This window comes from Phoenix dactylifera, chromosome 8, assembly GCF_051530095.1.
Source record: "Phoenix dactylifera cultivar Ajwa chromosome 8, Ajwa_hap1_PhDact_Kaust_v1.1, whole genome shotgun sequence".
Lineage (NCBI taxonomy): Eukaryota > Viridiplantae > Streptophyta > Magnoliopsida > Arecales > Arecaceae > Phoenix > Phoenix dactylifera.
In genome coordinates, this window is record NC_143197.1 from 25,053,067 (window position 1) to 25,114,201 (window position 61,135).

The 61,135-nt window shown below is 38.3% G+C and overlaps 5 protein-coding genes and 1 pseudogene across 7 annotated transcripts; 3 read left to right on the top strand and 3 right to left on the bottom strand.

The window, feature by feature from the left end:
• Positions 1-3,109: 3,109 nt before the first annotated feature.
• LOC103706278 (protein FLX-like 3) lies at positions 3,110-20,118 on the top strand. Of its 3 annotated transcripts, none has more exons than XR_603941.5 (6): positions 3,110-3,250; positions 6,782-7,314; positions 7,449-7,594; positions 8,296-8,375; positions 8,506-8,656; positions 18,087-20,118. XR_603941.5 is itself a non-coding variant. In XM_008790336.5 (5 exons), exons 2-5 carry the CDS (start codon positions 6,788-6,790, stop codon positions 8,587-8,589), a joined length of 837 nt encoding a protein of 278 aa, XP_008788558.1. In that variant the 5' UTR covers positions 3,110-3,250; positions 6,782-6,787; the 3' UTR covers positions 8,590-8,831. The 3 variants fall into 3 exon arrangements, 1 of the variants encoding a protein (XP_008788558.1); XR_015968244.2 differs by having other exon boundaries at positions 8,506-8,661; positions 18,087-19,608; XM_008790336.5 differs by lacking the exon at positions 18,087-20,118 and having other exon boundaries at positions 8,506-8,831.
• An 890-nt stretch (positions 20,119-21,008) lies between these two features.
• LOC103706328 (putative RING-H2 finger protein ATL69 pseudogene) lies at positions 21,009-21,737 on the bottom strand (annotated as a pseudogene).
• A 10,815-nt stretch (positions 21,738-32,552) lies between these two features.
• On the bottom strand, positions 32,553-39,041 carry LOC103706275 (Ribosomal protein L34). The gene is made up of 2 exons (XM_008790332.6): positions 38,786-39,041; positions 32,553-33,055 (listed from the first exon to the last, which is right to left on the bottom strand). Exons 1-2 carry the CDS (start codon positions 38,976-38,978, stop codon positions 32,802-32,804), a joined length of 447 nt encoding a protein of 148 aa, XP_008788554.4. The 5' UTR covers positions 38,979-39,041; the 3' UTR covers positions 32,553-32,801.
• Positions 39,042-40,563: 1,522 nt separating this feature from the next.
• Positions 40,564-42,052, bottom strand: LOC103706274 (F-box/kelch-repeat protein At5g26960-like). The gene has a single exon (XM_008790331.6). The coding sequence runs from the start codon at positions 41,954-41,956 to the stop codon at positions 40,706-40,708; it is 1,251 nt and encodes a 416-aa protein (XP_008788553.5). The 5' UTR covers positions 41,957-42,052; the 3' UTR covers positions 40,564-40,705.
• Positions 42,053-44,912: 2,860 nt separating this feature from the next.
• On the top strand, positions 44,913-51,625 carry PPD6 (thylakoid lumenal protein (Mog1/PsbP/DUF1795-like photosystem II reaction center PsbP family protein)). The gene is made up of 3 exons (XM_008790330.5): positions 44,913-45,283; positions 48,087-48,403; positions 51,229-51,625. Exons 1-3 carry the CDS (start codon positions 44,953-44,955, stop codon positions 51,397-51,399), a joined length of 819 nt encoding a protein of 272 aa, XP_008788552.1. The 5' UTR covers positions 44,913-44,952; the 3' UTR covers positions 51,400-51,625.
• Positions 51,626-54,321: 2,696 nt separating this feature from the next.
• Positions 54,322-60,006, top strand: LOC103706271 (uncharacterized). Its single transcript, XM_017842567.4, has 4 exons — positions 54,322-54,762; positions 58,659-59,265; positions 59,381-59,657; positions 59,734-60,006. The coding sequence occupies exons 1-4, from the start codon at positions 54,627-54,629 to the stop codon at positions 59,782-59,784; spliced, it is 1,071 nt and encodes a 356-aa protein (XP_017698056.4). The 5' UTR covers positions 54,322-54,626; the 3' UTR covers positions 59,785-60,006.
• The last annotated feature ends 1,129 nt before the right edge of the window (positions 60,007-61,135 follow it).

Below are 61,135 nucleotides of genomic sequence, written 5' to 3' on the forward strand. Positions count from 1 at the left end.
TATAACTTTCATTGAAAGGAAAACTATGGAAAAGAAAAAAGGAAAGATATATGCTTGTCAAATTTGTTACTTTCGTAATGAAACAAACAAACATAGAATCTTTTAAAAAAATAAGTTTTCCCAGTAATTTTTCTTGCAGCTGAACATGCCTGAAATCTACAAAACATAATAATTTAGGCATATGGGGTTAAATAAAATAAGATATGACAATTATACAAGTATGCAACCTTCTTCAATCTTCTCCATGATTAAGATTATTATATTTTAATTTCTAGGGGATCCAAAAAAAAGTTGCTTGACTGATTTAGCTTACAGTCATCAATGTAGGCTTACACGATCTATCATACGTTTACTTTAAGATTTCCGAATGTTAGAGTGAGCATGGTGCATTGGTTAGTCATGTATGATGTAGAGGGGTTTTTTTCCCATTTATAAAAGGCAAAACACTTTCCTGTTCTATGTATAGAGTCCCACTTGAAATTATCCGCATATGATAGATTGATAATCCATCAACTTATATAATATGATAATCCATCAACTTATTTGTATCATGTAATATGCCTCTCATTTGATTGCATTGTGTTTATTTCTTTTTTCAAAAATTATGTCACTTCATTAATACATCCTTCCTCTTGTACATGTGGTTTCCAACTTTGTGTAGGAATGACACTATATTTTTCCCATATCGAGACCTTCAAACCAATTACAAATACATATTTGTTGTTATTTTACCAAGTCAAGTTTTCTACAAGATTTTTCTGAGTGAAACAATTATTATAGTATTTTCTGTCATAATAGGAGTCAACAATTTATATAGGTAAAATAACATTATGAACTCCATATGACACTCTTTATGATATAGAAATACTGTTTTTGTGAACTAGGATGGAAAGCTATTTAAAGTGTATTAAGCTAAATTAATAATCAAAAAACTAATAATAACCCATTTCTGTTACCTAATCTCAAAAGGAACCTATTACTATTAAATATTGATCACTACTACTCAAAATAAAGGTAATTAATGGTTACCATGTAAGTGCTTGCCTTCTAGGATTCACTAAACTTTATATAATGTGGTTGCACAAGGTAGAAAACAACATTGAATTGTCCCCTTCGGTTGCCAAATTGTAATAAAGAGCGAGTTTGTAGTTTTGGTTACCAAATTGTTCCCTCCGGTGAGTTCCCAATGGACAATTGTCAAACCACTCGATTATGAAAACATCATTGAAAGATCTTGTGTCATCTTTAAAATGTAAACTGGAAAATATGGTGATTGGATGCAACTTAATTGTCATGAATGGAAAACAAGAGGGGTGGAGGGTCAAATGTGACTTAGTTAGCTTTGATGTTGCCAGGTCTCCGCGAAACTGCCAAATGGGCATACGTTGACTTTAACTTATACCATGTTTTAGCTAAAATTTAGCAGGTTAACTAACAATCAATAGTTTATAATCTAGAAGATGCATGTCACTCCTCAAAGCCAACTTAATAAGAATCATGCTATAGACATGCATAGATATCTTACGTGCCATTTATGTGTCAATGTGAATGTGCTCTGTGAGCATGTAATAAATTGAAAAATGGGGACACATCTTAGGTTTCTCTTGTTATCTTCTTTCTGCTCCAGCTAGCCGTTTGGTTGGAAAGAGTTTTAATCCTATCTCCAATCTAGAAAGAAATGAGAATGCCCCAATCTTTCAAAATCCAGTCTCGACTTTTTCTCAAGTACTTAAATCTTATTTCGCTATGTTCATTTAAACAAATTAATTTTTCAAAAATATACCTCTATTTAATTGACCTTTCAAAAATACCTCTCTATTCAATTAATTTTTCAATTTTGATTCCAGTTGTGAGCTAAATATGCTGAAAAATATAGTCATTCCGATTTCCAATTAATCCATTCGAATTTCAATTTAGATTTCAGTTGCGAACAATCTCCTTCTTCGCACTCCCCCTAATCTTTAGCATGTATCCTGCTGGCATGGTTGCTAACCCCTTCGACACTGCTTGCTTCTTATTATGTTACTTCAAGAATAGCTTGTATGCTCATTGGCATGTTCGTCCCTCGAGTCGGCCTTCGGAGGAGGGACGCCGGGCATAGCATGGCCGAAAGATTAGGGTTGGCATGCCTCAAGAGGTACCCCAATCAAAACCCGGAAAGTCCAACCCGCTTCCAAGGCTAGGTTGGTTCATGTTACCCACCTTGCCAGCTCCAGGATATGCATGGGCAAGCAACAAATTGGACCAGACAAAAAGGAGAAAGAAAAACAATGGGCTTTTTTTTTCTTCTTTTGCCAAAGTAGAGAGAGAGAGAGATAGAGATAAGGCTAAGGGGAGGTATCAGATTGAGCGAGCGAGCGAGTGCGCGAGGTAAGAGATGAGTGAGCCTCTACTTGTTCAATTACCAGCCACCATGGTGTGACAAGCGACTGCGCCATGTCAATGTGTTTGTGTTTTTTTTAATAAATGTAATATAGAAGGGGTAGCGCCAGTGCATGACGCTCCTACTCAGGTAGCTTCCATCCCAATCTTTTGAAATATATAAATCTATATTGTAAAAATACATGCTTTATGTCAATATATATATATTATAGAAATATATATTATATTTTTGTTAGGCAGTTTGTGTCTATATATATATATATATATATATATATATTATATTTTATAATGCAGGCTCACACGTGATAGATGTAAATGCAGCCAACATGATCAGAAAATAAAAGGACATACAATGGCTCAGGCACAGAAGCATAACCCACTCAAATAAACCCTTCAAAGTGGTGGCAGTTGGCAGTACCACTTACCTCCATGTATATATACATAGCTTGATAAAAGCTATGATATTGGTTCTCATGGTTTCATTTTTTTTTTTTTAAGTTTTTTGGAGAGAGCTGTGAGTTGTCGAGTCGCATAAGAGAAATTTATACCACTACTGTCGGATTCGGATCTTTCTTGGGTCTGACCTAAATCCAACCCGTTCTTCCGTTCCCGACCGGCTCATCAATATCAGCACCACGCTATAGAAGCCGATTCGGGTCGGATTTGAATCCGAACCCGACCCGACCACTAGTAGCAGAAGGACCTCCCTCGGTGGTCGGTAATATATTTGATCACCCCCATAAAGGAACCGGGCATCGGCTGCCTCCCACACACACAGCTCACAAGCAAACAATCCGAGGCAGGCTAGGGTTTCTGCCGTCTCGGCTCAAGAAAAATCCTCTCCCTCGCTTCTCCGTTCCTTTTCCCGGTTTGATTCGCAAGCCTTTTTCTTTCTTCAATTCCTTCTATCACAATCGTTTCATGTTTTGGTTTCAGATCGTTTATCGCTGCTTGCTTCGCTTGTAGAGGAATGCGTCATGAATTCTATTATTCTTTTGGTGAATTTTGTTTTGTTCAATCTGTCCATGAGTTCGATTTTCTTGCAAACCCTAGCAAAGATTACTTTAAGATGATGCCCTTGAGCAGTTCTTATTGTAAAAGGAAAAATTTGATATGATTTTTCTAAAGATCTATGTGAATAAATAACACAGATGAAATAAAGCAGCAAGCATAGCCATGAAGACGGGCGACATCTGATTATGGTTTTTTTAAAGACATAATATGATTTTTGATTTCAATGGGAGCAAAGCGTGGTGTTTATTTTTCCACAAGGCGGCGCAAAAGAGTGACTTATTTGTTTTGCTCCACATCTCAAGTTTCATTTATGGTTACACGGGATCGTGCAACGCAGTCTTATTTTTATTAAGAAGCGCATCTCCTTTCTGAAACTTTGCTAATATCATATTGTTGCTAAATTAATAAATAAAAATGTCTGATAAATTTCAGTCTCAGTGCATGACCACAACTGATGGACAATGAGTATATAAATTTACCTGTGACATCTTATTGCAATTGTTGAAGGTGGAGTGATTTGTACTTTTGCAAAATCAATGTCATTCTGAAATAACTTTTTTATGTTCCTTTTTTTAATAATTGTAAATAAAGATATATAGTTATTCTTTTATTTTCCAGAATGATCAGCTGATTCAAATGCAAAGCATATGAGATATTGATGTAAAGACTGGCTAATATTAATGACTGGCTATTTTTTTCATTATCATGAAGGTATACATCATTTTGATAGTTGTCGTCAAGTTTTCTGAATCTGAATTGCTTAGTTCAATGTAAAGCAGATTATGTGCAACTCTAGTTAAATTTTTGTTCGTTCTTTTTTGGTCAAATAGATGTTGGGTCCACGGCAAATTCAATCTAGGGAAGTTGGTCGAACAAAACTCAGTCATTCAGATCTATTCTTTATTTAGAAATTTCCTAGGTGCGGATTGATTTTTCCCCCTAAATTCTCTTCAAATGATGAAGGTGGAATGCTTTTCCCCCTAATTTTATTTCGTGGAAAAAGTGGTAGCGCTGGTAGCATGTGCTTAACTAAGGCAATAGGTGGATCAGTTTTTATGATAGCAATCTACATAAATGCAGCAATAAATCTTATGGATTTGGTGTGGGCCCCAAAGTTGCAACCAAACCTCCATTACGACAAGAGACTAATCCAGTTGTACTTGCTAGTCAGTCATCCTCTATCGGTGGGGTGATGGTGCAATTGGCTAGCGCATGGCTAGGCAAGTGATCCTAAAGTCGAGAATTCAAGTCTCTCTTACCCCAATATATTAGAGGGCATGCCTTGGCGCAAAGGTAAGTTTGCTCTAGTTTGACTTGGGTGTCCTGAGTTCAAAAAATGGAAACAATTTCTCCACACGTGAGGTTAAGGCCACATACATCTGACCTTCACTAGACTCATTGTTGTTGAGATCCTCGTGCATTGGGACGCCTTTTTATTCAGCACCCCTAGCTACCCCTAAAGGAGAAAAAAGGTATGAACCTATGAAAAATCCAATCTAGTCCATGAAAATCAATTCAAGTCCTAGCTTGATTGGTATTTGGACATGATCTAGTGAAAGAATTGGGTTGAAGCCTAAGTTCGTGACTTGAAGCTAATATTAGTTAGAGCAACATTGAACTCAGATCTGACCCCCTTGGCTTTGTTTGGCTGCCAAGTGGAGGAAAACAAAGTTTCTTATAGGTAAGGTCTTTAAATCCAAGATATTGACCATCTTGGTTTGTGGTTGATACCAGGGGTGCAATTGAGTCGAGCCGAGTCGAGTAGCTAGAGGCTCGAGCTCGACTCGATTCAAAATACCTGGGCTTGAAACTCGACTCAAGATTGATTGAGCCTTGATATCCAACCTCGAACTCGACTCGATCAAAAAACGCAATATTTGCGATAGGCCCGACTCGACTCAAATATCAACTAAGCCATATTCAAGCTTGAGTTCAAGCTCGAATTCGGGCCTTGGTCATAATTAAAAGATATAGTTTAAAACAAAATATAACAAAATATTATAATTTAAAATATTAAATTATTAATATATTATAAATAAAATATAATATTATTAAAAAAATATATACTCGACTAGGCTTGCGAGCCTTCGAGCCGAGTATTTTGCTACTCGAGCTCGGCTTGAAAAACTATTCAAGCTACTTGAGCTCGACTCGAGCTTGGTAATAGTCGAGTTGAGCTTGGATCTTAGTCGAGCTCGAGTAGGTTGCGAGCTGCTTGGCTCATTTGCACCCCTAGCTGATGCCAAGATGAATCATGATCTCGATTTTATCTTAATTGAGATGGAAGGCTTGAAATTTTTGGAAAGATCGGAGACACTCTGAGCTAATATTTACTATTGGCCAATAAAGTAAATTGAAATTTACAGCCTTTTGAAGGCTTTGATTTTTAATATTCAATAATCACAAAACCTATCTAAGATTGAAAGTTAAGTATTAAAAGTCTTAGCCAACATACTAAAATTGTATTGACTGATATCTTGAGATAAATTGGTGTATATCAGCTGAAATAATAAGGGCGAGATTCCATATTCATTGTGTCTATTTGTGCTTGATACTAGTGCAAACTGATGGGTACATGAAAACCAGGTTAATGGAAACCTTTTCACCTCCCCAAAGCTTGGTTATTAGGTGAAAATTCAAGATAAAGGAAGGAGAAAATATAGGTTCTAACTCCTAATTTTAGCAAGAGGCGTGAAATTTTTCCTCCTATGCAAGTGGCATTTGAGAAAACATATGGACAAGGCCAACGATTGTGACTGTCTTTTTTTTTTTTAATTGCAACAAAACAAAAAATTCTCAAATTTCTCTTCTTTGATTTTTACACTGTTTTCCTTATATTTTATTGGAAACAGAATGGAGCTTTTATGCTTTTTCTTCACATTATTCCTAAAAGTGATTGTATTTAATATTTTATATGTTGATATCAATAGAAGAAATGGATGTTGATTTCAATGGTTAATTGCTGCAAGTGTTGATATTAATCTAAAGCATTTCAATGGGTATCTATCCTGTTTTCTGAATTGCGTTTTTGTTCTTTATTTAGCTTGGTGAGTCGGTCGCTTTAAACTTTTACGAGGTCGGAAGGTAGATCCATCATGGATGCCAATTTTTATGGTTAATTGTTATAAATGTTGATATTAATCGAAGGGATTTCAATGAATGCATCCATCCTGCTCTCTGATTTGCATTTTTGTTTTTTTTTTAATTGAGTGGTCGGTTGCTTTAAAATTTTACGGGTGTAGAAGGTAGATCTATCTTGCACTTCTCTAGATTTCATCAACTTTAGTTTGCTTTTCAACAATTCTGATGTCTTCGTATGCTCAATATGTACTTCTCTCAATGCATTGTAATTTTGGTCCTGATTTATGCGATCATTTTCATATAGCACGTGATGGCTGGTAGAGGTCGTGTACCTCGCAATATTATTGATGGGCGGAGAGGTTATGCTGAAATGCCGGAAGGGCCATTTGTTCGTGGTCCTCTCCCTCGTCCACCCCATCCTGCCCTGTATGAGGAACTTGAAATGCAGCGGAATGAGATCCGGAGGCTTTTGGCAAACCATCGTGCTTTGGTTGAAGAACGTGCTGCTATGCAGCAGGAGCTAATGGCTGCAAAGGAAGAGATTCATCGCATGAATATGGTCATGGCAGATATCCGTGCTGATAAAGAGGCTCATTGCAGAGAGCTGATTGAGAAAGGCTTGAAGCTAGAGGCTGATCTTAGAGCGACTGAGCCTTTAAGAAATGAAGTAGTGCAGCTTCGAGCTGAAATTCAAAAACTGAATGTCTTGAGACAGGACCTTGTTGGTCAGGTCCAGACTCTCCAGCAAGACTTGACAAGGGCAAAAACTGATAACAAAGAGATCCCTATTTTGAAGAGTGAGATTGATGGTCTGAGACAGGAACTAATGCGAGCTAGGTTGTGCTCTATACTTTTGTACTCTTATGGCATATAATTTTTCTTTTGGTTCTTGAGTCACATGTACCTGCCATATACATTGTTTGGTGTGGAAGCACATGCATACTGCAATATAAAAAAATTGTTCTTTTCAGGAGTGCTTTTGAGTATGAGAAAAAGGGAAATATTGATCTAATGGAACAACGGCAAATAATGGAGAAAAATTTGGTGTCCATGGCACGCGAGATTGAAAAGCTGAGGGCTGACTTGGCAAGCATTGATGGGAGGCCATGGGGTGCAGGTAGTTTTCTTTCATTTAATGCCTGTGCTTAAATGGAATGCAAATGGCTTTTATTTTATCATTCCAGTGCAAGTTCCATCTGATTTGCATGCTTGTCGTAGCTTAATAACATTTCTTCTTTCATTTTATTGCTCTATCTTTTATTAGGAATAAGCTGGCTTGTTATGTTCGTTTTCATATCATTATGTTTGATAATGTGGTTATTTATTTTTTAGAATGTTGCTGACTTGTTATATTTATTATAACATTGTAGTTAGCTACTGTTTAAATGATGCTATTTTGATCATTTGAAGCTAAAAGTGGTAACTCCGTTACCTCTTTCACTCCTCTAGAACACGGAATTTCATATCATTGCTAATAGTCTGTAGTAAGAGAGTGCATTATGATATTTTTTGTAATTAGCTATTACATGCATTTCCTGTCACATTGCTCATAGTTTTTTACTTTTTAGGGCTAGTTTATTCAAACTGCTTGAAATTTCAGATGTGAAAACTGGAGAATGATGGCCTCGTTTTTATGTACTTTTTCCTGATTTCTTGTACACGTGTAGTTGCTTTTTTGTGATCCTGCTTTCTGTCCGTGTTAGTTTTCTTCTGCTAATTCCTGTGATTATGTTATCAATCTTCTCTACAACGACTAACACATGGTTTATCTTTTTTTTTTTTCTCTCTAAATTTCATTCTCTTTACTGGTTATTTAAGGTGGAGCCTATGGGATGAAAGTTGGTAGTCCTGAAGGACCTTTCGCTTCATCGTTTGGGGATAACTACAACCGTCATTTGGTATGATTTCCCAAAGATGTCTAGAACTGGCAGTTCCTTCCTAGCTTATGATATTAGTATAGGTTCCGGTATACATGATTATACTGATTGTATTTTGTTAAATTTTTATGTTCTGAATATCGATAATCAGGGAGTTGCTGACAAGGCCCCTATGTATGGTGGGAGTTCTGGTCCGCGGGGAGCATTTGACAAGTCTCGCCCTGGACGTCGTTGAGACTGACAGTTGAACTGTCTTCCAAGACGCTTATGGGTGCTCTTTAGTTTACTCATGGTGGTTATATGTAAGGTTTAGAATTTCTTAGCCTCTTCAGTTAGTGCTTGGTCCACCAATGTTCTCTTGAGAAGATTCTTATGGTCATTACAAGCTAAACATATTTTCATATGCGATCTTATCTTTATATTTTGTATTTCATAGTACTTGTGAAACTAAATTGCTACATTGGCATATTCTGGTTATATTTCCGATCCAAAATTGTCATGTCTTGTTTTTAGTGTGAGTTTTTAAAGTAGTTGTTTGCAACCTTATTCATCCTCCTGGGTTATGTGTGTATAAAAGTAGATACTTTATCTTTAATACCTAAGTAGTTCATTTTGATATTAGGCTTCTACAATTTGCTAGCATATTCAGATTATATTAGCTTATTTAGTGGTAAATGTGGCATCAAAAGTCTGTGATGCTACTTTCATAGTGATCTATACTATTAACTCTTCAGGCAATAATGTGGCAAATTATTAATGAGGGACATCTGGTGTCCATGTCTGATGTTGATAGCATTGGAGCTTTAGTTGATTTCCCCTGGCCAAGAAGATACGAGATGCAAAATTGGTTTAGGGCAACTTGGCTGGATAATCATTAACATACTGTTTCTTTGGATATCTTCCTTCGAAGGTAGCAGAAAATAAACTCTGTAGAAACCATGGATGAGAAGCTGGATGCTTTGTTAGGCTCTGAAGCAAAAGACTGAGGTATAAGCAATTGAAAAGGAATCAACATTTACCTCTGATGCATCCAACTGGTACTTTGATCATTTTGATAATATCTAAATCACTTTTTCGGTGGTTTAGCTCTCAATAGTCAAAATGGGGCTGCTTGATTCACTTAAGAGATGTGGTAGATATTATATCTTCAAGTTGATCATGCTGGTGCAGTGTGTTATTGAGCAACAAGACATGGTCTTTTATCTTTCTAATACATTTGTGGGTTAGTTTTATCTATTTGCGGACTAATGGAGTAGGTCAGTGAAGCACTAAGATGATTCCTGTGTATCTCAAGAGGCAGATCTGAATGGCTTAGTAGCGCACATGGTGGCCTATAGTGTTTTATCAATGGAATTTGATAGCATCAGGTACCCAAGTATTGATGTACCCTATGCTAGAAGCTATTATTTGCTGGTTGAATTCTTTTGTTGGCCATAGGTGTAGTAGGGTTGGTTTATGTTTCCCTTTGGTTGCAGTTGGAGTGTAGAGCCAGTATAATTAATGAGCCAAGCAAACTTATTTGAGATTAAGTACAAATGATATGTTCGTGTGATCTCACATCTTTTTCCATCTCATCATTGTGTCTGGTAAAACTGTTCTCATTCTGCCATGCTAAAATAAGAGAGATCTATGCACTGGAAAAATGGGTGTGGATGTATAGATTACGAGCCAATAAAGAGTATAATATGTATGGTTGCTGGCTTGCTGCTAAATAATTGCAAATTTGCTAATGGTGATGTCCACAACAGGATCACTTGGTATAAAATCTGATGGTGGCTTCTGCTAAAATGCCATCAATATGCTTGATGGTGATCCTCCATTAACTGAAAGCTAGACGCTCAGCTTATTCACTTCTTTCAATGGTAATTCAGCTATGCATTGCAAGGTTTTACTTAAAGGGGCTGAATAGGGATATACTTCCGAAATGAATATGGATAGCAGCATTAAGATTTGTTGCATTTTCTTATTTAGCTTTGTCAACCAAGATTTTGTGATTGAATACTGCATCCCAGAGAACAGAAGCGCATCGAAGTGTCCAACAAGTTGTCTTGATCAATCTTTTATCCACCGAGAACATTATTTTAGTTTTCTTGAGGTCCATAGTCTGTCCCAAGTTTCTAATGGCTATTTATCCAATTTGTAGTTTGCCTTGTAAAATTTAGTGATGGAAACTACGTGCATACATTATGATATAAATCTGCTTGACATGGTTGGAGATCATCCTGGATTATTTCAAGTGATGCGGGTCATGTGAAGGCAGCTGACTGCTTATTGCAAGGCAAGTACTTTTTTTTATATGCCGAGTATAAGGTTATTAATAATGTTCCTTTCCTAGACTCCATTGCATATGCTTAAAAATGTCAGTTTCTGTATTAGTTGATCCGTGATTGCCTTTTGTCATCCTTTAGATGTTTAGAAATTGCTTTAACTAGTTTCAGCATAGACCCTTGAAACTTTGTTTGATTACAAGTAGTCTCTACAAGAGCTTCTCGATCACAGCATTCTGGACCCTGATGTTTTTCTAGATTGCAGTACCCTTATTCATATTTCTGCTGCTCCTGATGCAAGTGCAGATGTATTGTACTAAATTTCATGAATCACTGTTTGTTTTTGCTTATTTCTTGGTCAAGGCCATGAGGATGGAAGATGCATCATTTACCACAATTTGAGCTGGAAAAGTCTCAGAGATTAAGATCTTTTCTTGTGAGTTCTTACATGAGCTTGACCAATATGATGGCCAAAATATCTACCTTGGAAGAAGAGGAGTCTAACAAGTTCTGATCTGAAGTGTACTTTCGCTATTTGAGTGCATGTTTGACTTTTTGTTAGTCAAGATTTATTTACTAAATAATCCTCAGAGCAAGTGAAATCTATGACAGCAAAATGAATAATTATGCTATCAGCATGCTCTGCATTGACTTGAAAGGATCAGATTTTGGAAGTCAAGCAATGTGATTTACAAAGGCTATTGAAGGTATAATAGAGGCTGTTTGAAATTACTTTACTGCCCAAAAAAAATAAGAACGAAACATTCCTGGTGCTAGTCATGATATGAGTACTGGTTTTTAGGGATTTGTATGCTCCTTACATGGAAGAAGGCTTTGTAGTTGGTAAGCTGGCTTGCTTCAATATGCTTCACTCCTGTTTCCAGACAGATCTATAAGCCAACTATGCTTATAGTTTCAGATAGGGTAGACAAATGGATTTATAAAGTACTTCAATAGCAGCCATTCAAACAACATCTCTCCCTTTCCCTTTCATCTTTTCAGTTTCTCTTTTTACATAAGCATCTTGCGTGCATGCACACATTGGATTTTTTGAGGTTCCTCTGCTGACACTTAGGCAATTGGCATTTTGGTACCCATGCCAAGTTTCCATGTAGCACTACTTAGCACCTTTAAATACGTGTTAATACTAAGTATGATATGTTTGGAAGTGAGCGCATTAGAGCCTAGGGGAACTAGAGTAGTTACAACAATGAAGGATAAATTGGTGCAAAATTAAGGCGATACAGGCATGTCCATGGGAGATTTAAGATGGCTCTGATTAAGAATCTCTTTTAGATCTGTGTTGAAAGTGGAAGGAAAAGGCTCAAGAAAACATGTACAACAACTTGAGAATCAGTATAAGATTGCCGGTGTTGAGAGACAATACGTTTGAAAAGTTTTAACAAAAAATAGTGGCCTGCAGTAATCTGCATATGATACTCTGTGCTGTTCATGGAATCTATATCTATATCTTGTTAAAGCCATGTAGTTTTACATATCTGCTACATATTTTAGATAAAGGGCCACAATGTAAAGCTCCATTACAACATATTCTGTTATTTATGTGCTATATATAAATGATCTGTGGATGTGTTGATTGCCATATCCACACATGCATACTATATAAAAAACAACAATATACATTCTTGCTATTTACATGACATTTAATTTATCTGTAGTGCAAGAGGAAAGAAAAGAATGGTACATAACAACGATAAAACACATGCTACAACTTGTTTGTGCTAGTGTAATCCTGTATCATTTTGACGTCAAAATTCTAAGCATATATAATTTAAATGGAGACCATGTTACATTGGAATTCTAATTCAAGGAACATTCTGATGTTCAAGTTATGATCTCAAACTTTATGATTAGGCAGTCATTTGTGTTTTCTTTGTGGTCAGATCCAACAGACTATATAAAGAGGAAATCTTATTATTTATTTGTCAGGCACATTCGTAGTATCATGTATACTTAGAGAATTATATTTTTATAATATAGAATAAAATCAAAGTCATGAAGTTGATTGCTAGTTAGCATTCATATTATCTGTCTGAGAAGAGGAGTCTTGCTTGATATCATAGATCTTTGCCAATGATATTTCAAAAAATACATCATTGTGGTCTGATGATTTGCAATTAGAAATTTGGGAGCTTATATTCACCGTTTGAAGAATGTTGTTCGTGAAACTTAATAGGCTCTCTCTCTCTCTCTCTCTGGGGTGGATGATGTTCTCAGTTACCAAGATTATTAAGAACTCACGGTCATGCTAATTTTATCATCCGCTGAATTTACTCCAACCAGATTAGTGCAATGTTCTGCATACATGATATCACAATGAAACACCTCAAAGTTCAAAGATATTCATTTTTCGCATTATGCTCTTACGTAACACTTAGTATTATAAGCAGAAAATGCATATGGGAAATCATATTTTCACTCTTAAGGCTTAACTATTACAAACCTGTTAACTAACTATCCAGTATTGCCTGTGCTTTTGAGATTCTTTCTAGTCAACACTATTTAAAAGGGTGGTAACTGGTGATGGTTTGACAGTTTAGCATTAAACATTGGAATTCTGACATAATATCATTATTTGGACTGCATCCTAGTTTCTCATCAAATGCGGATCATTTTTGTATCTTTCAGTTTATATATGTATAGGATTTGACATGATCTGAATTCAACTCCCCAAGAGATTTTATGGAGGGCCGTGGCCATTACTGATCTCTATAAATTTTGCTATTTTACCCATATGTTTGCGAGCAAGCATGTGATTGCAGCTCATCCAGTCAATGTCATATCTACTAACTTACTGCTCCGTTTGTTTATTATATGAAATCGGCTTCTTTATTCTTTTTCACTGCCAAAGGGAAAGCTAATGCTTATGCTTGTTGGGTATTTTGGTTTGACACTGCTTCACACCCAAAAAGAAGCAAGCTACGTCTGAGCTAAGCTTGGATATGGAAGTCCGGTCTTTTTACTCCGGTGAGAATAATAAGAAAAAATCAAAGTCCAGGTTGGTTGGTGAGCCTAGTGATAGGAGACTATCTAGCTTGGTTCGGAGAGCACTTGTTGGGTTAGATTTCTTTTTCAGGAAAAACACCTTCTTCTACTATCAGCATGTTTTCCCTGCCAATGATGCACATGTTTGAGAAGATGATTTTTTGTTTTGCTGTTGAGAGTGAAAAACAAGTGAACTTACCAGGAGATTGTATAGGTAACCATAAGGACTTGGGTCGAGATAGGGTTATAAAAAGGAAAGCAACTATCTTGTTTTCCAATTGTTCAAAAGTTTTCTAGCAGATTTGTCCTATCCATTGAATCTTCCCCCAAGCTGTGAAACTTGTACTCTCTCCATGCCTGAGTAATGCTGTGTGACATGTTTATAATTAATGGATCATTAGTTAGGTAATATAGTGTATTGGCTTCTCAGTTACAGTGTCTCACAATTTTTAGTGGATACATTATATTCTGCTACTCAAATAAATGTGTTGTTTCGCATACTTGAAGGTTGAAGATCATTTCTTGTGACTTCTTGAAGCTTTTTTCTGAACTGGAAAAGGATTTGCAGTGAATTCTTATTCATTAAGGTGGCTTTGGAGTGATGATGCATTATCATTTGTTAAAAATGTTTCTCGCTTGCTTGCTAATTAAGCTTGCCCCAACCCTCTTTGCACCTAAGGGCTGGAGATGGGTACCAGGATTTTGGACCAAGGGACAGATCTTGGACCTTGTCAATGTTGATGAAGCTAGGGATTTGAATAATTCTCTCAGGCAATGGAGTATGGGATTTTAGTGTGGGTTGAATTCCACATGCATTGATGCTGGAAAATGGAAACTCACAGGAGTTAACCTTTAGTGTGTCGCATGGAAATGTCACCTTGAGATATTAGTAAAACAGATAGAGGAGTAAACTAGCTTGTCTATTGAAATCCAAGGTTGTGGTTGAAGAAGAGTGGTAGCAACCTCATTTTCTTCCATAAAACTGATGATGGATGATAGTGCAAACAACTTGAAAGGACATTGATAGTAAAACTAAACTTGTAGATGAGATACCTTATGGTAGTTTGATTGTTCTGTGGACATTGCATAGAAAGGGGAATCGGGCGCTGTCTTAAGGACCTCCTTGAATGGTTTTGGTCAATCGTCTCTTTATGTTCCCCTTAAAGTCGGGAGTTCAAACTTCTGCTTTGGGTAGTCTACTCACTATTCAAATTTCTCATGGAGCAAAGGAGGCAACATGGAGCAGGAGGCTGTCTTTTTGTTGACCGAGGAATAATATGCAGTACAAGATGGTTAGGACAAAGTGCATAGAAAGTCATGCACAGTTTAAAATAGTTCGAGGGACAGAAGCCCCCTTCTCTTCTTTCTTTCTTCTTTTATGTGTGTAGGGTGTTTTGGGGTTGGGGGATTGCACATGGACAGGCACATGCACCATTTTGTATTGCTTGTTTACAATAATAAATTCTTTTATGTACTTTGTTAGGACAAAGTACATAGAAAGTCATTATCATGCACAGTTTAAAATAGTTCGAGGGACAGAAGCCCCCTTCTCTTCTTTCTTTCTTCTTTTATGTGTGTAGGGTGTTTTGGGGTTGGGAGCTTGCACATGGGCAGGCACATGCACCATTTTGTATTGCTTGTTTACATTAATAAATTCTCTTATATGTATTAATCCATGAGATGGTTCATCTATGCCTTGGATCAGAGGCCATGCGACAGTAGCATGGCCAGATATTGATTGTGTGATCTCCTATTTGGATTGGCAATACTTTGATCAAGGTGTTCTAAATGATTATCAGATTGGTCAATGCAATTGGATTTTCTTCTAAACTAATCATTAGTGAGGAGATTCAGAACCAACACCCCCACCCCCTAAAAAAGGGATATATATTTTCTTTAGAATTGTCCGATTAGTGAGTACCACATTTTTTTATGGTGGTTGTGTTGCACTTTTTTGAGGGGATTTGAAAAAAAATTAGTTGTTTAATGACATGCTGAAGATGAATGCTCCAATATTATGAACAGAGGCTGCTTTGCCATTCATTTGTTATCTATTAGAGATATATAGGAGTCTTGATGATGGTTTTTTACTTTTTAGGATCTGCTGAGGAATGAGTTTTTGTATCAGACAATCTTTTGCGGATCAGGTGTCTTCAAGATACAGTTGAGATGAAAAGCAGAAAAATGTGTGAAGGAGATTTAAGAAAAAAAAATCAGAGTCTAGGCAATTTTAACCATTTTATGCCTCATTTAGAAAAGTAACCCAGATCGAGCAGGATGTTTGAGTTAGAATCATAGTTGCAGCATTGAGAAAAAGTATGGAACTGATAGAAATACGGAAACAATTGAATATCCGTTTCATTTCATTTTATCACTGATTTTACACTTCTAGTATCTAATTGCCATCCATTTCCCTGTAATTATGAACTTATATGGATGCTTCACATGCACTTCTTTTTAGTCTTTTGCAAACTATTAATAGGCTTCTGTGAAAGTGTTTCCTGCGAGATGTTCCTGATTGCAAACATGTTCTAGTGTCTAAAATGTTGCAGCATGTGATGGCTGATGATTTCTTTCATTTTTCTTTGCACTTGCTTAGTTTGGGCTCCTTGCCACCTGCATATCTAGTTTGCCTTCTGTACATCACTTTTTCGTAAGAGGATGAAAGAGTACCTAGCAAACCTTTTGCCTGGGATGGGAAAGGAGCATCAAAACCTTGTATCTGTTGCCAGCAATCTGATTATGTGACATTTATCAGAGCCATTGTGATTTGTTTCATTTGCTTTATTAATTGGTTCCAAGCTTCCAGCATCCTGATTGTTGGTTGTCTATCTCCTGTTTTCTAGCATGTGAGATCATGTTTGCCTCATCTACCATTTGGACAGCATAATGGTTTATCCCAAAAATCATACCATATTAAGATCAGACTTTGCACCTCTTCAAGTCATAGAGGTCCTTCCTCATTTTGATGGCTATTTTTTCACTAATTACATTTATGGTGGTTTTGAGCCAACCCTCAGTCTATTTCTTTTTTTCCCCCAGTTCTTTTGCTTATGGAAAATGCTTTAAGTGTACTTTGCATCCATGCGTAATTGGGTCACCAAGCAGATTGAAACTCGAAGAGACTAAAATTCTTCCATCAATTCTTACTTTGCCACTATTTAAGATGTGAGTGTCTAAGTAATTCTGGCTACTTATTTGGCTCTTAAATCAAAAAACGTGTGCTAAGTTTGCAATGGCTCAGCTCTCGTGACTGCTCTCTTTTTTTGTCAAATCAAAAAAAGAAATTTGTATGGACTCAAAAGACCAATTTGTGCCAACAAATCTATCAAGTGGGAATATCGGCAAATTACATAAATAATTTTTTTATAAATCAGAAACAATTTCTTTTTTATTGAAATTGTTACTTACAATATTGATAGTACTAGTGATCCATATTCAGCTTATGTGCACCCCATGGTTTGCTTTTAGAATATTCTTTCAATGATTTAAAAATTCCTTCTTGGGCCTTCAGTTTATTGGGTTTACTTGTGAGCATGGCACAGTGCAACTTGCCTATTGGCTTTGATTGGACTTCTTACCTTGTCTGGTACAATGCCTGCTTGCGTCTATGGGTTTGCAGCTCTTTTTTCATTTATGGATTGGTTACTTGTCAGAACATTTTTAAGGGAAAATGTGACTGATAGAATACATAACTGAATTAAAGTATCGCCCAGGCAATGACAGCTTCCCCCATTTTTCAATTTCACTCCAAGCTTCAATTACTGATATTTGTTAAAGAAGTATGCAAAAGAGAAAGCTGGTTGTGATTGACTACGAGTAGTCAGAGGATACTCACTTTTGGTTTTCTAGAAGTTATTCCACCTTGATATTCTCAATAATAATGCTTCTGTGGAGTAAAAGGACATTCATCCTTATGTTTCCCTATGAAGTTTACTGACCGCATGTTTCCTCTCTTCCACATGGATGGTACTAGTCACAATTCAATTTAATAAACTTTTTGAGTCACTAGTACAACATTCATTTGGTATATTCTATGTAAAATCAGCAATAAAATGTGTGCTGAATAATCTGGAATGCCATGAGGAATAAAAAATATTCCTACTATTTGACGTTTACTCATATAACAAGAATATCATATGAGTAACTGTAAAATTTTCTGCTTTGTCTCTGAAGGCACATCTTCATGAGGCCAAACTATAGGCTTTGAAATTGCTGAATAGGTTTTTGCTGCATCTTTGTTTTCTTCAAATACTGCAGAGTTGTACACTATGATGCTTGCATGTTGTCTTTTTCTAGCCTTTCTTGTTACCATGTTAAACCTGTTGAAGCTGTTGTCTATATTTGTTTCTGTTAATCGAGTATTAAGAATTTTGTATTAATGTTATGGAACCCATTGACATCACAAATTTGTTGGTTTCCATCATAATTTCTCTGATTGTCTTTTCTTCTTTTGCAGGCTCAAGGCCCTCGGTACGAATTGAGGGATCCTTCTTTCCTTGAGAGAGTAGAAATTAGATCTAACTTGAAAATCTGGGAGAATTAGGAAGCAAAACAAATGCAGTGGTATCCTGGAAAAGAAGTTTTCATAGATCCTTGATGGGTGTGTTAATGCCTTCCATGATGCCCTCGCAGGGAGATAAAAAATTGGAATGGTATGTTCATATACAGGAGATGGAAAATCTAGATACTTCATATACAGGATGAATCAACACTGCCTGAAGGTTGATTCGCAGTATTCCAAGATCTTGGAGTTGTGCAATCTATGCTTGGCGGACAAGGTAGAAAAAAGGTTTTGGGATGGGGGGATCTACAAGCTCTCTGAAACTTAAGCCGGATTTAATGGTTTGAGATAGAACATTAATGGAAGATTGGCAGTTGCTTTAAACGTGGATCCCTAATTGTTGATAAACTAGCTGGCAAGTTTATTGAAGCAGAAACTCGACTTAAACAGGAACCGAAAGCCGGAACGCAAGGGTGTTCTTTTTCCATACAAGATGCCTGGGTCGCATATGAGATGGTTTTTACTTTGGTTAGCAGTCCAAAGAGAGTTGTTCTTGGTGGAGTTGTTCTGGGTACCTCCTACCGCCAAAGTGTGTTTCGGCATGAGATGTCGTGCAACGTGCCTTTCCTGTGTGTATGATGCTGTTCTGTGTTTAGATTGAAAGTCTGACTATGATTCTTACGTAGATCTCTCACAAGATCAGAACAAAAGCTCTCAGAAGTCTAGAATACTGAGAAGTGATACATGCCTGCAATTTCCATCTCATCCATTAGTTCTGTTGTTAGTCTGGTGCAGTCTTTTAAATGATTGCCCCAAGTCGGAAGTGAAGAATTGCCCATTCGCTGACCGGCTGGCTTTCCTGCTGCAGTTTCTGAACTTTGCGTAGGTTATGCTCCTGCAATAATCTGCGGTGTGCTATTTTGATCCTGGATACGGACATTTAGTGAGGTTGCTCCATCGTGATCTGTGTTCTGAAACAGCTCGTTTATGGTGCAATAGTGTGAGAGAAAAAGATTGAATGAGAAGATAATATAAACTGGTTGTATTTTGATAAGTTTGACAGTCTGCAGGGGTTTTCGTGGGATATCTTGCCTCTGTTGTCCATGGAATATCTCGAGAATGGGCTGACCGTGAGGACAGCAGTACACTTAGAGAACATTTGATCTGATAGGGGCTGTTGGGATCATAATCAGAATTCCATTAGAGAGACCCAGATTTTAGTCGTTCTGTGCACCTGGTATGTGACAGGTCCAATTCTGGGAACCTTATCACGGTCCTCGCTGCCTTCTGTCCCTCCCAAAGAGCTCGTCATATAGGATACGGTATCTTATCTAATTGCATTGGGTAACGAAGTATAAGATTGTTGCCCCTGCTGACTTGCCTTGCCTTGAGGGAACGTTTTCGTTGGTAACGGTTCTATCCTTTGTATCGATTTTAACTTTGTCGAGGGGTTTAATGAAAGGTGAGATTACTGATACGATCTTTAAGTGCATAAGAGAATCTAATGGATGTTTAATATTAGAATAAGAGAAAATATGTATGAAATCAGACTGCATGGGTGATAAAGGAATGGGGATTTAATTCGATACGTTGCAGATGCATTAGATAAGGTGGAAGGATGAGTATTTGCTCGAATTCAGTTCATGGTTCCAATTTGCTTTTCCTGATCCATTTGCGGGCTCAAAATATCTACTATGATCATCGATAAGCTTATCAATAAGATGGTGATAGATGAGGGAAATGTTATAGGAACGTTTGAGCCAAAACTTAAGAGACAGGGTGATTGATTTCATAGCAATGAATGGAGGGTGGTTCCAAGAGGGGACCAGGCTGCATCTCCAAAGCATATTAAAGGGGAATATGGAAGTTCCCTTTGATGTGATTCTAATAGCGAAAGTGACGGTTCTAAAATCTAGCTGCTGCTTGTAAATATGGTGTCCTTGACCTCTTCTCCATTTCAATGCATGTTGAACCTTTAGCAAGAAAATTTCGGCTATTGCAACTACTGTACCTGGAAACGAAATGGAGGCATCCACGAACACCATGCATGAATTAGTTGCACCTCCTCCCACCTTGTGGCCGCTTATTCATGCTTCCTCCACGGACTTGGAGCTCCTAATGAGCTGGGGCTGGCCATTGGGCTATCAAAATCAAAACTTTTTGGGTGAGGGCCGAAATATGGTTGAGTTGAATCCAGATGGGCTTGGGCTGGGCTGGGCTGGGCTGGGTTTGGGCCTTAAATGGTGCACTTGGACACGGTCTACGCGGTTCAAAACCCTGCTAGTCTGTGAGGGCTTTTAGCACTCACAAACTAACCGGTATTACGTGTGGAAGGAGCACGTATCTTTTGTGCAGTTTGCACTCGAGTTAGGCAGATCATCAATCCCTTTCTATCCTTCCAGCTTCGTGAATCCCCATTGACCACTCTAATAGAAATTAAAACAATAAAAGCTCAAGATTCTCCTTATCAGCATCGAATCCTACCGGTACGGTATGAGATGATGAAATATACTGAAGATGCATATTGATTTAACACCAATACAGTATGGTACATTGGATATCATTCTGTTGCAATATTTATATAAAGCTTGGTACAAAATTGTAAAATGTACTGAAGATTGTATACCAATTTGATACTGATAGGCTATAGTCTATTTGATATGGGATGGTACGATAATTTTATTTTTAACCAGCAAATGGAGGCCATCTCCACCTCCCCCGGGTACCTTTTTTTATTTATTACTTCTTTTATAGCCTCGAGTCAAAGGAAGTAGAGTGAACTGGTTACTGTGAGATCTAAGCCGATGTAGATCTATAAAGTAGAGACAAAATTTTTGAGTAAAATATAAACTAATTAACTGTAAGCTTGACTTAAACATATAGTTAAAGAAGTTGTTTTCAGAAAAAAAAGAAAATAAAAATAAACTAAATATAATAGATATAAAAGAATAGAAACAGCGACAGCGCATTAAGTAAACGATCTCCAAGCCAACGGAAACGGCCGCCGAGATCACCTGGCGTGGACCGCGAGCGGGATGAGCTCCGAGAGCGGCGTGGCCACCGGCGTCGCCGCCACGGACGGCACCGGCGAGCTCCGGCAGAGGGGACACGTGGCGCTCACGCGGAGCCACTCGTCGACGCAGGCTGCATGGAAGCAGTGGCCGCACTCCGGCACCCGCCGCAGCGCCTCCCCGCCCTCATACTCCGCCAGGCATATCGGGCACGGCCCCGCCGGCGCCGCCGCCCCGCCGCCAAATTTATGGACGAACTTGGGGTAGTAGGCCTCAATGGCGGGCCCGTCCAGGCCCACCCCCACGAAGGCGGCAGCATCGGAGGGGTTTCCACCGTCGGAGGAGTCGCCGTGGGCGGCGGCGGAGGGGGAGGAGGAGGAGGCAGCGGAGGAGCGGGGGCCATCGCCGCTGCCCTTGACGCGGACGCAGACGTACGAGGCGAGCATTATGGTGGAGACGAGGACGAGGAGGCCGACGGCGATGGCGATTCCGTAGCCGAGGCCGACGTCGGCTGCGGAGGAGGGTGAGGAGGGGAGAGGAGCAGAGAGGGAATTTGCTGACATAGGGGCATATACGGAATGAGAATGAGAGAGAGAGAGAGAGAGAGAGAGAGAGTTTAAGCTTGGTGGAGGACACTGGAAAATATTAAAGGCTTTGCCTCGCGTATTAAATGCTGGGAAATTTTGTTCCCAGAATGCCCCTGTGGAACTTGGCGGTGCATCACAGTCTTGAGGGTAATTAGGCCATCATCAGAATAATGAAGTGATAGAAGTTAGCTTAAGGTTGGTAACTTGGAATGCATGTTGTTTGGGCATCGGAAATCTTTGGATGTTCATGTGCCTGAAAAATTTTGATCTTTGGATGTGCATTACGAATCTTGAGCACATGTTGAGGCATTCCATGGACTTGTATATCCTCATATGCACCACCATTCATAAATTTTTTTTTTTTTTTGGGAGACAAAAGTTTTGCTTATCTAATATATTATATTTTTTAACACAACATAAAAGGATATTTAGATGGGGGAATTACTAAAATCATATTAATAAATTTTATTAAAATAATATAATCGGGTCTTAAACTCGAATGATTGATATTTTTACCAACTGAGACAGCAAACAATCAGTGTCTACTGATGTTTGGCATCATGCTTGAAGAAAGATGCTGATGCTTTTGTTCTACCTAAATATGTAGGGATGTGTTCGAGTGGCAATTCAACTAAAGAGTTTGCTATTTGTTAAACAAAATTTATGGCTTTTGTTATCTAAATTTGCATTTCGGTGTTGAAAATCACATGACTCTTTTGCCCCATAAGAAGCAGATATTATTAACAGCTTCTTGTGTGGAAACATGGACTAATTATAAGTCGAAATGGACCTTATTACGTGTAAAGGACTAAATATATGCTTGCAAATTGTGTGAGAAAGTTATTAAATTGATCTTCAAATGGCAGTCAAACATAAAGTACTGCTGTTAATTTTCTCAAATAGCATATAAATCATCAGACAAGTCTTCCACCTTGCAGACAGGGCTGAAACATATAGTTACTAGTGATTTCATACAGGCTACTAAGTCTAGTAATAGCTTGGCTGGCCTCTTAAAAGATTAACACATTATCCGGACCCTCTCCAAACTTCAAAAAGGGTCTGTGATTTGTAATGTCTAACGATCCGGATTTATATAGTTTGCAGAAAAAAATTGTTTCTTACTAAAATATTTGTTTAAAAATCTGATGCCTGAATATATAATATCTGAAAAAGTAATTTTTATATATTTAGTTAATAAAAAAATGACATATTATAGAATGATTTAAATATCTATTTTTTTGAAAAAATTATGTAAAATACTGTTATGCTTCTAATAAAGAAAAAAATGTTATCCAATTCTATTTACAAACTGAAGGAAATTTTTGGAAAAAGACTTTTTCTTATTCTCAGTCGGTGAAAATTGAACTTTTTCACATGTTATATGATTTTTTTCATAAAATATAAAAATTTTATTTTCATAAAAAAACTATTTTTTTCTTTTTTTAAAAAAATTCAACTATATATATATATATATATATTATCCTTCCATCGACCATATTTTTCCCCACCCCACTCCCGCAAACCAAACGAGTTCTGCGTGTGACCCATGCTCGAGTTAATGATTTCAAGCCCAACTTTACGACTTGTGTGTCCAAATTTACTCGACTCAGAGGTCAGAGCAAGCTTTTGCATTGCATCCTCGGGGGGATAAAAAAGGAAACATGGAAACGAGGGAGAGGGACATTTGGCTGCTCAACGGTTCTTATTTCTCTGGATCTCTGTACATAATATATGGGTGGAAATAGTAATTGATGCATCTAATTTTAACAAAGGAAATAGTGCTCATCTATCTGAAAAGGAGAAAGGGGTGATGATGGAAAGGAGGAAGAAGAGAGAAAGAGGGACCAGAGATTAGAGAAGCTTCAACATAAACATCTTCTTCACTCTATATCTCAGATCCCCACTAAGCACCCAATCAGCACCTTAGATCTCACATCCATGATTTTATGGTTTCCATGTGATAATCCTAAATTCATAACAAGGATTAGGAAATTCCTAGCCTGCACAAAGCTTGGATTCTCCTTAGATGCCGACTTGTCATTTTATCATCCTAGGCAAAAAAAATGAAGTCCAAAATTTTCAAAATTGAGATAATGTTGAATGAGAATTTTTATTTTCCTTTCTTTGTGTTTTTTTAGTGGAAGAATGGAAATTTTTTCATAAAAAGAAAAAAGAAAACAGGTGTGGCAGAGTTGGTTCAAGAATTTGAAAATTTCAGTAAATGTTTTAGATAGGTTGTGATACTTGTTGAATGCTATGAACACTTGGAAGCTTTTCTACATTAGAAATTCCAATTCCATAGATTTAACCATCCAGTTTTTAAATGAATGGATCATAACCCACAATATTTTGGACAGAAAGGAACCAACAATCCTTTAAACAATGGCATGACAGGAAGCAGCTAGAAAATGTTCCAGGTTCGTTTACTTCCAACCAAGTGGTTCCAGGTTCGAAACGCGCGGGCGCCGATTAAATTTGGGGACCGAATGCTCCACGCCTGGACACGGGGTCTGGAAGTGCTACTGGTCGGCTGATAGCCTGGGTGGTGCCAGGTGTGACGTACTCACACGGAGGGTCGGGTCGGGTAACCGAGCCGGCTCACGGGTGGGGAGGGTATAAGTAAAATAGGTCGGCGTGCCCAACACACGACCCGGTTTGCCCGCATCGAACATTCTCCTGGCGGGGTGGGGGGCCCAGTGGGGGCTGCTACGCGGGGTTGGGCTTGTCCCTTCCTCCCCCCTGCTCCCTTTTTTTTTAGCAAAAAAAAAAAAAGCAGCTAGAAAATGTTTGATAAGATGTGGAACTATAGTCAATAAATCACCTGAAAACCCTTAACCTAAGGAGTTACTTCTAGTAAGTTAGAACTTTATCTCCAATTAAGCTTAGAAGAAGAGAGAGATGCAGAAGTGTTGAACAATTTCACTTGCAACTCTTATATGTTGATGTGGCATCTGCCTTGCCTTAGCACGTCCAAGGGGGCTTTTTTTTTTTTTTTTTTTTTTTGATTACTCAAATCACACTTTTTGCCGATGCGGTAAAGTCAGGCAGGAGATCTATGTTGGCGGAATTTGCCCTAAAAATTGCTATTTATTTTTAAATAATAAATTAAATTAAAATTTTATATCCACAAAATTTAATAAAATAATTGGTTGAAAGTTAATCTAGATTGAGGCATATGAGAATATAGCTTTAAGAACGTAATTCGTCTCTTACATGCTGGTACGTAGCGATCTTATTCCCAACAAACAATAATTCGACTTAGCCTATTCCTCTTCTAACCAGCACGATCACCAGAGTTTTGATTTGAATAACTTCTTCAGTTGCTCAAAAAAAAGATGAAAAGCAGAAAATATGGAATCAGAGTCTCTGTACCAAACAAAGTGGATGTATAGGTGAATTTGGATTATATTTAGATATCCCAAAGAATTAGACCCAGAGTCTGTTTATAGACTTTGTCCAGATAACCGAGGCCGCATAATGCAATGGTTCCAAAAATTTGGAAACCAACATTCTCTTCCAAACAGTTGTAACATTTTAAACATGGCACGGCTTGTCAAAAGATACGCGCATGATATAGCCTGCTGCACCAAGCATGCATGTACGTGCATTTGTGGTCACCAACCCATTTCCTCCAAAGCCCGACTTAGGCTTCATAGGACTAGAAGACTTGTTTTCATATATCTGATGTGGGACTAAAAAAAGAAAGTATTTTAAAGCATTTGAACCAACTAAAATTTAGGAGATAAGGTTTGATTTTATTTTTTAAAAATTCATCTCTTTTGTAAACTAAAACTCCAACACTTTGTTGATATACAATGCCAATCAAATGCCATGCTAGAAAGCAAGGGGATGAAATAAAACAGTGAGGAGGCATAACTTCATTGCTCAAATTTACATTTGAAGAGGCTCATGTTAAGCACAATAGGGTCCAAGAGCATGAAAGGAGGCAGTAGCAAACGTTGGGTTTCGTTAAGAGGTCCTGCATCTGGACCTACTAAGCTAAACTCATCTGTTTGGAAGTTTGCAAACTGTGAAGGCCACCTATGGTCAGTCATCTCATAAAGTAAGTTTATCATGGCATTAGCATATTGGCATATCCATGGACCATGGGCATGCGCCTGTGCACCAGACAGGTCATATCACTAGAATTATATGGTGGTGGCCAACTTCCATATATGAACTTCAACTAATGGCCTTCTGAAAAATATAGAAGAACATGAGATTTTCCATTTGGTACCTGCTAAGAGGTATTTAGTGAAAAACTATAGCTCACCGCCTGGAAATACGTCTTTGGATGGACGAGACGGAGTTACTGAGTGCTCTCCGAGATATGTTGCTTTTTGATTTTTTTAGCTGTATCCGTATATATTTTGTATGATACTTTCGTTTTTAGCCAAAACAAGAAAAAAAGACTCTTTATTATGATTTAGAAAGAAATAACTATGGGAAGAGTGCATTAATCTGCATGGAGACTGGTGGCCCGTTGCATCATATATCAATTTGGATCTCCAACTCCACAGTAGGGCTAACCGTGAGGCACATTAGATTATCGGACCAAATCGTTATCGATGCTGACATCATTCTTCAGATATCAATCCTAAAATAAACAAAACAAAAAAAAATTCATATTTGCTTTAAAGATAAACAATCATAACAGCACCATGCTTCATACATAGTTCATCAAATTCACCATGTATCCTCTTCACTCTTGCAATTAAAATAAACTTTCTGCCATGCATTATATTTTGGTTTCCTTTATTGCCTTTCCATCTCTGTGTAACAATGTGAATTTCGAAGCGCATTTCGCCTTCGCAATGTAATCACTTTCTGATTGTTTTTAGTAATTTTACATGATTTTGTGTTAAAACAAATGTTTGTTTGGCCTGACTTTGCTGCAGTTGCACTTATAGCTTGGATGGAAACAAACACAAGAGGAATACAATGATAAAGAAGCAAATAGCAGCAAACCCATATTGCTCTCACATACATAAGAGTAGCTGAAGATCTTACAGTCAGAGGTAAAAAGAACTTCTTATGCAAACTAAGAAAGCTCCAAGGCAGCGAGTGATACAGAGAGTTAGCCTCCTTCATGATAACTTCCATATGATCCTACCATGTGTATCACTATGTGCCACTGTCTCAAAATAATGGGATTACCATGTACTTTTTGGCCATGCAAGGAATCGCAACATCAAGAGACTCCCTCTCTTGGATCACGATATCAAGAGACATATCTTTTTGGCTCACAGCATCAAGAGACGCCACTCATGGATCACAACCTCTCCAGGATACACGTAGGGACTTCCACACATCAAGAGGCAACTCTTGAAACATGCATGCAATTCATCGCCATGCAAAGATGGATTACAAAAATAAATGTTGGAATAGACTCGCCCACATAGAGCTCTCAAAACCCTTTAAGAACACCAATTTGGGGATTTCAAAAACCCCAGCATGAGCTTACAGATGGAGCTTCACAAATTTCCAGCACTACCACTATCGTCGCTATATCATAGCTATCCCAGCCATTGCCATCACCACCACCCTTGTTGCTCGGCCATACCACTGCTACTATTGCTATCACCACCGCTGTAACATCACCATCTCTAGGACACTGCCATGGCCATCGTAGTGGCCACCAATGCTACATCATCACCTCTATTGCCATCACTACTGCACCACTATTGCCACCTCCACTACACCACCACCACCATCACTGCTATCCTTGCCACCACCGATGCTATCCTTGCTTAGGCCACTATGGCCATCATCATGTTTATGTTTTTGAAAACAATTGGCGATTTCAAATATGTTTATATTTTTAAAATTTAAAAATAAAAATAAAATTTCTATTTTTCTATTTTTTTTTAAAAAAAAAAATGGGATGCCAAACAACACCTTAATCTGCCATTTCCTGATTTAGGTTTCCTAACCTTCAATCCCTACGTCCTGCATCCATTTCATGTAGCAGCAACCATGGAAAACTATAATCTGGCTAAAGATAATGATCTGGACCTTAAAAATAAGGGGAATTATAATAAGTCATAGAAGGAGCAGGAATAATTTGAAGAGGGTGAAAGCACGGAAACGAGTGAGTTGTTTTTGAGTGTTGTCGATGAAAGAATTAGGAGCCCTCAAAGAAAGTGGAGGAACCGAGGATGAAGCACTCTGGAGGAGGAATAATTAGAACAACAAAAAAAAAAGAGTACTACTTATCATGCCCCTAATGTAGCTGGAATGAGCACCAAACTAGATTTTTATGCACCACACAAAGGATAAGGGGTTTTTGAAGGGCTTTATCACCCATTTTAACCCTAGAGGTTCGCAAAAAAATCAAGTCAGGGTATGCTAAGAGGTACGTTAAGGCGCACAAAAAGCATTTTCTAGAGAAAATGGACAAGGATGAGAGATTTTCTAAAATCATTTATTTCAGCAATGCTCATCTAATCATCTATTTCTTTAAGCACATACTAATCATAATGACAACGGTTTGGGTCGAAATTTGTCTATCTGGAAACAAAACATTGTCAAATTGTATTATCCAAGCAAAACTAATTCTAGTAATATCTAGCAAATGTTCATGAGTTCAACTGTGATGACTCGGTAAGGCCCAGTCTGCTTGACCGGCCTAACCTGAGTTTGGCCTAGCCCAAGCTCCCATCAAAAAAATAAAAAATAAAAAATATTAGAATAGGGGACTGCGATCCCCTGCCTGACCGGCTAGAACGGCCACCGTTCAGGCACGGCCGACACGAACTCCCCAGGGTTGGTGTGAATGGCTAGCAGCCATTGGGGGCTGTTGCAACCGACGAACGGCTGGTCGGTGCCGCCGTTGAGCTGAGTTTATCCCCTCTCTCAATGCCTCTATTTAAACTCCTCCCCTTCGATGTATCCATCACCGCACACCTCCCCACCTACTACCGCCTTCCTTCTCCGATGGCTGGCATGCCACCTCGGCCGAGCATCGCCGCTTGAAACACCCCCTTTCTCCCTTTTGTTTTGAGTGCCCTGTTTCAAGAGCCCTCATCTCTCTTCTCGCTAGAATTCGCCGGAACCCATCGCCTCGGTTAAGAGTGCTGTTCACGCTGCTCGCCGATGAGTTCCCCACCCTTGTCGCCACTCCCTTAGGCCGACAAAGCTGCCATCGTGGCAGCTAGGGGCATTGCCCCTCTTCTCTTTCCTTCTCTACTTTGGCCATTTCTCACCGGCAATTGCCAGCCGTTCTTTGCTGCCCGCCATGGCCGCCAGTTGCCGCCTCGCCGGACCACCCTAATCAGTTGCCAGTCCGCCTCCTTCCTCTGATCACGAGGTTGAGGATTCGGGTCTTGATAGAAGGAAGAAGAGGAGAGAGAAAGCCCATCCCTTCTTTTCTCTCTCTAAAAAACCTATGGAGCCCAGCAAGAGGGTCTCAATTGCCTATCCTATAGACCTCGGGTTGACCCCTGCAAAGAGACCCTGAACCGTCCTAGTGCTCGGGCAACCTGTTGGACCAACCACTTTGGACTTGCAAAGTATCCCTAAAATCATCATTGATGAACCTTGTTGGATGATCTTGGCCCCGATTGAGCCCATGCCCTATGATTCATTGGGCAAATTATTTAGACTTGACCCACCTGGAACCACTATACGTCCGGTCAAGTATTCTCTAATTATTTTTAATTTTATTAAAGTCATTGAATAAAAATTAATTTTGCTTTTAATATTTTAAATAGGTTTAGCAGATTCGTCTAGCAAAGTTTGATAGTTTAAGACAAAAAAGGTAAGTTGATCTTATACTTCTTATTATTTTTCAAATTATCATGTTTTCTATGCATAAGATTTGCTTGTGAAGATATCATATTTTTCTTAAACTTATAGATCGACATATGTGTAATAAAAATCATGCTTATTTATGAAAATAATTTTATGAATATTTTAAAGAAAATAGCTTTATTATGAAATATGAATTTGATCATGCCATTTAGTGTTTTTCATCTATTTATGTATATATTTAAAAAAAAAGATATAAGTTTTTCAAAAGCTTTCAGATAGCTATGAATGACCCCTATAATTAGAAAAGATCGACACCCAGAGCTCTAGTATCCATACGAAACACGACCTTGCTAGTAGGTATAAAGTTGACATACGAAACATGAATCTTTATCGATTACGAAACATAGCCCTATCACGGGTATAAAGTAACCTAGCACAAAGATCTGTGAGAAATAATTTGAACTATGATGTGCTAAATGACAGAAGAATGAATTATACAAAATGAACTTGGAACCATGTTTATGAAATATTGATAGTTTATGTATGCATGATTGGCTTTATGATTTGTCTCAATATATTGTACCATGAAATGCTATATTTTGGCAATACTGTTATTTTTATTAAATGATGCATTGACAAAAAAAAACTTATACTTGATCTAGTAAGGTAGTATAAGATTTACTTAGTGAGCTGTATCGCTCCCATATTTTTATTTTTATTTTTCTCTTTCCAGATAAATAGGATCAATTGAGACGAATGATGGTCTAAATTTGAAAGTTTGCGCTAGCAAGCTTGACAACTTGACACTAAATTTTAGTTGCTTAGTTGATTATGAGTTTGTAGCTTAGTAATTTCTAAATATTGAAGATTATAGGGTTCGGTATTTATGTTTGAATTTAGATGCTTTGGACTAGGGTCAATAGAACTGGTACCGAGCACCGTAATGGTTCTCCGACAGGATGAGTCAATACGGGCCCGCACCGTGCCATATCGGGCCTATACCGACAAAGAAGAGGGCGATGCATACAGTGGAAGAAAAAAAGAGAGAGCGAAGGGGGAGAGAGGGAGAGATAAGGAGGCCAGCAAATGGTGGCGGAGGCCGACGCTTGAGCAAGAGGCGAGGCTGCGGCCGATTTTCTTGTTTCGAACAAAACAGAGGTCCGGCCATTATAAAAATCACAATTTTGTTAATTTTGCAATTTTTTAAGTGAAGTTGGGAAGCGATTTGTCGACTATACTTAAACATCGCAATTTTTTTAGCGGTTAGACCCTTATTTCGTTCAAAATAGGAGAACCTGTCGCGACCTTGCCTCCCACCCAGGCGTCGACCCTCCGCCACCCGAAGCCCTCCCTCTTCCTCCCCTGCTCGCTCTCTCTTTTCCTCTCTTTCCTTCTCCTTCTCGGCCTCTAGCAATAATTTTCATTTCTGTTGCCGAAACTGTACCGATAAGCCGCCGGTACGGCTTGGAATGGCTGAAACCGTCCGATTCAGAACGATTCCGCCGATCCTGTTTCGAACTGATGTTTACTTTGTTATCTAATGGATGATGAAATTGAATTTTTACTTATTATATTTTGTTAGATATAGATATGGAAGCTAAATGTAATGGCTAGCTTTGTGTTATCATGGGTTGCACCCCTCGGTAGAATGGCCGTGTTAGGTCTCGAATTTGGGGTGTGACATCAACAATTTACATTAGTATGATCACAGTTATTCTTACCAAATATGGACCTTTTATCACCTGCAGACCCACCATATGACAGATTAGCAGATGAATGGTATACGAAGTGAAAAAGCAATATTAACAAAAGTAAAGTAGAATTCACCCTCTTAAAAGAATTGAGAAGGAAATAGTGCCTGCTCACATCCATACCTATCAAGAAAGAAAGGGGAAACAAAGAACAAGAAAAAAACTACTGCCATCTTTTGGAACCATGTAAGACTAATCCAAATGACCATGTAGGTGACCTCAATAGCTCTACAATCGCCACAGGAAAATAAAAAACAACCAATTCTGTTTCTAACTTCACAGATTTGTGCTTGTATTGGTCAGTTTTTGGATGCTTGTCAAAATAAAGAAGTTACTTACATAGCTACAAACATAAAAGCTTTGATAAGAAATCAATAATAACATTAAGAGGCCAATGGAGGGAAACTTAGTGTTTTGTTGCATATTGTAAAACTGGATCTTTCAGGAATATCAGGTGTAATAATTGTACCACAAAAAGCATCATAATTTATGATATTGTGACGAAACATATGATTTTCTCCAAGCAGGTGAATGGGGCTGCTTTCAAAATTCAGAACATCCCCAAAATCACATATCTTGATTTTTTCTTTCTTTTTTTTAATTTTCCTGTTTTCCCCATCCTTTTTCTCTAAATGCTCATAGCCTTTTCTTTTTACTTGGTGGAAAAATGCTTATAGTATTAGCACAGAAACAACCATACAACTTTCATGCAAAAGTTCTCAATAATAACTTCCAAAATGTTGAACTCATAAAAATGAATGAATCATTGATTAAATAACCTTCCAAAACACATATTTGAAGTGATAAAGTACTGAAGGATTTGGAGAGAAAAAAAAAATGTTTGTTTTTTAAGGCAGCATAATCGGACTTTCTAGAAAGATGAAAGAGGGAAAAGCAACTACAAGCTAAGAGGAAAGCATTCTCACACTGTAGATTTATAGAAAGGCATCATTTATCTGTAGTACTAACACATCTACTGTTGTACTTTTAAACTTTATATTACTGACTAAAATGCTTGTTTCTAAATTGTACACAACATTACATCAAGAGCATTCCACCAACAAGAGTCTTTGAACAAATCATACTTCAATAGCTAGCAGTAGACCACATTTATAATGCTTGCTTTTGTAAAGATTAACTGATCTGGTGCATCAAAGAGAGGAAAAAGGATATTTTAAGCATACTAACTTGGTAAGGATTTATAGAGTGGTGCAATGCCTTACAGATTAATACTGGCTCATCCCATATGCCGAAAAGCTCTAATGATGTCATTTTGCTTAAGATGCTAATGACACAGCTCAATTGTTAATATTCCAGAACTTAAAAATGAGAATGCATTGGACAAATTCATTTATGCAAGACAAATTAAGGATGCCCATTGAGACTGTTAGCAGAACTCACTGCATACTTAAACATATTCAAGAAGAGTGGATCATATAAACAAGAAGAAAAATGAGTAAATCAGAACGCATTGTTTGAAGAACAAGATCTTCTAACCTTCAGAAATCTTGAAATGGAACCTAGACATGGAATAAACCTAACTCGATTAAGATTAAGGCTGATTTAACATCAGGCCCATTTTCCACTGTTTGGATACGACTTTGTGCAGAGAACTTTCCTTCCCTTGGCACGCCTCCGCTTCAAAACTGCTCTTCCTCCAGTGGTTCTTATTCGTCTGCGGAAGCCATGCGTCCTAGCAAGTGATTTTCGAGATCTTGACCTTTTGGTCAGGCAAAGAGCAGCCTTACCTGCCCTAACCTGGAGACCATGATACCTTTCTCTCACCACTTTATTCGAAACCAAGTCGATCCCCAAAGACAAACCTGAAGATTCAAGAATTACAAATATTAGAATGATCCTAGGAAAAAAATGGTTGCCTTTGATGGAGTTGCACAAAATGCATTTAGCCTCCTAAATAACACCCACTCTCTAATTGAGAGAATAAAATGGAATAAACAAAATGCAGTAGATAGCAATTAAAATGACATCTCATAGTTCATGGCTACACTAAGAACATTGGCTACAAGATTGGAAATGAGAAAGTTTTATATTATTTTATATTGTTGATTAATACAAAAGGTTGCATATATCATATGAAAAGATCATGTCTACCAACTAATGTCCATAATAATAGATCTAAATTCATTAATTTGCTCTTGATCTTATGGAACTTTGTGATCTCTTAATCCAATATTGAGTTAGAATCAAACTCGTCCAACCTATGCTTTTTCTAAATATGTCTTATTGACAACCATGTTGTTAGAGGTCATATTTGGAAGTATAAATCGAAGAAAGACATGAAATCAGGAGATCAAAAATAAAACAATGAAAAAAAGGAATCAGAAAATATTCTATGTTTGTTGTCTTAGACAAATTGTTCAGAGAATAAAAAATGAGGTTTACCAAAGATTGATTATTGCCTCTTGGTTGAACATAACATGTTTTCTTAAGAAAATTCAATGACGGTATTGATAAAAACAATGCTGACTAGTAGTGGTGGTTATGGTGGTGACATTGGTATGAGTGGAATACCATAAGCTTTCATGGACATGAAAAAGGAGTCAGATTAGGATGCATGTTGGTATGTCATCTCAATCTCTAACAGAGAAAAGCAAAAGAGCCTATTGCATGAAGGAGTATTTCAATTTCTAGATTAACATTAAGTTTGTCAACATCTTGACCATTAGCCTTCTCCCAACAAAAAGTAGTTGGATTCAAGGTGCAACTCTAATCCAAGAAGGATCCATTTAAGGATAAAGCAACTTCTATGATCAGTCATGAACCTAACACCAAACCTATTAGATATTGGTGAATTCTGGTGCAGGCAACTTCCAGAAAGAGTAGGGCAAGCCAAATCCGAAAAACAGGTAGGGAAACCATTCTTACTAGTAACAATTCTCAGAAATTCTGGAAAATGGAAAGAGTTAAGACAAGGGTAAGAGAAAAGGTTTTATTGTAAAGGTCATTGTCTATTTTTGGCACACAAATTATAACCCAAAGTGTGAAGCTAGAACAAAATCTCATGGTATAATCAAATATGCAAGTGTCCAAATTAATTCTCAAATTCATATCACGAAACTTAATTACATAAGAGTTAAAACCTGCATACTAATTGCAAATAAATAATCTTATTTCAACTTAAAATAAATTGTATTTGGAGACAGTGGAGGAAGTTTATTATTATAACATACTATATTTAGATGTGAAAGGCATATTCCATCAAAAAAGAAGAAAAATGCATGTCAAGGCATAACCAAAGGTTTAACCAAAAAAACAAAGCCATAGGGAACAAAGAACCTTATTTTTTCTCATAAAACAACACAAGAACTTTAATGGAAAAAACAAAAAAGAACTTTGGTCTCCTTCCTTCTCTTTCCTTTTTCTTCTTTGCATTCACTGCTCAAATTTTCCTGCAAGTTCCTCATTTCCTTCATCCTCCTTTTCTTTCTTCCATTTGGGTTTCTAATTATATTTGACTTCTGCTCAACAAAAACTTATATATTAAATTATTTCTGTTTTAAAATCTGACTCTGACTAGCAAAAGTCTCTAACAAAAAAAGTGGTGAGATTCCTGGCATTCATGAGATTAGCGGTTAAAATTGAACTGACTCATCTTTTAATAAAAGCAGTATGGAAATTATTCTAACTAAAACAGCCCACATGAGTTTGGAAGGCTATGATTGATTGCTTACTAACAAATAAGAAATCCACATCCATCCCTTTTTGGAACCCACAACCACTATAACAACCTTCTCACAACTTAGGTCACAATTTTATCCAAAATTCAAAGTCCACCTATATCCATTTTAAGGCCAAAATTATAAAGATTTTTAAGGTCGCAATTTAAGCTTTCTAATGGCAGCTTAGCTATTCTACTGAGTACTGACATATAGGCATTACCTTGAAATTACATATTCAAGAATAACTTGCTTAGAATTTTTCACATTGTTAATTATACAAAGCTTCAAATTCTATAAGGTGTGCCTCTTTTGCAAAATCATCACGCCATTAGAATCTCTTTTGTCAACATCATTCTCTTATTATCATATTAACTACACTACAAGTGTTGTCGATCTTCTTCATTGTCATATATTTCTTTTCATTTCTATGTCAAGCCCCTGGTTTAGGTGAACTTGATATTTGATAAACTATCGTACAAATCCTTGAGTGTGTTATGGACAACAATTGTCAACATTAACATTTTTCTTTGGAAGGACTCACATCTATGAGATGTGGGCATTCCAGGCGGCAATGTGCAACAACAGTAGCGAGTAACATCAGTGATTGTAATTCTGGCAATCATTGTAGTACCAGTTACAGTAGTGTCATATTAATGTCAACAATAATGGCAAGACAATAGTGGTGATTGTGGTGATGGCAATTATGTCAATACCAGCTGCAAGTAGTTAGATTTCAGGGAGATAAAAATGTCAACTCCTTTTTTTATTCCTTTTGTCGCACCAAACATCATATTCTCAATTTTCTGCCGCTCTTGCCTCATTACCCTTCAAACTTCCTTTTATTTTTCAGGTTGTGGAGTCTCTACCATACATCATTTACCGTATCAATGGTTCATCCATTTCTCTATCCTCTGCCACACTCACATGAACAAGAATACATATGCACATAGTAGCCAAGTATTATGCAACCTAAAACTCTAAAAAAAAAAAGCAAGAAAAGATATGAGCTTTTCCAGCCCAGTAAGAATTTCAATCCGCTAGTTAGATTTCAGGGAGATAAAAATGTCAACTCCTTTTTTTGTTCCTTTTGTCACACCAAACATCATATTCTCAATTTTCTGCCGCTCTTGCCTCATTACCCTTCAAACTTCCTTTTATTTTCCAGGTTGTGTAGTCTCTACCATACATCATTTACCATATCAATGGTTCATCCATTTCTCTATCCTCTGCCACACTCACCTGAACAAGAATACATATGCACATATATTATGGAAGGCATTATCATATGGCATTCCAAAAAAAAAAACAACAACAACTAAAATAAAAGCGCATGAAGGTGCTATCCAAGTTGCTTAACCTGCAAAGAGTCCTATATGCGCACCACACATCTATAGTCATCCATTTTCTCCATGTCAATCACCTCTGACCATGGTCTGCATTTACCCCAACAATTGTGGGAGAAGGTCAACTTAGGGTCACATTTCACGAGATGACTTGTAGGAAAAACTTAACAACATATTCTGGGTACTCATATAGAATTATATGCAGGCTATTCATATAGGATAGCTAATCCACTGTATATCTGCATACTCATTTAGTTTTTAGGCATTTACTAATTTAAAACGGAAAAAGGAAAGGAGCTTTGAAGGTATTTCAGCTTTTTCCCTTAAAGAAGGATTCTTATGCTTTTAGATATTAAGAAAAAGGAAAGGGAGAGAGAGATATGACATTTAGTTCGGCATCTAATAGACAGTATTGTATGGGATCAGTTACTTAGGCCTAGGCCACATATTTGTTTCAAATATAATGATGGGTAATGATAAACTGGATTAGATTTCTTTCCTAGAAACACAACTCACAGATTATGTTGGAGAAGTAAGAATTTACACAAAATTGCTCTCCTATTAATGCATACCCACAAGAATTCTCCATAAGATTGCTCTTCTTCTTCGTCTTCACAGAAGTATTCCATCAGAAACATCCTCATTTTGCACTATTTCTTTACTATTATAAAACCATTTTCACAAAAAGTTGCACATTGCATCCAATATGCTTTCTGCTACTTCAACTATTTTTTGACCTTCATTCACCAATAATCTGTAATGTCATTAGTAATACATCATCTGTGGATAGCAAATGATAAGAAGTTTCATCCTTATCATTAACAATATATTTGTCTTTAACAAGTATACAGAGGTAAACGAACCACTAACTCTTGCTGTGGGCATGTAACCAAATCCTCAACAGTTGTATCATAACTAACATGAGTCAATCATCTCTAACACCCACCAAACTACCTCCAATGATCATATTGCATGCCTTCTCCAAGATTGATAACATCATTTCCTGTTGTACATTCCTCATTCCTTTAGATAATTTGTCAATGACCTATCCAGCATAATAAGCTGCTTAGTTTACCCATAGGTTTCTTAAGACCATTTACATTCAGATTACTGAACCCATATCAATATGATAAACTTTTCTTTTAAACATGGTAATTATTACCCTCACTGCAGATTCTGGTTGAACCTAATGCCTCACATAGTCACGTTTTAGCACTTGAAACCTTTGCCTTGAAGAAGCATATCTGAAACTTTCCCCTGACTATGGATATAATTAAAGGCTTATGCCATTATAAAATCCTGGTTTGAAGACTTACATAAATTCTACCCTCATCTTTCACTAATCACAATAATCAACTGTACCATCACAATATTTTACGCATCGATTCCAAAAGTAAATCAATGAACCAGTGGGTTGATGTCAGATTGAATGTTCCTTGCAAAGATAGTCCAACTCTATGCATGTTTTGTAATGAAAATAGTAAGTAGTAACACCTGGACCAAGTTGATAACCACTGAATCTTCAAATCCCTTAACATGAGTAGTTCAATGTGCATTTTCTTTTTCTGAAGCATCAGTAAATCCCCAAAATCAATTGTATAATAAGATCTAACTCACATACATCTGCAAATCAATTGCATTAGATCTAACCCACATATTTTTCACAAAAATATATAAAAAAAAACAAAAGGCACTTCAAATAAGTCTATGCCATGACTTACCTACATGTCATCTTTATCATTATTAACAAGAAACCAGTTTTAACTCTTAATCACTAGTGATCACCTAAGCATCAAAATTGAACCACAGCAATTCTATAATGAGATGGCATTTCGTGAATTATTATTCTCAGTTAAGCATCAAACTGGTTGGCGAATTATTTCTTTATACCTGTGAAATCCATAAAACTTTTGCTCACAATTTTTTTTTTAAAAAAATACTCATCACAAAGGGAAAAAGACTTTCTTTAGCATCATTGCAATCCTGAGATTTACAAACAAACTCTTTATGGAACTCTTTTAACATGACGAATGCATCGTATTTGCATCAAAAGTTCATAGACAATAGACTTTTGACGCCTGATTACACGGCAATAAAACACCCAAGACTTCATTAAAAAGCTAGTTGAGCTGAAAAATCAGTAGCTGTCTTAGACCGAAAGAAAACAAAGGAAAATAATCAAGATTTTGATATAATTACGAACATGAAATCTACAAAAACATAAAGAGCGTCGTAGATTTGGATGAACCAACCTACTCTAGCTAGAACAACTTAAAGAACCAACACATATCTGAACTTTAAGCTAATTTAAATCCAGATTCATATCTTTTCCTCTCTTCCTCCATCAAGAATCCCCAAAAAACAGTACAAACCGCCGACATTACAACGAATTATGCTTATAATCACCAAACAACATCAAATTAAACCAAAGACACCACAAAATATCACCATTCATCAAATAGAACGGGGAAAACAATAGAATCAAAGATATAAAGATAGAAAAGCGGGAGAGCTGGTGGATTTGGCTTACCGGAGAAAGAAGAAGGGAATGAGAGAGATGCCAAGGGTGGGGAGAGGAAAGAGGTGTGAAGCAGGGGAGAAGAACGCATCGCAGGGGGCTTCGAGAGGCTGATAGAGCTCCGACCGATGCCGCTCCGGCCGGTCAGGAGGGAGAGGGATGCGATAGGGGAAGCGGTGGAGACAGCTACAAGCGATATCGCCATTTCTACTCTGAGACCTCTCGGTTGGGGAACAGCAGAGCTGAATTCACCTTATCATCGAGATAAGGCGTTGGGGTTCATTTCGTATCAGTCGGCCGTTGATATTGTGTATTGCGGACCATCAGAGCCGTTTGATATTCCGAGTAGTGATCGGATTTCAGTCTGAACTCCTTTTCTTAGACCGGTCCAATGTCTGGACTAACCTGACCACGGTCCAGCATTATTTCAAATTTGGGTGTCAACAGCCAGGTAGAGGCAGGTCTACGCTGACAATAAATTTTGTGGCACGGGTTATATGAATTTTGGAAATCAGTTGTGCAAATTTATATCAAACTAATTAATTTTTTTTAAATACCGTACATGTTTAAAATATAAATTATAGAATATTATTTAATTGTTGAATTAAGAACATGAATGGCTATATCCAAACTTGGAGAGAGCAAGGGGCATTCCTTTCTGGACCAAAAAAATAAATAAATGAAAAACATTCCAGATTTCTTCTTGATACAGACATTCAAAAAAAAATGTGGATCATTAGCTAGCACAATGCAAACATTACCCTACATCATCTTCGAATGCTCAAATGGAGAAAAATGGCATATTTGATAGTTTCTACAAAACATAACCTTGCCCCTCTTTTGCGAATTAAGTGCCACCTGAAATTAATCCTATTTGAGGGTTAGACAAGGGCAAGGCTACCGGTGCATCAACACTATATATATGATACTAGTAAATCATAATTCCAAATGCAACCATAAATATTACATTTTAGATATATTCTGTTTAACTTGATTGTCATATAAAAAATAAAAAAATAAGAAAATGCATATCCCAAAAATCAAAAATGCATTTATATGTTAGTACAAGAAATAAAAATTTTTATTCAAATTGAAGAACACTAGCTTGATCCGCAGAAGTTTAGGATCTTAAGAATATGGTGCACTTCCGACAGGGTTGGCCTATAGGCCAAGGGGGAATTAGCGTGACAATCAATTTGCTAAAAGAAAAATGAATCTCTCACCATTGATGACAGATATAGTCGACATCCACAAGGAGTTACCCTCAATTGATATATGTCCATAAGGCAACTGTTTGGTAAATTGGCTATCCAGATATGGACTTGCATTCACTTCAGCAGCTTTCTGGCAGTGACCATCCTATTGATCTATTACTCCTATTCTATTGCTCATTGTAACAAGATTAGAGTTGTAAATTGTTAAGATTCGCGTTACTTTACATTCAGAAAAGGAAGGAAAACTCAGAAGTCTCATCTATCCCATTGCGCATGCAAAGATTCTAATTTAAATTAAAGTAGCCCGAGAACACATCTGGTATGCTCAAGTTTTTCTTTTAACAGAATAAAGTGACAACATTGCGGCCACTTTACGATGGCCACTTTTGGATTTCGAGCTTCGCCATCAAATTTTCTTGTTGCAATTTGCATTAAACAACTACATTACTCCAAAAGAAGCAACCTCTAAAATCAAATCAATCAACAACGCTAATCGTACGATCATAATCAGAAACAGCGCCGTGATACACGGCCACGATATGCCCATCCTCGCACCACGAAGACTATTCCATCCCAACCAACCATCATCCGCCACGCATCGCACCTTGCAACGCGGCACAAAATCACACGCTGTCAAGCAACAGTAAACTCTAACGCGGCCGCATCCTACCGCTACGGTGCAGGGGCGCACCGTTAGCGATGCCCCATCGTGCGGTGGCTAGCACTCGACGCAGGCGAACGCAGCGCGGCGGAGCCCCCGCGGGAGGTCCGGCCCGCGGGTCCACTCGCCGCCGGCGATGTCGTACACCAGCACCGCCCCCTCCGCGCCAGCGGTGGAGGGGACGTAGGCCAGAGTCACCACCTTGTCGTCCCCCACGGCGGCGCAGCTGAACCGGACCGCCCCGCCCAGCCGGGCCCTGCCCGGCACCGGCGGCGGCTCGAGCCGCGTCCACTCCCCACCCCTCCGCCCCCGCCCTGCCTCCCACCTCCAGAACGACACCTCCACCGCGTGGCTCGCCAGCACGTACACGTGCGTGCCCGCCCCGCACGCCCCAACCACGCACCCGCCGCCCGGCACCACCGCCACCGCCGCCGCCCCAGCTCGCCCCCTCACCCATGCCCCCGTCCCCACACGGTACGCGTCCATCGACCCCGCGCATACGTGCGCGTCCAGGCTCCCCGCCGTCTCCCGGCCACCGACCCTCAGCCCGCCGATAACGTAGAACACACCGCCGGCGGCAGCGGCGACGCACCCGTACCGCCGCAGGGGGGCCTCCGCCACCACCCGCCATGCGTCCGCCGACGGATCGTACTCCTCCACCGCAGAAGTCCGGGCGGCGCCACCGGCGACGTAGATCTTGCCGCCGATTGCAGCGGCAGCGAATTTCTTGCGGGGGAAGAGGGTCGGCGCACGGGGGGCGATCGCGCCGGTCCACGTGTCGTACCGGAGGGTCGCGCCGCGGCCGATGATGTAGATCGAGCGGCCGACGGCGGCGAGGCGAGCGTGCGATAAAGATCCGTCGAGGATCTGGGTAGGGAGGGGAATGGGGGAGGCGCAGTCCCAGGCGGCCGCGGCCGCGGCGGTGGCGGGGTCGTCGGCGTGGATGGCTGCGGAGACGAGGAGGCCGAGATCGGAGAAGGAGAGGGCGTGGAGGGTGCGGCGGAGGCGGCCATGGGAGCGGCGGATGTCGAGGAAGGCGGGGGAATCAAGAAGGAGGGAAAAGCGGCGACAGACGAGGGAAAGGGAAGGGAGGGAAGAGAGCGGAACCCTAGACAGACACTCCAGAAGGAGATCGTCGGGGAGGGAGGAGATGGGGGAGGCAGCGGCGACGGCGGGGGAGGCAGCGGCGGCGGCGGGCTGCCGGCAGTGGTGGCTTTCGGGCGGGGCTCTGGCGATCTCGCGGCGGGGGTCGGGGAGGCAGGACTTCACGAGCCAAGAGAAGCTTCGAGAATTACAAGTCTCGGCCATGGCGATTAGAGTGAGAAAGATGAGTGAGAGAGAGAGAGAGAGAGAGAGAGAGAGTTGAAACGCTGCTTGTTTGTTTGCTTTCTTCCCTTCTTATATCCTTTTGATTCGTTGGCGAGAGACGGTGCTTTTTATTGCGAAGTAATTAATTGGGAGCACTTGGACTTAATGATAATTAATAATTCTACGAGTGTTTATTTAATGATCCAATGGAGTACGAGAAGGGGTGAAGGCTGAAGGGTTTTCTTTGGATTGGTCATGTGAGGTTTAGATTAAGTTAATTTATCTACAAACTACGAAGTCTTCATTTCTTGGAAAGTGACAGCTAATAGGGGCCGCGAACCGGCCGTCGTTTGCGCGACAGCAGCTGGGGTTGTGTTCCTTCTGTCTTCTTCCACGCCGCATTCTGAGCTCTTCTCTGCTTTCTATTATTTTCACAATGGTTAAGTTATAATTTTTTAAAAAATATATTTTATTTTTTATTAGAGAATTTCTGTTTAAGCATTTGATCCCAAAATTTTCAGATGAAAAGTGGTGACTGGTGAGTTGGAGCCAATATATCCAAATGCATATGTAAACAAAAAAATTTCATACAATCTCATTCTGTAGTTGTTACTCTGTAGCACCAAGCAGCTGGGCAATGCACATGAGCAGGTCATAGGAATTTCAGTATCTTTTGTCTAAAGATTAAGATTTTCTTTTATGTTTTTGTTAATTGATGAATACAGGTCTAATATTATTCATGAAATTCAATCCTTTTACAAAGAGATGTTACGTGTGCAACAAAATCATTGGTATAATTCTTTTATATTTGGTACTTTATTATATTAATTTTAGAATTTTTATTTATAATGTTGCGAGTCGATGTGTTGATTAGTCAACGCCGATTCATGTTGAACCTATATATCTATGACCCAAACACCAAATTGGATGAAGTTAGTTCGATTTATATGTGAAGCAGAGCAGCTCTAGCTTAATGATTTCCCAATTTGTCTCTCTGTTTATTTTTTTTTTATTTCCTATCGCACTTGTAATCACTTGAGTCAATTGATGATCACTTAGAATTTGTAGTTTGTATGACAAAAATTACCATGGAAATAGAATAAATAAAGGCCTATTAACTAATTGGAGAGGCGTGATTGGAAATTAAGATTTAGATTTCTTTTTTTTCTAGAGCTTTTATTCAACTTATTAATTCATTACTCATGCTTTTTTTTTGTTTATTGGTATAAATCCAAAAATAATACAGTTTTTTTCTGGAATTATTTTTTTGCCGGTTGTACAAAGATTTTTTCCATTCTATTATTTCCGAAAAACTCGATAAACTAGGTGGATGTACAAGATTGAAATAAGGGCAAATTTGAGAATATACTTGAGTTATGATTCCCTTAAGATTATCTTTTGTTTGTTTTTTTTTTTTCAAGGATGAATACTAAATGGATCTTAACAGAAACTATGGTGAAAACCAAAGAGATGACGAATAAAACAACCTTTTTGTGGTCATTTTCTGAAACTAATGAAAAATTAGGGGAAAATAACTTAATGTCTTCAATTTGACTGCACGTAATCATTAAGAACTTTGTGACCCAAAAACTTATTCCTAGATCCTTACTTTGATGGCAATATGGATTTGACTCCATACATTGCATCACGAATGTGCATAAAATGTGCAAATATATTCAAAATAGGCCAATATGTGTAGAAACATTTGCCTACAAACATCTAGTGGCAACCAATTTACTTAATTTAATATTGATTAGGATACATATAATGGACCATAACCTTGTCCCTTTACAATGTGTCCAAAGAAAAAGTGTTTAATTATTGAACAAGAGGGCAAGAAATCCATGTCAGATAAACCGACGGACACACCTAAATAAGAGCCAATGAGGGTGTATATTGATGGGATCCAAGATGTGGCCTCTATGTCAGCAAAAGCTAATAAAAGTGGGTTCCATTACCACCAGAGACTAATCATGCGACAAATCTCATTATTCAAAAGGAATTTTGAAAGGATCCTTTGTTTGCTCAGGAAAGATGGAAAGGCTCCTTCCTTTAATAATTGAACTTCCTTTAACTTTCTTATTTAATCATTAGCAGTTCAGATCAAGGGAGGTAGGTGGTCACAGGGAGAGCATTCTTATTGTAGGAGCAAACTCATTATTTTCTGTTAATGATAAAATACCATATGAGACCTAATACATCTCCGAATTGGTTATAGCTCACTAGAAGGTCCAATTTATTAAAACACGCCATGATGCTAATACGTGGTGGATAGAAAGTGCCACTGAGCGGACCTAATGCCATACTGCCAAGCTTGTATATCAAGAGCTCTCCACAGTTGGCCGTATCCTAATCAGAAGACCCGGCAATCATCGAGATCTCACCAAAGTGATAGGAATGGCTGTAGGCTATAATAACCATTACCTTAAAAAGAAATACCTAATTTGCAAATTGTTATTTAAGTTTAAAAACGGGCAATTATCATTAGACATTATTTGCTATTATGGCAGAAAATAATAACCAATCATGATAGCATAACTATGTTATTTGTGCAATTTTTTGTTGATTAAAAGGAAACTTATATTTTTCTCAACTATATTACTATTGATATTAAATTATTCTTCATTGGTGTGATCAACATTGGAAGGTAGAAAATGTATAAAAAGCATGCCATACAATGAGGGATAGTTTTTTTTTTTTTTATAAAGTTAGGGAAAGAAGATATATTAGATAGTTTTTTATTTTTAAAAAATATTTGAATATTAGTCTAGATTTACTAATAAAGCTACTAAGGACTTATTTTATTTCTGATGAGGATGGTAAAGTAGGAAACCAATCAAACCGTAGGAAGCTGACTTAACGGTCAGAACCGGGAAATGGCCGTTGCGGCGTGCAACGAGGCACGAGACTCATATTCTTTACTACTGGATAAGAGCGGGAGTGAGCAATCCAAAGGCTTTATACTTCTTCTCCCACTTTCTTCCCTTCTTCTTCTCATGGCCACCGGTTCCGCCGCTCCCGTCTTCGCTCTGTTCTCCTCCATCCTCGCGACCTCTGCTCGATCCCCCCCTCTCCTATCTTATTCCCCTGAATCCCTCGCCATTGCCTCCTCCAATCCGAGCCGGCCCTCGCAGCAGCTCCGCAATCCGATCGCTCGCCGGCGAGATTTCCTCGCCGGGATCGCTTTTGCCTCTGTTCTCTGGAAGGGGCCCTCCGTTTCGGAAGCCAAGGAGGTCGAGGTGGGGTCCTATTTGCCCCCGGCCCCGTCCAATCCGTCCTTCGTGGTCTTCAAAGCCACTGCAAAAGATACTCCCGCTCTCCGTGCCGGTAATTCCCTCCCGAAGCCTCCAATTTCTTGTATTTGTACCACAGACTGATTGAAATACTTGTTTGTTTGATTCTTGGGGAATGGAGATGGTGCGAATTGGTTTCTGTTTTGCGGGGAAAGATTGTAAATTTAGTAAAAGGAGCAATTTTTGCATTGTATCTTCGATTTTTAGATGGGTTACTAGGTCTGGAAGAACATTCCACGCGAGATGCTAGATCTTGTAATTAGTTCAGATCGTTTGAGCTAATTTTCGGATTCTAGATCCCGCATTTAGTTCAGATGGTTTGAGCTAATTTCGGATTCTGGATCCCATGATAGCTAAGATAGTTTGAGCCAAAATGTCGGTAGGAGGAGAGCGGGAAAAACAGAGACCAAACCTAAAGAGAAAACAGGGATTTGTTCTCCCTCCAGTGAATAGCCAATAGCCATATATGAAGCTTTTCTTGGTAAGTAATTTAGGGTGATGGTACTCATGATCGACGGAGGTTAAAGTTAATGCTCAAAAGCAACTCAGAAAAGAGCTTATGAATGGAACTAGAAGTGGTAGAATTGAGAGTGTAACAGACAGTAGGTGTGGTGAGTGTCTTTGGTGGTGGAACAACAAAAGAGATGCATTCTTGGTACTGTGCCAACCCGAAGAAGTTTAGGATTGCATACTGTATGCAATAGAGAGAGGGAAAAAAAAAAGAACATGCACACATGGTGGTCTATAGAAAAGGGCCTAAATCCTGATGTCCTGTAATGACCTAGACACTAGCAAGAAGATTGAAATATGCGCTCTATAGAAAATCTGTGATGCGCGCGTGCGCGAGAGAGAGAGAGAGGGAGAGAGAGATAAAATGCCGAATGAGTAGAGGCATAAACAAGATTATGATGTCAGTGGGTGAACATTAAACCATGTTAGAGATGAAAAGAGAAGCTGAGAAGCTGAGGAGTGGAATAAGTAGTTGACTTAAAGTGGCGGACTATTACAATATATGCAGATTATATCTGACTGTTAAACAATGAGAAGTTTGCAAACATATTTGTGGGACAATCTGAAGGACGATGCGCATGGTGGTGTGATGACTTGAAGACTAGAAAGAGGATATAAATCCGACCTGATGCAGTATTGGGTCCAGAGAAATTCGAAGGCATTAAAGAATTGGGAAAATGTGCCTCAATTAGGGCAAGTGATCTAAATGTGATTTGAAATTGATGATCTCAAAGAAAATTAATTCTTATCAAATTAATAGAACCATGGAAAGGTAGAATTAGCAAGTACAAAATAAAGAACACCAAATAGACTTGCATACAAAAAACTTGATGGCTGGAAATGGGGGAAAATATGTGCTCATTTGTTTAAAACAGGGGGGAAAGGAGAGAAAAAAAGGGCAAGGTTACAAGGGTGGGTTTCATAAGAGATGGTGGCTTGAGGAAAGTGATTGAGACAACAAGAATGAGTAGTATCATTCCTGAAAGGGACTAAGATGGATACTTCAAAATCATTGCCTGAAAACATGACTGGCTGTTGTATGGTGCATATAATGCCTAAAATAAAAGAACAGTATCCTTTTACCGTTTGGTGGTGAGTCAGAGTTCAAATAGGGGATGCATAAATGAATAGGTTGAATTGGAAGGAGGCTGATTCATAAAGTGAATGAAGCCATATTTCATTCTTCGAGGGGTATGGTAATGCCTCTGGCAGAACATATGCAAAAACATTTTATTGAACGTGAAAATATTAAGCAAGCTATACCAAATAGTTGTTTATGCTTATTTGTATAGATAATTTGTCATTTGGATGCTTCTTATGTGCTTTTGCTTCTGATCATTTTGTTGAAGTGATGCTTCCTCATTTTGTATGCAAATCTGCTCTATGGCCGCCTATATATGTAATTACAAAAGTAAAATAGTACAAAAAGAGCTCAAAGAACTGAGAGATGAGAGAGATAAAAAACATGGATTAATAAAATCAAACCTTCTTTAAATTTATTGAGGCCAATAGAGTAGGCGAGGGTTATAACAGAAACATAGGATGAAAAATTGAACATGTTTCCAGGGAAAGTCTAAGAAATGTAACAGACAACATAAATCTGCTATACCAGAAACTTAGAACTTCATTGATTAATGATATTACGAGTTAGTTCATTTTCAGTTACCATAACCAAGAAGTCAAGTTAATTTATTTTGATTGGTTTCCTGTATCTCAGTCCACCATTCTTTGCTGTGCAGAGAGCCTTGCCCAATCTTGAGGGTTTGAATCTTTTTTTTTTTTTTTTTTTGCAGGTCTTCTTAGATCTTCACAACCTAGCACTGAAATTTTAGGATCCACACTACTGATTGTAATTCTTTCGGTAAATAAATTAAGGACCATATCAGACAATTCTCAATTATTTTTTCCTCTGTTGATTGCTGATGTTCCATTACTTCATCACAGTGACAACCTGACAATGAAATTGAGTGTTCATTGAGATTCACGGAATAAAATAATTTATCCTTTCTATCAGGATGTATTTTTATGAAGCTTCTAGTATTGTGACCATTAAAGTTTTGCTTATCAAATTTCCATCCATAGATCGTAAACCATCAGCATATACATAATAAACTACCTACGCATCCCTAAGCATTAAAATCTGCATGATATGTGTCCCTGTCTATAAGTGATCAGCACAACCTTGTGCCTTTTAATATGATAGATTTTCTTGCTTACTTTCATGGACATTGTCTATCCTTGCTTTTCCTTTACCATATCCTTTCCTGTGTGATGTATTTCTGGTTCTCTTTGTATGTTTGTGAATATTGAGAATCTAAGCTTTGCAGGTAATGTGCAACCCTATGAATTTATTCTCCCTCCAACTTGGAAACAAACACGAGTTGCTAACATACTATCTGGAAATTACTGCCAACCAAAATGTGCTGAACCTTGGGTGGAGGTGAAATTTGAGGATGAAAACCAAGGAAAAGTTCAAGTGGTGGCTTCTCCATTAATACGTCTAACCAACAAACCAAATGCCACAATTGAAGACATTGGAAGCCCTGAGAAGGTGATTGCTTCTCTTGGACCATTTGTCACTGGAAATACATATGATTCAGATGAGCTCCTTGAAACTTCAGTTGAAAAGAATGGTAATCAAACGGTAATGCTCCTCATTATTTTTCCTCTCCCTTATCAGATAACTTTCCTGCTTTCTTGCCTTGACTGTTATACTGTGTAAAGATTACAGTTCTTGTCATCCACGCATGTCAACATTTGGGTGGTTCTTCTAAACCTTATGATCTATGGATGTCATCATTAAATGTGTCTTGGTCAGAATATCAAACCAATTAAATGTTCCTAACCCTTCTTTCTTTTTTGGAGTTTTTTCTGGGCAATGCCCTTGCCATCATTGACCGTCCAAAAAAAATAAATAGATGGCTTTGACTGTAATGACTTGACTATGAAGTATGCAACTGGTCCATTGTATTACATTAGATGACAAGTAAGATCTAGCTGTGTTAAATTTTCATTTTTAGCAAAAGATATTACTTGACATTGGAACATCCTCCAAGAACAATATCAAGGCTAGCTAAAGAATGGTAGTTAATATGTATTAGTTCCTGAAAGAGTAGAGTACGTTATGGGAACATATGAAGTTGCACATGTTTCTGGAACTAAAATGCCACATCATGAAGTTATAGGTGAGAATGATGGAACAAAGATCAAGAACCATTTTTAGAACCAATTTGAGTTTGGTGGCTGTTTTCTTGCTTAAGTGCCAGAAAAAAAATTAGAGAGAGGACAGAATCAACACATGGTTCTTTAGACTTTAGACAACATATCAGATAGTATCGCAAGCATTATTCTGATAGCTTATATGTCATGAAGTTGTGCAAAACGAGAATTTTTAGGTCACAAAGGACACGCAGGGAAAAGGGGTTGGCTCTAAACTGGTTTCTATTTAAAATTGCTCTTGATGAATAGACAGTTAATACCAAGGATCAGGGTGCCAAGTCTGTCTTTGGGATCATATGGTTCTTATGAGATGGAAATGGGGTTGCATATCATATTTGGATCTGTGGTATAATGCTTTGAAAGTATGAGGATCTAATATTAATAACGCAAACCTCGAAAGAGAATAGATGAACATGATCAGCTGAAAATTAAAAGCCTTCAATTCATGGATCTATCATATGGAAAAAAGTGGGGAACCTATGACCTTGGAAAGTGTAATATAATGATTTGAATATAGGGTTCAGAGGTGCTTGTGTAATGTTCTGCAGTCATCACCTTCCTGCGAGGCTTCAAGAAAAATTAAATGCCAAAACAACATGGCCTACGATGTTGTATGGATTAGAATGTTTGGTGGTAATGGAATACCAATGCATACTACATTAGTGTCATGGAGATGGCAATGTTCAAAAGATGCCTGGTACAAGTAAGAAAGGGATGTAAGTTGCATAGGTACATTTATACATTAGAGAAAGAGCTGAAGTTGCTTATATTGACTATCATGTGATGGAGAAGTGGCTAAATTGGGTAACCGTATGTACACGCAGATTAAAGGAGGGATAAAAGGGAGAAGACTTATAATAACTTGGATGCAGAAAGCATGATTTGCAATTGTTTGAGTTGAGGAAGAGCCTAACCCTTAAAATCAATATATACAGCAAAGGAATTCATAAACCAATCATTGGTTAAATTCTTGATTATGCCACGAAAGGGCTAGATATACCACCAAATCGGATGAAATAAGTGATTCCATGTTTGATGGAAGAACTAGTAGGCTGACATGTTGATGCCTTCCTAACAGTACGCACCCAGATCTAATTTTAGCTTTTGCCTCTCTAGACAAAGTTACAGGGTAGGGGAAGAAATATCCAAGAAAATTGAAGTGGGAAGACCGTTTTTGTTACTGCTAATTTCCACTGGCCAATTCCAGCCATCAGCTGGTCTCCAGTGTTTGAATGAAACCTTCCTATCAAGTCCTTAGTCTGATCAAAGAAGCACCTGGTTACCACAGCCAACACACCTTTACCAGTCTCTTGTCAAAGGCTAGAAATTTGAGTATGGTTTGCCAATATTTTATAGTTTCAGTGTCATCAACTTCCCTTTTTCTACTCTCTCTCTCTCTCTCTCTCTCTCTCTTATGAATTTGACATCTTATTTCTTTGGCTCAAAAATGAATATTGACTATTGCTTCATTAGTAAGGTAGTTCACCATGCTGTAGAGCACCAGATTGCAAACGAAAGGTTATTTTCCTTCTTGACATGTGAACACTTCATCCTCAGAATCTCTGCATATAAACCTCCTGATAGCCTTATCATTTTGATGGGGCATTTTGACTGGAATCCTACTGCTGCTGGGCCACTTATCAGGTACATCAGCTAGCAAAAACTGATGAAAACCAGATGTCAAAAGCATCGATGAAAATTTTATCTTGCATCCACTATATTAAGTCTCTGATATTTCTGGTAGCTTGTAATGCTCTGATTGGACTTACCTCTACTGGAATAGCAGATCCATGAGGTACTAGAAGATTTGGACAAGTCTATAAAGTATTTGCATGCATGCAGCAGTTCTTATGAGGAAGGAAGATAAAGATTTGCTGATTATGACTCTTCTTGGCTGTGAAACATACTTTGCCATCATTCTTGCATTATCAGATGCTCAAAGATCATATCCCTTTGAATAAAACCTAGGTGTCTTCACCAAGCGCAACTGACTGACTGTGAGACCTCAGTATAGGACTCATGATTCACATACTTGTCCTATTTTGTAGCCTTTGTCTAACTGTTTATATATCCAAAGGACTTTTTCTTTTTGTGTATTCTTGTCTTCTTGTACTGTACATAACTTAGATGATATCTTTTGGCTGTTTGAATTTTGTAATTCTGTTTTCATAAGTGTTCGAGCAACTTAGCTTTTAGTTGTGTTTAGATAACAGATTCAACTTCCTAATATAATCTCATTGGCAAGTGCAGTATTACAATTATGTGCTTGAGACTCCATTTGCTTCGACGGGGTCACATAATCTGGCGAAAGCAACTGCCAAGGGAAATACTGTCATTCTATTTGTAGCAAGTGCCAGTGACAAACAGTGGGCGTCGTCTCAGAAGACTCTCAAAGCAATGCTGGACTCATTCCAAGTATAACATGAAATCAGTGATCCCTCAAAAAGAGTAAGAGATGGAAAGATGTCTACCATCACATCATTAATTTTTGTATATCCAGATCACCTTTAATTGTCTGAGATGCGCTATGAGTTTGGATCTACTGCTAGATCTCTTATTGAGGGAACTGCAATGATCCCCCTGTACAGATTTTGATCTCAATTTTCAACAGCTTTGGCTACAAGATGGCACAAGTCCATTCTTCTTCTGTGTTTTCACAAGTTGAATTAAACAACCTGATTTCGTAAAGTCAGGTCACCTAATAAAACATTATGGTGTTATGAATACATATCATGCCGGAGGCAACTCTGGCACAAATGAAGGTAAATCTACTGACAGATCCAACTGGTTCCAATATGATGCCCAGTTTCTGCAAAACTATCATGTCTTTAGTCTTTTTTTCCTTGCAATATTTTCCTATTGATATGACAATACTTCCCATATTGGCTATAATGATACAGTCCTACTTGCTTAATTAAAAGTGACCTAGAATGGTCATGAAGTAAAATGCTTCATGACCCCCCCCACCCCCCCCCCCCCCCCCCCCCCCCCCCCCCCCCCGATCTGCTGCAGAAATTTAGATAAGTTCGCTTTCCCCCCCCCCCCCCCCCCCCCCCCCGATCTGCTGCAGAAATTTAGATAAGTTCGCTTTTATTAAGTGGGACTGTACCATAGACCTACTGCACTATTCATATTGCTAGTGTTATGAATAGTAGTACCCTTTGATATTATTTCAGGTGGCAGGCCACAGTAGTATTGGGGTCTATAGGCTATAATATGGAAACATGGCAAACCTAAGCTTTTCTTGTTCCATGTGATGCATCTTTAGTAAAGAACAGAGTGATATATCACTTCTTTATTATGTTTATACTGGGGACCTAGTGCATTATGTATATGCCCATTTTGATGAACTCCACCACCATTTAGAACTGTAAAGGAAGTCGGCCAGTAGTGATGGGGATCATGGACATGTGAGAGGAAGTGTTCTATGTCTACAGGAGAAATGCTCCTTCCCAGTGACTATCGAATTGAATGGGTGCAAATCTTTTCTCATTATGCATCAGATCTCAAGCTCCTTTCACCATAAATAATGGCATGATAGGAGCCTTCATATGTGGCTCTGTACAAGGTTTTGAACATTTCTTTCAGAAGGATATAAGATTGATTTGAATGCTATAGGTAAAGCTTTTTTATGAGAATTTTAATTGGTTTTAGAAAAGTGCATAAGAATATCCAGAATCAGTATCTTCTTGAGTCAACTTTCTTACAATTTACATGTTCTCTTGTTGGTATACCCTCTAGGTTGTAGAAGTAGAGATGGGTTTGCTGATAAAGCCTCTTGGTGGTCATAGTAGAGTCGGACAAATGACTTGATATAAAGTGCCCTTCAATTCTTGCAAGAGGAAAAAGGAGCATTCATTTACATTTCGTGTGAAATGTTTAATGATGCGTCCACTGCCTGCTAAACTTTCACTGAGTGAGAATCGCTTATTGAAGTTGGTGCATTAAACTCTCATTCTTCCATGAACATCTTCCATGGAGGCAGTATTTTCTTTTTGTTTTTGTGAAAAGAGGGAACCTACATTTTTAATTTGTGACAGAGAAGGGAAAACAAAGTTTGATCTTTCAAAGTATTTTGAAAAAATTCTTGTTTATATCTTATTAGTTGCCTTCTAATTTCTTTTAGTGCTTCTATAAATTTTAGCTTCAATGCAGCAAGTGGTGTTGGTTCTTATTAACTTATTTTTGACGCGAGGTTTGTATTGTTGTGTAATCTATAATTACTCATGGAGATAGAATTGCTTGATGCTGTCCACCAAACAAAGTGGGGGAAACCAAATTACCTGTTGCCTTTGTGATCAAGTATGCATGGGTGCTGTCTCAAATATATCCATCAGTTTTGATCAGCATTCAAATGTATTAAAATAAATCATAGGAAACTTGAACACCCCTTGCAACCCAATAAAATTTAGGATTGGAAATTCCAGAGCAGAAGATCATCACATAAGTTATAGGTAGTTTTCATGCGAACTAGAGCTAGCTCTAGCTATGCAAACAATGGATTAGGTTCTACTAGAGTAACCATTTCTTGCCAAGCAGTTTATTTATTTATTTATTTTTAAAAAAATTGTTGTGTAGGAACTCTTGAAGCACATTAACTTGGATCATGGAATGTTGCAGCTTGAAATTTATATTCATACACAAAGACCATTTTGTTAATGTAGATTAGCCTGAATAATTTCAGAGGAACCTTCGATTACTCATTGTAGACAAATGTTCCATATAAGTTGGATCACTCTTTATGATTTCTCTCTCACATGCTACACAAACCATCTAACCCATTTTACCTAGACCTCAATTTTTGTTTGAATAAACCAGGCTTTTTTACTCGCATAAAAATTAGGCAACGAAAATAATCCATCCATAACCAAGTTGACCATCTGCGGCTTGCGATCAACATGTTCATGTCGTTTTCTCCACCATCCAAAAATTCCTCCTTGCCTTCAATTTTTAGATGGCCTAGATCTAGAATTAGTAAACGGTTTTTAAATTTGTACTTCAAATTATGTCTCTTTAATGATATAATAAAATCAAATTGATTTACAACTAATCAGTATCAATTTATTTTCAATAATTAGTTTTTTAATTTTAATTATAATAAAATATATGTGTACATGTAAACTTTACACTAGAAATTGTTACACAAATATCAAATTGTCTCTCTCTTGTGTCCATATCTTCCAGCTCCACTGATACCAGCGAGCGAACGGGCGGGATCTCTTCCATCGAGCACTAAATCGGAAGTACTCCTGCAGATCACCCTCTGTACGTATGTTACGTGGCAGAATATAATTGGTTCGCACAGGTAATATAAAGGGGGCCCAATTTCTAGTACCATGTTCGAAGCAAACACAAAGTTTTCCTAGATCAGGACGGGCGATCTTTAGCACTTTTCCTAGATCGAATCAAACCCAAAGTTTTAAACAAATAGTTGGGAAAAAAACCCCCTCGCTTTGCGAACCTTGTCGCGTTCTCTGTTTAAAGATAGGGGCGGGTCTTCCGGCCTCTGCTTTAGCCGTTTCGCCAGAGGAGGAGAGAGGAGAGAGGAGAGAGGAGAGAGAGAGAGGACGAGAGAGGGGGGAGAGGAGAGAAGGGAAGGCGAATTTGATCTCTTTGTCTCCCTCGGATCTCTACTCCCTTTCTCTCTTATGCCGGGGGAGGAGATGGAGTCTCCAGCGAGCTGCTCTGCCGACGCCGGCGCCCAGAGGGAGAAGGAGGGGGTTCTTGCGCTGGTGGATCCGTTCCTCGCGGAGGCCCTGGAGAATCCTCGCCATCGGCTCAGCGGTTTGTGATCCTGATCTCGTCCTTTTTTTATTGGCTCAATTCCCGTTCTGTTTGAGAAATTTTGGTGGTTAGGGTTTGGATTTTGGGGATATGACGAGCGGGAGGTGGGCTTCGTTGCAGTTCTTGGCCTGGTTACTTTGAATGTAGGTCTTCTTTTGTTGGGTTCTTTATTTTAGCGTTTCTGTCATCGGATCTAGGATGGCCGGTGCAATTTGAGGCGGGGTAGATGGTGGGGGAGGGGAACTCTGGTTTTATTTTTTGGGTTTGATATTTTTTAGGAGTGGGAGTGCCTAGTTCTAGATTCTTTATGCCGAAATTTTCTTTGGTTGGGGCTTTGATTTTTTGGATTTGTCAGTCAATGTATTGGATTGCATCAGATATCTTATTGATTTTGATGCTGGTGATTGGTGATGTCAGCTACTTTGCGTGTTCTGTTTGAAACTGGAATTTAGATTTGAAAAATTCGTGCTTTTTTTTTTTTGGTGCAACGGTTGCTCACAATAATCTAGTGTGAGTGCAACCAGCAGCATCGAGAAAAATTCTTGCTTTAAAGTTTTTAGTTCTGCATCTTATTAGATACTTGTATATTGTATCTTCACTCATTACCGAAATTAAATGTTCCTCTGATCTAAGAGGGAAAAAAAGGAAAAGAAACAGGTTTAGTAATTTGTGCTATATCATCTTTTTAATGAAGAAACATGTCATAAGTTGGATTGGTTCTCACAAGTGCATAAGTTTATATTTTGTTTAAGTTTATGCTGTGCCATTTTAGTTGAAAGGACTTCTAGAGGAGAACGAGGCATTATATGGACTGGCCATACTTGGATAGATTTATTTCTAGTTGGGCTTTTTTTTTTGTTTGTGCTGAAACAGATGATTTATACATTTCTACTACGGATACATTCAATAAAGTCAGAAAATAATAAGTCTCGGAGTGCTCTAGGTAGCTATCATTCTCCAACCCATAGGGTACCTCTAGAGTGGCTGGCTGGCTATATACAAGGCCACCCAATCCGTGGCCCCGTTTGCCTTTCTGCAAACATGATTGGCTTGAAAGGCTACCTAATCCGCGGCCCCGTTTGCCTCTCTGCAAACATGATTGGCCTGAAAAGCCACCCCATCACTCATCATAGCCCAAATATCCCGAACTGGTTGGGCTTCATTTAACAGATCATAGATAGTATCATACCAATTGTAACCTACATGTCTATTTAGGCAAAAACCATAGTCGTCCTTCTAAAATGAGGGCTAACATTTGAAATATGTGAGGCCAACTTCAGCAAGGAGTCTTGTGTGGCTGATGCTGTGCATAAGCAGCAACTAGCACTCCTCTAGATTCTTTCCTTTTTGGAAGTGTAAGTTGATCCCATTCTCAGGCTGAGAATTACTATGTTTGGCCCATGATAAGCATTGCAAACACTTTAGCTGAGGAATTACTTTATTGTGGTTGTCGGAGAACCTTAAGTGACCATTTTGTACTGAAGTCATTTTCAGACAACTAATATGCTTGTTGGGACAAGTTCCATAGGCACTGTTAGTTAAAGAATGATCCTTTCTAGAGCACTCCATTTTCTATCAGTAGGACTATGCATCATGAGGGGAAAGCCATTTCCTTTAGTTTCAACTTCCGTTACTAGAGTTATGTCAGTGGGAGATGCGCAAAGTCTATGGTTTTTGCAGTTGTTGTGATGTTGGAAGCGTTACAGGAGAATAATGGAGTGAGTTTCATATTTAACTTCATTTTTTTAGGATTCTCCTACTTAGCTATATTTTTTATTTACAAAGTGAACCGCAAAATGAAGAGTTGACTTACCAAGCTGGCTGTCACTTGGATCTTTTTATTTGCTTTAAACTTTTAGTAGTTGTTTCATGAATTTATATGTATCTCTCATTTGTCTGCGTCATTTGTATCTTGACTATATATTTTATAAGCAATGAATTAAGTAGTAATTTACTTTGAATAGTAATTGTATATAAAAAAGATACATATCCATGAATACATTATATCAGGAAGTTCTAAAGTTATGTTAAATCATAGTTTTTCAGTGCGGACAGTTGAGCTTTTCATAGGAACCTTCTTCATTGTACTCTGCTAAGTTTGTAGGCATCACATGTTGAGGATTGCTTCCGATTAGGTATATTTCCTATTCTATTTTTTTGTCCTATGCTTCTTTGTGGCTTGGGACACTTTCACCAATACAAGTACAAGATGAGAAATATGGTTTCAAATTGTGGATGTTCATTGGACTAGTTACAATTGTTTCCTTCTAATACTTAGTAGCATTATGAGCTTCTATGCTTTTAGATTTATTGATTGTTCAATTAGTTAGTGATCTGAACATCAGGTGGTGGTGGGTTCAGCAAATAAAGTGTATGGAAGTCTGAATGTTGTTGTCATTTTTTCCCTTTCATGATATGATTCAACATGAAGATGGGTGAATATAGTTCTGTTCAGGTGTTTCTTTTGTTTTTATTTGATTTATTGTCTATTTAATTAAGAGTAGACCATTGTTTTTAGGGAAGTCATGTTTAATGTCATGATAATGAAGTATGGAGTGATGCGACTAGAAATGATCTTACAAACAAATCCATTGATGGAAATTATGACAACAATACGGAAGAAACTGCCAACATTGCTAGCGTATGATATTGACGATGTTACACCAATTTATAAGGTGGGCCTTGGTATCAATTTGGCAGGATGCTAATGATAGTAACAGATGAGTCAGGAGATTGTCTAAATGATATATAATCTTTGGACCTAGGATCGCTAGCTTTGATATTTTTGCCATAATTGTCTTAATCATATATGTTGTAGTGTTTACGGATGGTTCAAAATGTTCCGATGATTCCTATCCTTGGACCATTGGAGATTGGGTCACTTCACTGATTTGCAAAAGTATTCTTTTTTCGCTAATTACAACAACCTGATGTTGTGAATTGCTTTAGCTTTGTGGTTTGTTTCAGTGGCACCCATATATACATGGATGGCATGCATATTTCTTTGTAATGATGTTTGTGTTTTATTTATGTTGGTTTGTTAGCTCCTTGTTGAAAGCTCTTCGGGATTAATGAAGTAAGACACTGCGCTACTAATTAAGATCACAACCCCAGATAAGATTTTAGTTTCTTTACTATAGGTATGTGGACCTGTTAAAATGGTTTTGAGTTCTTGTTCTCATATATACTGAATTATCTTCATACCAATTTTCATAGAGATTGTTTTTCAGTTGCTATCTATTGGCTAGTTATAACCCATTCTAAGCTACTATAGTTTGATTTCTATTCCCCAAAATACTGTACCATGCTGCTCATGGCTGACAGGATATGTATCTGTTGAGCCATGCCATGGTTGAAAGAAGAAATTGGCATGATGGATCATACAAAACCAACTAAACTATAGTGTTTGTACTATAATCTTGTGTATTGTTTCTGCTGTATGGATGACCTGTAGGGCAAGAGTCTGATTGGTTTCTTGAGTCATGCTTGCTGTTTATTGCTACTTTCCTTTTCCTCTAGTAATTCCCATTTGACATAAAGAGGACTAAATTCACTAGTACCATGGTCCCAAAATTTTGGTTATATATGTAAATGCATCAAGATTTTTACAAAACTCTTGATTGTTATTGACACATGCTTGTGTGTTGCTTCCACTTACTGGCACCTTGCAAATTTTTAATGCATGAACTATGGAGCTGCACTGTAGTATTGCTAACCTCTTGATTGGGTTGTACTTCGTGTGCGCCATCCTGCATTTAGGGAAAGCCTGGGTTTTATCTGAATGGTTGGAAGGAGGAAATATGATATTGAATTCTTTTTCCTTTTGTTTTGAATTCTAGTTGCTTCTTCTTTATGTATCAATGTACACCAGCTGACTATTTGTATTTGAATTGTAGTTCTACGGATGGAGTTGGAAATTCAGAAGTTCATGTGGAACTCTGATCAATATCAATTTGAGTTTCAGCACCTCCCAACTTCATATCTTAGGTGTGCTGCCCATCGTGTTGCTCAACACTATGGGTTACAGACTATGGCACCTGAAAGCATTATAGATGGTTTAGGTAGCAGAGTAATAGCAAGGAAAACACCTGACAGCAAATTTCCAGCTGTCAGTTTATCAGAAGTTCCTACAAAACCGCCTGAAAAAGAGACCAATGAACAAGTAAAGATTGCTATTCGCCCCAGGCCAAGCAAAGCTTCCCCAAGTGATGCAGTTGAGCTAGGAATTAAAAGATGCGCTACGAGAACTGTGGAAGAGCGGAAGGAGGAATATGACAAAGCTCGGGCCCGTATTTTCAGCAGTTCAAGCAGTCCAGAAGTGGAACAGTTGTCATCTTCAGCTGATGGGAGAAGCATGTGTTCAGGTAAGGATGAGCAGGAGCATCATAGGACTTCAGAAGAAAATGAAAAGACTAATACAAAAGATGGTACTTCTAGAGTTGCCATTTTCAGAGATAGGGAAAAGGACCGCAGTGATCCTGATTATGATCGGAGCTATGGAAGGTAGAGTGCTACCTACACAAGAACTGATCATTTCTTTTATTTCATCTCAATCATTAGATCTTCTTCCTCATCCAAGCTATCAGCTATATTGAGAAAGGTACTTAAAACTTTGCAGGTATGTTAGAGGTCTCAAACTTGGTCAGAATTTTGGCTTGGGGGCATGCAATGCTCTTCAATCGCCGTTCTTGCAGTATGAGACAGGGATTTCTCAGTTTTGTCAACTGCCAGGGAACCAAACTCCTATGAACTACAACCTGTCTAACCTAACCATGAACCCGTTTTGTTCTTTCGGATGTAATCAGACCACCAAGGAGGCTGTCTACATGCAGTGGCCCAACCCTGCTGTGAGCTATGAGAATTCCTACGAGCATTTTAGACATGGCGTTTTCGAGGTAGGTGTGCTTCTTTTTTAGCCTTGATCATTTTCCACTGCTGTCAATTCCTAATTATAATGTTTGACATATGCAGGCTCCATTTTACCAGCAACCTCTGAGCTTTGAGCATACACAGAACTGCTAGCACAGGGAAGTTGTGTGATGTGTTTCTTTAGAGATGGTAAAGTAGAGACATTGTTTGAGAGTTGAGACTGTTGCAACTGTTTTCTTTGCAACTCTAGGTTTTATATATTTTGTAGTGAGAGACATGGTGCATGCAATCGATTCCATTGCTATCATTCTGATTAATTTGCATGGAGCTTGTATTCTTTGATTTTATGGTCCTGTTCTATGAATTCTTTCTTCATGAGTTTGTACATTTGGTTGTCGTATGAGTTTAGAGGCTGCATTGGAATTGAAAAATGACAGATGTGGGTTTTAGCTTTTGACAAATTAAATGGATAAGATCAGAAGCGAAGAAACAGGTGACACAACTATTTTAAGTGTTTAATATCAGTAAGTGAAACAAAGGAGACTAGATGTTCATTTTCTCACTGCTATCAAGCGGAACTCCTGTCATGTACGTGTTAAGTTTTGCAACCAGAACCTGGAATACTTGAAATAAGATCATAGCAATGATCTTAGTGGAACTTCAAAGAATTTGACAAAAAGGAGAAGAAATTCTGTCAAGAACTTGAAAGTGGCAATGAATCAGGATGATGCTACATGACATTAGTTGAGATATGGTGCTTATGGTTTGTTGCAGAGGTCATGTATTTGCTGGATGAGATCATTAATACTGAGAGGTTGACCTCTGCTGGTTGATAATTTTTTTTTTAACATTGAGATGTATCAGATAGATCAACATTAGCTAAATCATGGTTCCATGCAGATCTCCATTGGTTGGCGAGTCATCTGCCAGGTCTGGAAACTACTTGCCACTTACATATTTGAAGCCAATCAGTTGCAACTGGAGTACATTTTGCCGTAGAATTTGTTCAAGCATGCTACAAATGTTTTAATTAGTTTCTTTATATATGTTATTGAGAATGTCAAGTAATTGGTTTTGCGACTGTTGGTAACTTGGTATCATCCCCTTGTATTGAAGTGTCTGTGGTGTTTCAATCTTCACTGGTCTTGTGTTGCCGGTATGTATAAATGCCGACATGGTTGATGGGCTGATGTTACAGTGATGATTTGGTCTATTCCTCCTCCAAAAACGGAATTTCATATAGATTTTGTTAAAACAGCCTGTGGATGCTTCGCATCTTTGTGTATCTGCACATCTGTCATCGGATGCTCTGTGTGTCTCAGGATGAACGGAAGTTCAAATGAGGAAAGAGTAGTTTCTTCCTGTGAGTAGGCTTTGTGGATGGTAGAGAAATTACCTATGTTTAAATCCATAGTAAGTGGTACCAATCCCCCCAAAGGTTTATCTTGTCTGAGAACACCGCATCATAGCCTGGAAACAAGAGAAGGGCATTTGACTTCTCTCG

Excerpts from the sequence above, each read along its gene's own strand:
- LOC103706271 (XM_017842567.4), top strand. The coding sequence starts at position 54,627 with ATGCCGGGGGAGGAGATGGAGTCTCCAGCGAGCTGCTCTGCCGACGCC. Across the intron at positions 54,763-58,658 it reads TCCTCGCCATCGGCTCAGCG|TTCTACGGATGGAGTTGGAA; the intron begins GTTTGTGATCCT and ends TTTGAATTGTAG. Across the intron at positions 59,658-59,733 it reads TTAGACATGGCGTTTTCGAG|GCTCCATTTTACCAGCAACC; the intron begins GTAGGTGTGCTT and ends TGACATATGCAG.
- LOC103706274 (XM_008790331.6), bottom strand. The coding sequence starts at position 41,956 with ATGGCCGAGACTTGTAATTCTCGAAGCTTCTCTTGGCTCGTGAAGTCC.
- LOC103706278 (XM_008790336.5), top strand. The coding sequence starts at position 6,788 with ATGGCTGGTAGAGGTCGTGTACCTCGCAATATTATTGATGGGCGGAGA. Across the intron at positions 7,315-7,448 it reads CAGGAACTAATGCGAGCTAG|GAGTGCTTTTGAGTATGAGA; the intron begins GTTGTGCTCTAT and ends TGTTCTTTTCAG. Across the intron at positions 7,595-8,295 it reads TGGGAGGCCATGGGGTGCAG|GTGGAGCCTATGGGATGAAA; the intron begins GTAGTTTTCTTT and ends TGGTTATTTAAG.
- LOC103706275 (XM_008790332.6), bottom strand. The coding sequence starts at position 38,978 with ATGGCGATATCGCTTGTAGCTGTCTCCACCGCTTCCCCTATCGCATCC. Across the intron at positions 33,056-38,785 it reads ATTCCCTTCTTCTTTCTCCG|GTTTGTCTTTGGGGATCGAC; the intron begins GTAAGCCAAATC and ends TTGAATCTTCAG.
- PPD6 (XM_008790330.5), top strand. The coding sequence starts at position 44,953 with ATGGCCACCGGTTCCGCCGCTCCCGTCTTCGCTCTGTTCTCCTCCATC. Across the intron at positions 45,284-48,086 it reads TACTCCCGCTCTCCGTGCCG|GTAATGTGCAACCCTATGAA; the intron begins GTAATTCCCTCC and ends TAAGCTTTGCAG. Across the intron at positions 48,404-51,228 it reads AAAAGAATGGTAATCAAACG|TATTACAATTATGTGCTTGA; the intron begins GTAATGCTCCTC and ends TGGCAAGTGCAG.